The following is a 72,089-nucleotide window of genomic DNA, read 5'->3' as shown; positions in this document are numbered from 1 at the left end:
GAGACAGTGCATATGCCCTTCGGCCCTTCATCCTCACCCCCTACCTCAACCCTTCAACACCCAGCCAGAGGAGGCACTACAGAGCACACAAATCGACCCGGAACATTGTGGAGCGAACCTTTGGAGTGTGGAAGAGCAGGTTTCGGTGCCTGCACAAGAGTGGAGGGGCACGCCAGTACACACCAGTGACCTGCTGCAAAATGATTGCAGCCTGTGCAATGTTGCACAACCTTGCAGTTAAGAAGGGCACTGAAGTGGAATTATCAGATTTTGAGGACCATGATGATGACCAAGCACTGCCTGAGCCACACACAGCTGGACATGCAACACCAACAGATGGCAGACACAGACGGGAAGAGATCACACGTAACTTTTTTTAAGTAAGTAAAGAGACACAGACAGGTGGAGTATGCACCCAACGTAGTTTAATGTTGTCACTACGCAGGTATCCAAGGCACAAATGTGCAACAAAAACTTTGAACTTTCAAAAGTGTATGTCCAGGGTCACTACCCCATAATATTAACTGTTCATTTGCGTCCACGCTTAGCACTACCAGATGTATGTGGCTCACTGTGTTCGCTGGGCGTTTGGCCTGTTGCCTCCCTTGTCGCCTGCTGCTCCTCCTTGGCTCTACAACAAGGGGGCTTGCCATGCTGCTCCTACTTGTGCTCCCTTCACTCTCTGGCACATCAATAGCAACAGTTTGTGCTGTTTGAGCATTTATTAGCGCCTCAAGAGCACCGGTCATTCCGGCTATGCCCCTTGTCAACTGATTGCTATTTTGCGTCAACACCTCCTGACTGTTTATGCTTCATCTGCATAGCAGGGATGTGGCTGCGGCCAGGCGGTGCATTGCTTTGTTGTGTTGCTGTGCACGCTGCTTCTCCCTGCGCCTTGATGCTATTTCTGTGTTCAGTTTGGTGCACAGTAGCTGCACCGATTGTGTCATTTCATGTATCCCTGTAGCCATGTTCTTGTTCACTTCCACCAGTTCCCTGATGCCCTTTCCAATTTCTTCCATATTTCTATTCAGGTTGCACATTTGGCGTTGACAGAACATGATGCCCTTTCCTTGCATCCTCTGGATCTTTACCATACTCCCCTCCAGGCCTTGGAACACACTGGACCCCTCCCCACGTGCACCTACACTCCTTCCTTGGACTCTGCGGCGTCTTGTGCTACTACGGGCAACCTCTGCGCTGGACTGCAGTGTGGCAGAGATATCATCTCCAGGCAAGGTGTGTGTGTCTTCCACCTCCATTTCACCGGCAGCTGTCTCCATTTCTATCAGTGGGGGAACGACATGCCTCCTGCTTGGTTGTGCTGCAGGTGTTTCAACATCCAGTGATGCTGGCATATCTGGTGAAGACATTAACAGAGGGGACTGTAAACGTTGTGGGGATGCCTGCAAATCTTGAGTGATTTCAGGGTCTTGGGAAGGTGGCTGGCTACTCGGTACACCTGTGTCCTGTGATGCACTGGGACCTGGCTCCTGACTTTCATCCCTCTCGGGTGCCGTGCCTTCAGTCTCCGTGACTGCCTTCTGGATGTGTGACCTGTGGACATATGAGCGTATATCAGCTAAGCGCAAATGTCTCACAGCCACTACAATTAAATCTTTTCAAATTGCACAATGTACATGTTGCCAGCCCTCATTATGTCTGCAATCATTTGCCTAACTTGGTGGTTGCTGTGCTGTATGACATGGTCTTTCATTAACTGACTACATGTACCATGATGCATTGCTACTGTTTGGTGCTGGCACACCGGGACTGGGGTCACTTAGCTCCAAGGGGTGAGGGAAGGATGAGGGTGTGAGGGGGATTGCTGTGCATGCATCTTACCTTTTCTACTTACAGCTTTGGCTGAGCTGTCCACTTCTCCCAGTCCGCAGACGCTTTCTGGCTCTAAGGTTGAGGCCACCATCTCCTCCAGGTCAGTGAGGGGGGGTGCTGTGTTCTTTCCTCCACCAGTTTGTGATGCCTGTTTGTGATGGTCTGCCAAGTTTTTTTTTGTGAGGCTCCTCAGGTCATAGAACTTCTTTTTCAAATCCTCTGTGACTCTGGTGGTCACTCCCACAGCATTCACTTTGTCGAGGATATCTAGCCAAATCTTCCTTTTGGCAGATTCAGCCACAGTGAGGGACTGCCTGCCAAACAGTTTGTGGTGCACCTTTACCACCTCCTCCACAAGGACCTTTAGCTCCATGCTGCTGAATGTCAGCTTTCTCTTCCTCTCTGTCTGCTCTGTGTCTTTGCTGGTTGCCATTTTACAGGTTTTAAACTGCACAAACTCTTTCTGCTGCTGCTCCCACTCTCTCTGCTCCAACTGCCTCTCCAGAAGCTTCTAATTAGTTGCAGCTGCTTGTGTAGCCACTTCCTGGTAGGGTAGGGAAAGGGAGGGTGGTAGCACCTGATTGGCTGTTTTCTTAAGTTTCACTTTTGCTTGCTTTCCGATTCGGAATTTACCGAATCGGTATTTACCGATTCGGTATTTCCCATTCATTCCTATGGGCCTTTTGGCCCATAGGAATGAATGGGAAGTACCGATTCGGTAAATACCGATTCGGTAAATTCCGAAAGTCCGATTCCGAATTTTACCGATTCGGTAATAAATAACGAATTTTTTCCTATATCTCATTTACCGATTCATGAATACCGAATCGGTAAAATTCGGTATTAAGAATCAGTAAATCAGATTTACCTACATCTGTCCCATAGTTCTTTCTTTCACCAGTGAAGGTAGTTCTAAAGAGAACTGTATTTTTTTAGTTTTTTAAGTTTAGTATTTATTTTGTGTTTTCTCAACAAATTCCAAGCGGAACAAAAGAATGAAGAAAACAACTAATGTCGAGGACACCAATGATCCTGCATCCTGCGTTTTATCAGGTCCATAGACTGTTCCGCATAACTGAAAAGTTTATCGTAATAAATGCATACAATTTTAACTTTAGCAAAGTCAGAATCAATTTGTGGGTGTGGACTGCTTGCTGAAAATGCTGCTGCAGCAGTTGATGTGCTTGGTGCAGAAGGTGGGTTCTCGTGCAACTTGCGCCTTGCAGCTCGAGCAAAGTTGTTGGGGTGCAAGTTCTTCACGTGTCGCACCATATTTGCTGTGCCAAAGGAGTATTTTTTACATGGATCACCCCTTGAAAGAGTTGTTTGGCAAATTTTACAGGTTACTTTTGGAGCATTAACCTTTTTTTGCCCTTCTGGAAAAGTAAAAAACTTCCAAATTAGAGCTTCTTTCCTCTTCTTTGGCGGTTCTTCAGGAATGAAATCTCCCTCTGAAGAACTGCTGGAAGATGAGTCCATTGCTCTTATTATGGTAATCTTCCTTCTATTTGAGAAGATTCTCAGAAGAAATACTTCTTCTCAGAAAGTCAAAGTCAAATAATTATAATGGGACGGAACTTTCAACAGTCGCAATAGGAAAAGTTACGAACCAATCAAATCTCTACTTTTAAAGTCACATGGCTTTGCGTACGCTCATGTTGCTCTTGCGCAGCTCTTTCGATACGAGTACGCATGATGTTCTACCGCGATTTGTGTAATTGTTTTTAAAAGTAATATGTGATTGTTAAAAGTATAGAAAAAAATCATAGTCATCCCAAATGTCTGCCCTTAGTATCGACATTAAATACATAAATAAATGTTTTAAACCAAGTAGAAACATTGCCGCCTTTCGCGTACAGAACGCTGTACATGACGTCACACGGAAGCTTTAATGCGTCGCGTAACATCAAAGCATATTCGTACCATATGCGCGGGTACGCGCTGAGTATGATTAGCAGTACAAAGTATGGTGCGATCACCCTCTCACTGACAAATCAGAGCTCAGGGCACGCTAAGGAGAATAATTAGAAGTGGTCACTCATTGCAGATCCGATTCTGGGCCTGCCTCTGCTCACATTATAACACCGCCCCCATCTCTCTCTGTTGTTAATTGTTAGTGCACACACTCACACTTGCACATGCGCGGTGCACGCCCGCCCACACTCCCCACATGCCACCACCTAGCATGCTTGCTATCACTAAGCCTGGAAACTAATACATTAGCCAATGAGACCATCATTCTTATACACCGCGAAAACTCTACCAACGAAGGCCCTGGGCTTGGTTTGGTCAGCCCCCGCTGTTCCCATATATCTCTTTTGCCTGCCTGTGCTGCGGTGACAAACAGAGTGTCGTCATCGATTTTACTACGAACTGATTGCTCAAGCTGAGGAGGACTCCTGACATTCGACGTGGTGTCACTGCTGCTGCCGTCCAGCCACAATACCATAGGCGCGGAGGCTGCGGCGCCCGCAACCAAAACACCCCAGACTCAGCAAAACCGCAGCCTTTCAAGACACAACAAAACACGACAGAAGCAAAGGTAAGAGAAGCCGTCTAAACATCAGCCTCCGCTGTAAATTGTATATGCATGATGCTATTTTTTTCTCCATCATATGGCTTTCCTACCCCTCAATGGTTTTAAATTGTATGCACATAGTATAAATGTTTCTTTCTGCGTCACAATGTTGTATCCACTTTCAGCAAGGCCTAGTCATGCCGCTAAAACCTGTGAATCTTAAAATAGAAGTTGGCACGGAAGCTGGAATATAAAAGACAAAGTTTATTAAGACCCCTTGGGGTGGAACTACATTCAGACAATCCCCTTCGGAAATGCATGAAGTAGTACACTAAACGTCTACCGTCTTGTTTTCGTCTGTCAGATTCCTTCTGACAGTGTTGAGTTTTTGGATACCGAGGCAGTAGCCTCATTACTCCACATTCATTTTGAATTTTTTAGTTTAGGCTGTCTTATTGATGTGTGACGCTTTGTTACAGTTGAGGTTGTATCACAGGGTCAGCTCAGTGATAGGCCGCGAGTAGCGGTCAATTGAGTTTGCAGAGTTGTCAGCATGTTTCCTCAAAGAGTCTCGTCTTTGTCTATCTAATACCTTCTGATAGTGTTCAGTTTTGCGTGCCTGCCGAGGCGATTATGCCGTCAGGCAGTGATGAGTTTTGCGTATCTGCCGGGCGTTTGCCTTCAGGCACTGATGAGTTTTTGGATGCTGTGTTGCTGTTTCAGTTTCACAAGGTTAGCGCTTTGATGGGCTGCGGGCAGCGCTCAAATGGGTTTGTAGAGATGTCTGTGAGTTTCCAGATCAGTGGGTTTACTTTTTGATCCAATCCTTTGTAGAATGCCCTGTTGAGTTTGAGGAAATGGTCGTCCAACATCTCAATGCATAGGTCTCTGTGAAGGTCTGCTGCAATCCGTAGGGCCTTGCTCTGTAGTCTCTGTAGGTCTTTCCGAAGCTGCAGGTGGCACCACTCCAAACTGGTGAAGTGTATGTCATAGTTGGTCGAATTATTGCGGTGATTGCTCGCACCTTGCTCTGCATGGGCATCGACTTGGTCTTCAAGAGTGGGTATAATGCAGCCAGTTTGGCTGCTGCTTCCTGGCATGTCTTCTCTATGTGGTTTCTCCATCTGAGTTTAAAGTCCAGAGTCACAACCAGGTAGGAAGGCACATGGTCCTTTTTATACCCACACAGGGGTTTCAGAAAATAGGCGGCACAAAGAGAAGACGAATTCATGTACATATAAGGGTATTTTTCGAAGCACATTCAAAAAGTGGAAGGAGCTGAAGATTTAATCAGTTTGGAGTAAACACATCTCAACAATGGTTTATCAGAAACAGATGTGGCTCGATAGAGCATGCACATATTTGATAGAAAGCAAAAAAAAACTTGTTGCTAAGCAGTATACGTGAGCAAGTAATCAGAGAGGTAGGACAAAGCACATGGCGAGCACGAGGCAATGGAAGGCATACAAAATGGTGGATAGTAATACAAAATGGCCTCTGAAAACGGGCAACATAACATTGAAAGGTGCATTAGCTTCAGCGAATGCTAACCTAATCGTTGTCAATTTACGACAACGAGGTCCTCCAGACCTCTATTTTTAAAAATTCTCCGTGCATAAATTTTACTTTCGTATTTTTGAACTCTCACGTGCTTTAGCCTGTATTCATATAAATTGTGCGTTCATAATAGTATTATTTTTTTTAATCCGTCACGTGGCCCTCCCAGCTCTGTTTTGCTTTATTTTTGTGGAATATATGCTTTCGAGTTCATTGTATTTGCCCCTCCTAATTCTCCCATTAGTTTTAATATTTATTACTGTGTCACGTGACACTCCCAAGCCTGTATTCTTTTAAATGATGCGTACATGGTTGTAATAGGTATTGCTGCGTCATATGGCCCTCTCAGACCTCTATTTGAATTCATGTTTAAGAGTAGAATCGAGTAACATTTAGAAGACTATGACAAATGTAAGATATTTTTAAAACTTTTTCAAGGGAAGATTGTTTATTTTGAAAATATATTCATTAATATTCACTTTTTCGAAGCTCATGTTAAATGTGAAGGACATCTAACATGAGCTTCGATTGGAATTCCATAGAGCATATTATCAAGCCCATTATCGCCACTTTAGCGGCAGTTTCCTGCCGATAAAGTGGCGATAATGTTATCGCCCAGGCTTGATAATATGGCCCAGAGTGCATAGTGTACAGCAACTTCTCTGTAAAATCTATAATTAACTCCGAGCAGTGACAACAGATAGGTTACAAAAGTCTGACAAACAGATCCAAAACCTTATTACTCCACTTTTGAGTCACATGGGTAAAGTGACACAAGAAGCTTGTAAATCTACGTCTGACTTTTCAAGAAAAAATCTCAACTCCAGACTCTGCGACAAAGTTTTAATGTTGTTTTCTCTCTCTTTCTCTCTCTCACTCTCTGTGACATCATTTCTCTTTCTCTCTTAAACTTAGACACTGTTGTCTTGGACGTGTAGACGTGTAGAAGAATTGTTCAGAATAAGTTGTGACACCAACTGCCTGAAATGTTTACCCGCAAGGTTTATACAATGGTAAGCACAGAGGCTTAGATCTACAAAGCCTTCATAGCAAAGCATTAGAAATAAGTCGGCATAACGGGCGTCAGTAACGCAGTAGGCACTTCCATATAGACACCACTTGAACGCGGCACTATAACAGAACTGAAATGTACGAGGCACACTGCACACGTAAAACCGTAGAGTTACCAAAACTTGTAATGCTTCAGCTCATTTACTCACATCTACATAATTCTAAAATCTAATTTTCTTTTTTGTTTTGCAGATTACCAATCGGACATCTTTTGGAGTCCATTTAACAATTTGTTTATAATATTGTTTGTTGTTAAAGTTATTTTTCTAGTTGCTTCTAATATAGTTATAATTGAGTTTCGTTTACATTTATTCTTTTAATAAAAGTTAATTAAAAAAAACTACATACTTCTTTTATTTTGTGGGGGAGGGATATGACGATCCACAATAAAAATAATGTTGAAATACTATAGTAAGATATTCAAGACTAGGATTGAAAACTACTGAGTTCTAAGTAACAGATATATTAAAAATAACAGTGAAAAACGACTAAAATGGCGGTGGACGGAGTACGTAATCAACATTTGGGTCCTCGGCAGTACCTTTCAAATAAATATAGAAAAAATATGATTATTAATATAATACAAAAGTACAGCAGCGGATGACACACACGACCCGAGAAAAGAAAGCGACAAATTTACTACCTGAAATAAAGAAAGGTTTGCTTGTTGAATTTGAAGAAAAAGAAAAAAATGTGGGCTTCAAAACAAAGCTGCGCATGCGTAGAGAGTACAGCTGCTACACACAAAAAAGGAAAGTTTTACATACTATCATAGAAATGAAGGGGCATATTATCAACAAAAGGCGGTACATTATCGCCGGTTTTATCGGCAGGAAACTGCTGATAAAGCGGCGATAATGGGCTTGATAATAGGCCCTTGTAAATTCCCATAGCAGCCCAGGTTCTGATGTTAACCTGGGCTGCTATGGGAATTCACAAGGTCATATTATCAAGCCCATTATTGCCGCTTTATCTGCAGTTTCCTGCCGATAAAAGCGGCGAAAACGTATCGCCTTTTGTTGATAATATGGCCCATTGCTCTTTTTTTGACCAGTAAACTTAGGTGCATATTATCAAGGACCGGTGTTAAAATTATCGCCGTTCTATTGGCAGGAAACTGCCGATAAAACGGCGATAATGAGCTTGATAATACGGCCTTGTTATTTCCCACAGAAGCCCATGTTAACACCAGAACATAGGCTTCTATAGGAATTAACAAGGACGTATTATCAAGCCCACCCTCCCAACATTAATAAAAAACCATAGGCCCTTGTAAATTCCCATAGCAGCCCAGGTTCTGATGTTAACCTGGGCTGCTATGGTTATTCACAAGGGCATATTATCAAGGCCATTATCGCCGCTTTATCTGCAGTTTCCTGCCGATAAAAGCGGCGATAACGTATCGCCTTTTGTTGATAATATGGCCATTGGCTCTTTTTTTCACCAGTAAACTTAGGTGCATATTATCAAGGACCGGTGTTAAAATTATCGCTGTTTTATTGGCAGGAAACTGCAGATAAAACGGCGATAATGAGCTTGATAATACGGCCTTGTTAATTCCCATAGAACCCATGTTAACACCAGAACAAAGCCTTCTATGGGAATTAACAAGGACGTATTATCAATCCCACCCTCCCAACATTAATAAAAAACGATAGGCCCTTGTAAATTCCCATAGCAGCCCAGGTTCTGATGTTAACCTGGATTTCTATGGAAATTCACAAGGGCATATTATCAAGCCCATTATCGCCCCTTTATAGGCAGTTTCCTGCCAATAAAAGCGGCGGTAATGTATCGCCTTGTGTTGATAATATGGCCTATTGCTCTTTTTTTGACAAGTAAACGTAGGTGCATATTATCAAGGACCGGTGTTAAAATTATCTCCATTTTATTGGCAGGAAACTGCTGATAAAACGGCGATAATGAACTTGATAATACGGCCTTGTTATTTCCCGTAGAAGCCCATGTTAACACCAGAACATAGGCTTCTATGGGAATTAACAAGGATGTATTATCAAGCCCACCCTCCCAACATTAATAAAAAACCATAGGCCCTTGTAAATTCCCATAGCAGCCCAGGTAGGTTCTGATGTTAACCTGGGCTGCTATGGTTATTCACAAGGGCATATTATCAAGCCCATTATCGACGCTTTAGCGGCAGTTTCCTGCCGATAAAAGCGGTGATAATGTATCGCCTTTTGTTGATAATATGGCCCATTGCTCTTTTTTTGACCAATAAACTTAGGTGCATATTATCAAGAACCGGTGTTAAAATGATCGCCGTTTTTTTGGCAGGAAACTGCTGATAAAACGGCGATAATGAGCTTGATAATACGGCCTTGTTATTTCCCATAGAAGCCCATGTTAACACCAGAACATAGGCTTCTATGGAAATTAACAAGGACGTATTATCAAGCCCACCCTCCCAACATTAATAAAAAACCATAGGCCCTTGAAAAATTCCCATAGCAGCCCAGGTTCTGATGTTAACCTGGACTGCTATGGAAATTCACAAGGGCATATTATCAAGCCCACTATCGCCCCTTTATAGGCAGTTTCCTGCAGATAAAAGCGGTGATAATGTATCGCCTTTTGTTGATAATATGGCCCATTGCTATTTTTTTGACCAATAAACTTATGTGCATATTATCAAGGACCGCTGTTAAAATTATTGCCGTTTTATTGGCAGGAAACTGCCGATAAAACGGCAATAATGAGCTTGATAATACAGCCTTGGTATTTCCCATAGAAGCCCATGTTAACACCAGAACATAGACTTCTATGGAAATTAACAAGGACGTATTATCAAGCCCACCCTCCCAACATTAATAAAAAACCATAGGCCCTTGAAAAATTCCCATAGCAGCCCAGGTTCTGATGTTAACCTGGACTGCTATGGAAATTCACAAGGGCATATTATCAAGCCCATTATCGCCCCTTTATCGGCAGTTTCCTGCAGATAAAAGCGGTGATAATGTATCGCCTTTTGTTGATAATATGGCCCATTGCAATTTTTTTGACCAATAAACTTATGTGCATATTATCAAGGACCGGTGTTAAAATTATCGCCGTTTTATTGGCAGGAAACTGCCGATAAAACGGCAATAATGAGCTTGATAATACAGCCTTGTTATTTCCCATAGAAGCCCATGTTAACACCAGAACAAAGGCTTCTATGGAAATTAACAAGGACGTATTATCAAGCCCACCCTCCTAACATTAATAAAAAACCATAGGCCCTTGAAAAATTCCCAAAGCAGCCCAGGTTCTGATGTTAACCTGGACTGCTATGGAAATTCACAAGGGCATATTACCAAGCCCATTATCGGCCCTTTATCTGCAGTTTCCTGCCAATAAAAGTGGCGATAATGTATCGCCTTTTGTTGATAACATGGCCCATTGCTCTTTTTTTGACCAGTAAACTTAGGTGCATATTATCAAGGACAGGTGTTAAAATTATTGCCGATTTATTGGCAGGAAACTGCCGATAAAACGGCGATAATGAGCTTGATAATACGGCCTTGTTATTTCCTATAGAAGCCCATGTTAACACCAGAACATAGGCTTCTACGGGAATTAACAAGGACGTATTATCAAGCCGACCCTCCCAACATTAATAACAAAACATAGGCCCTTGTAAATTCCCATGGCAGCCCAGGTTCTGATGTTAACCTGGGCTGCTATGGTTATTCACAAGGGCATATTATCAAGCCCATTATCGCCGCTTTATCGGCAGTTTCCGGCCGATAAAAGCGGCGATAATGTATCGCTTTTCTTGATAATATGGCCCATTGCTCTTTTTTTGATAAATAAACTTAGGTGCATATTATCAAGGACCGGTGTTAAAATTATCGCAGTTTTATTGGCAGGAAACTGCCTATAAAATGGCGATAATGAGCTTGATAATACGGCCTTTTTATTTCCCATTGAAGCCCATGTTAACACCAGAAAATAGGCTACTATGAGTTAACAAGGACGTATTATCAAGCCCACCCTCCCAACATTAATAAAAAACCATAGGCCCTTGTAAATTCCCATGGCAGCCCGGGTTCTGATGTTAACCTGGGCGTATATGGGAATTCACAAGGGCATATTATCAAGCCCATTATCGCCGCTTTATCGGCAGTTTCCTGCCGATAAAAGTGGCGATAATGTTTCGCCTTTTGTTGATAATATGGGCCATTGCTCTTTTTTTCACCAGTAAACTTAGGTGCATATTATCAAGGACCGGTGTTAAAATTATCGCAGTTTTATTGGCAGGAAACTGCCTATAAAATGGCGATAATGAGCTTGATAATACGGCCTTTTTATTTCCCATAGAAGCCCATGTTAACACCAGAAAATAGGCTACTATGAGTTAACAAGGACGTATTATCAAGCCCACCCTCCCAACATTAATAAAAAAAAACAGACAATGCAGGTACCCAGAGCTGGAAGGTCATTTTACATATTACTACCCCAGAAAGGTGGCGTTCCCCGCGACGTATAAGGGGAGAGAGAGAAGGAGAGCTAAAATATATTTTTTTTTAAAAAGACCCGAGGGGTGCCGCTCCCCAAGACTGCGGGGAGTAGGACCGTAACCCCCCCGCATACTTCAAAATAAAACCAGAGGAGTGCTGTTCCCCAGTGCTCGGGGCACCTTACAAGCCCCCATTATGCAAAAAAATTGCCCCCGTAATTTGCCCCCCCCGGGACCTAATGAATAAAACGGACTTCTAGTTTTTTTTCACCTTTTGCACCGCGTACAAGTACTGCACAAGTACCGAGCCATTTTTTTTTTTTAAATAAAAATTGAGCCTAAAGATCCATGTACCACCCCCTGACCAAGACTATAGGGTCAGAATGTTTCTACCCTGGCCCCTTTCCTTATTTCTCAACTTTGTTTTACTGTTTTCTTGTGACTCGGCTCTCCCAACAAACAAGATGGCTGCCAACACTTCCTGGTTTGGAGTATCGACAGCCAATCAGCATGCAGCTCCTGCTCGTAATTGTACGTATTTCCGTACATGTACGCCGCAATTTTTCAGTTAAATTTGTTTTTTTTTTAAAAGAGCCTAAACATCCATTTACGACCCCCTGAGCAAGCCTAGAGGGTCAGAATGTTTCTAGCCTGCCCCCTTCCCTTATTTCTCAACTTTGTTTTACTGTTTTCTTGTGACTCGGTTCTAGCGACGAACAAGATGGCTGCGAACACTTCCTGGTTTCGAGTGTTGACAGACAGTTCACGGCCAATCAGCATGCAGCTCGCGCTCGTAATTGAACGGAACTCCGTACGCGTGTAGAACTCTGTCTCTAGATATCGCTATGATTTTACTTGTAATTTTCTCAGAAACTACTGAACGGATTTACACCATTTAACAAAAAGCACAATCTACGAACCGAACTCTACCTCTCAGCCAAATTTGGTGTAATTCTGTTCAGCCGTTCGGGCTGTAGCCCTGGCTTAATGTCCCTAAAGAAAATTGCATGGGGAAAACATGTTTTGGAACTGCCCTTTTTTCTCAGCCCCAAATTGACGAATCACCCCCAAACTTTCAGGGAAGGAGTGGAACCGAGCAGGCCATTTTCTTGGAGACATTCACGAAGATTCGTCCACCGGTGCCAAAGTTATTCCAAATAGAATGTTGTGGATTTCCTATGGAAAGTAGGTCCTAACTATAACTACCTACTGCCAGTAGGTAATATATATATATATTACCTACTGGCGATAGCCAGTAGGTATATATAGTTAGGATTGTTTTCCATAGGAAATCCGCAACATTCTATTGGGAATAACTTTGGCGCCGGTTGAGGGATCTGCCTGTAATTTTCCTTAAAATGGTCTCGCTGCGCTCCGCTCCTTCCCTGAAGGTTTCGGGGGGATTCGTGAAGTGAGGGCTGAGAGAAAAGGGGGGTCCCAAAACGTGTTTTCCCCATGTTAATTTCCATAGGACGGTCTGACAAGTCTACAGCCCGAACCGCTGAACGGAATTACGCCAAACTTGGCAAAATTGTAGGGACTGGTACGCAGATGTGCCTTTGCTATGTTTGGTGAAAATTGCTCTAGTGGTTTTTAAGAAAATTAACTTCAAAAACACATATATATCTATAGCAGCTCACCCTAAGCTTACTCCTAAGCTTACCCGTACGCGTACCGTCCGCGTACGTACGTGTAGCCCTACGTGCACGAGCTGCATGCTGATTGGCTGCCACTGTCTGTCAACACTCTAAAACAGAAATTGTGGGCAGCCATCTTGTGCCTCAGTAGAGTGAGGTACAGGAAAGCAGAAAAACAAATGTGTAGAACTCAAAAAGGGGGCAGGGTAGAAGCACCCTGACCCCCTAGGCCTGCTCAGGGGGTCCCACAAGGACCCCCAAGGCAAAGAAAAACTAAAATTATTTTTTAAAAAGTCACGGGGTATGCCTTTGAGATGTCATCAGTGATGTCACTGACCATGTCATGAATGATCTAATATGTGACATCATCAGCAGTGGATTGCGGGTGCTCGAAATATAGTTAGTACAACTAACTATATAGGAGCAATTTCAATGGTTTTGTATGAGTGAAATGTCCAGCTAACTATAACACCCCTAAAACTTATAGTTTTTTGAGTGAATTTCAAAGGTTTTTTAAAAGCTAATTCCTAACTATATAATTCCTGAAACCTATGGTTTTTTCAGTGAATATATATATATATATATATATTACCTACTGGCGGTCGCCAGAAGGTATATATAGTTAGGACCTAGTTTCCATAGGAAATCTGCAACATTCCATTGGGAATAACTTTGGCGCCGGTTGTTGAATCTTCGCAAATTTCTCAAAGAAGATGGCCCGTTCCGCTCTGCTTCTTCCCTGAAAGTCTAGGGTAGATTCGTCAAGCGGGGGAAGAGAAAAAAGGGGGGTCCCAAAACGTGTTTTTCCCATGTTAATTTCCATAGGACCTTTAGACAAGGCTACAGCCCGAACCGCTGAATGGAATTACACCAAATTTGGCAAAATGGTAGAGTCTGATTCGCAGATCGCCCTTTTGCTTAAATGGTGTAAATCCGTCCAGTAGTTCCTGAGAAAATCAAAAGAGAAAAAATGTATATATCTATAAGCGCGCACCATGCGCGCACCGTGCGCGCACCGTGCGCGCACCTTCCCGTGCACGAGCTGCATGCTGATTGGCTGCCACTGTCTGTCAACACTCCAAAGCAGAAATTGATGGTAGCCATCTTGTGCCTCGGTAGACTGAGGCACAAGAAAGCAGAAAAACAAACATGTTGAACTCAAAAAGGGGGCAGGGTAGAAGCACCCTGACATCCTAGGCCTGCTCAGGGGGTCCCACAGGGACCACCAAGGCAAAAAAAATAAAAAAATTAAAAAATCACGGGGTGCGCGCACGTGCGCGCACCCCGCAATTTCCCCCACCCCAAAAAATAAAAAAATTGTGCTTTGGGGGTCCTTGTGGGACCCCATGAGCAGGCCTAGGGAGTCAGCGTGCTTCTATCCTGCCCCCTTTTTGAGTTATAAAACTTTCTGAGCAGGAGCTGCATGCTCATTGGCTTTCAACACTTCAAACCAAGAAGTGTTGGCAGCCATCTTGTGCTCAGTAGACCGAGGCACAAGAAAGCAGAAAAACAAATGTGTAAAACACAAAAAGGGGGCAGGGTAGAAACACCCTGACCCCCTAGGCCTGCCCAGGTGGTCCCACAAGGACCCCCAAGGCCAAAATATATTTTTTTTAAACCTGTTTTTTTTTTTCAAAATACCCCCCGGGGAGCCAAAATCGCGGGGGCATAGTGATAAAGAAGTGTGGGGTGGGGCTCAATCCCCCCTACACTGCCGCGGGGACTGCCGCCCCCCTGGGGAAAAGCAACGCAGCGCCCTGGCGCATAATGGAGGCTCATGGTGGGCTACTTGGCCTCCAGGGACCCCCAGTATACAAGGGAACTTAATCCCTCAATTTAGATCACTCTACAGGGCGCGTTTGCACAGTTTAAGTTGGGGAATTAATTCCTGTTCAATCCAGAGGTTCCCTAGAGGGAACTAGTCCAACAGGTATCTCCAGTAAGCGCCATGGAGCTGCGCTGCAGAGTGTTGTAAAAAGGGGGCGTGCCCTCTGTACACCTGCCTGCAAAAATGTAGTAAATCACTATAAAAAAAATAACAATTAATACATTTAAAAATTGTCATTTTAAAAACCTTCGAAATTCAATGAAAAAAACATAGGTTTCAGTCCTGATATAGTTAGGAATTAGCATTTTAAAAAACATTGAAATTCACTGAAAAAAACATTGTTTTCAGGCCTTATATAGTTAGGAATTAGCATTTAAAAAACCTTGCAAATTCACTGAAAAAACCATAGGTTTCAAACCTTATATAGTTAGGAATTAGCATTTAAAAAACCTTTGAAATTCACTCAAAAAACTATAAGTTTTAGGGGTGTTATAGTTAGCTGGACATTTCACTCATACAAAACCATTGAAATTGCTCCTATATAGTTAGTTGTACTAACTATATTTCGCGCACCCGCAATCCACTGCTGATGATGTCACATATTACATCATTCATTACATGGTCAGTGACATCACTGATGACATCTCAAATGACATCACTGATGACATCATCCACGTGACAATCACATACACCTTTTCATACACTAGTAAAATCTTTCATTACTCTTTGTAAAATAGAGTATCATATTTGAATCCATTGACACAGCAATACAAGTATCTAAAAAACCACACAGTGATTCCTAGATGTATACACACATCTAGGCCCAGATGTAGGTAACACATTTTTACCGACTCTTAAATACCGATTTTTACCGAATCGGTATTTAAGATAAGAGAAACGAGATGTAGGTCAAAATCCGGTAAAAAATACCGAATCGGTAAAAATCGGTAACCCATGCACGGTATTCACCGACTCGGTATTTACCGATACGGCAAATACCGAGTCGCTAAGTCACATGCAATCCTATGGGCCCGGATGCCCATAGGAATGCATTGAAACTACCGACTCGGTATTTACCGACCGGTAAATACCGAGTCGGTAAATACCGAGTCGGTAAATACCGAGTCGGTAAATACCGAGTCGGGGATACAAATATCAGGCAGTTGAAGTATCAACCAATCAGGTGTCTCTATCCCGCCCCTCAGCCAACCAACAGAGCAATAGACCAATCCTGTGCATCGACCCCACCCCACAACCAGGAAGTGGCCACACCAATGCAGGTGCAGTGTAACTGATCACACAGGAGAGCAGACTCACAGAGACAGCCAGTTGTGAAGCAGATCCCTGCAGGTTAACCAAATGGAGCAACAAGACTCACAGAGGGATGGACCTGATAGGAAGAGGAAGATGAAGTTTAGCACTGGAGAACTGCAGGTGCTGGTGGAGGAGGTAGTGAAGCACTACCCAAGAATATTTGGAAAACATTCCCTGCAGGTACCAGAGGCTGTGAAGAGGAGCACCTGGCTGGGGATCCAGACTAATAATCAATGCCATTGGAGTCACCAACAGGGAAGTGGACGACCTAAAAAAAAGATGGTACGATCTAAGGATAGTCACAAAGAAAAAACTGGCTGCAAGAAGGAAGGAATCCAATTTAACAGGTGGTGGGAAGAACAAGGCACCTCCACTCACAGACCTTGAAGAGCTAGTGGAGTCCACACTGGAGCCTGATTGTGTCCTGGGGATTGGTGATGCAGAAAGCTCAGCCCGAGCTGCAGCTAAGAAAGGTAAGGGACATGTCCATCATCCCACACCCCCTGCCTGTGTACCTCCCCCAATGTATCTATGTAATAAGGTAATCCAGTCCTGACTTTAGTACTCACCTGCTATGCATTATGGGAGTGGTAGTCATTAGAAAACCCATATGAACAGTCACCATTAAATTTCGTCAGGCATGCCACACAATACAAGCAGACACACGGGAGGAGCAGAAAATAGTGATGTGAAAGTGTAATTTAATGTTGATAAACAAGGTGAAAGCACCACTAAGATACTGTCCATGTCTGTCCACAGGAGAGACATCACGCAAGTCCCAGCAGTTGAGGGAGAAGACACATCCCCAAAAGGATAGCACTGCGGAAGAAGGCAGGGATGCTGGGCCCAGCAGTGCCAGACCCACAGCGCCATGCGCACAAGCAGCAGACATACCAGGGGCATATGACACAATGCAACTGGAAGCATCTCCTGTGCTCATAGGCTCACCACTACCTGCGGAAATACAGTCACACACACCAGCTGACTCCGAGGTGTCTGAAATCCTCAGGCCAGTGAGGCATGAGGGACCCCCTCATAGGATCCTACAAACATCCTCGGATGAGGAAGGGGAAGATGATGAGGCAATGCAGTCTATGGCAGGGAATGCACCAGGGCACACATCCACTCCTGTCAGGCCATCAGAAGGAACAAGACGTCGCAGGGTCCGGGAGTCATGCGGCAGTGGCCGTGATGAGAGTGTGTTCCAAGGCCTCGAGACCACAATGGTGAAGGTCCAGCGCCTGCAGGCAAGAGGGATAAGTGCAGTACACAGGCAGATGCGAATTATGAACAGCAAACTCACAGACTTTAACAATGGAATCACATCAAAGGCAGACAGCATGAGGGAAATGGCATAGGGAGTCAGGGAAATGTCTCAGTCTGTGGCGACACTGTGTGAGGAACTGAGAGAGGACCGTGCACAAAGGCGCAGGGAGAGCCATCGCACACATCATGAGACAAGGGGAATGCGCCAACTAGCAACTGCGACTTCACTCATGTGTCGCCGTTCAGTTGCAATGCAGGAGGGCCTGGTGCACTGCTGTACTGATCTTTCCCGGGGGATGGGGAGAGTCACTACAGCACTTGAAGTGCTGCTGACTAACCAGTCAGCCACCACAGGACTAGATGCTGGTGGGGACACAGATAGCCCTAGTAGCAGGAGCAGCACCCCAGCCCCTGAAGTAAGGAGGAGCAGCAGACGCCAGAGTGCCGGCGCAGGCACAGCAGACTCTGAACCTAATCAACATCAGGCAGCACGCCTGGGTGTTCTTGGACGCAAGCAGTGAGTCAGACTTTTGCTCATGGACATGTGAGGGTGATGTAACCCCCGTCCACACAGTAGTGGTGGGCACACTAGTATGTGTATTGTGTGTCTCAAGTCATTTCGACGTAGTGCTAAATTAAACTACGTGCTTTGAAATACAATACGTGCTTTGTCTCTATACTTACTCAGAAGTAGTTGTGTGTGATTTCTGCCCGTCTCTGTCTACCGTCTGTGGGTGTTGGTCCTCCTACTGGGTTGGCTGCTGGTAGTGCCTGCTCATCATCATGGTCTTCATAGTCCTCCAATTCCACCTCTGTGCCCCTCTTAGTAGCGAGGTTGTGCAACATCGCACACGTAGCAATAATCTTACAGCACGTTACAGGTGAGTACTGGCGTGCCCCCCCACTTTTGTGGAGGCAGCGGAACCGGCTCTTCAAGAGGCCAAAGGTGCGCTCAATGATGTTGCGGGTGGATTTATGTGCCACATTGTAACGTCTCTGGCTGGGGGTTGTTGGGTTGAGGTAGGGTGTCAGGACGAAGGAACGGAGTGCATATGCACTATCCCCTAAAGTGGAAGACAAAATATACATTACTCAGATGCACACATTGACATACGTCTGCTTCATCTATCAAGGGAGTGTCACCCATTTCTTTACCTAGCAGGTATCCTTCCCCGAATTCACCCGCTGTCAGGCGGGTATAGATCCCACTGTTCTGGAAGATAAATGAATCGTGGGTACTTCCTGGGTATCTGGCCACTATGTCTGTGATGAAGAACTTGGCATCACAGATTGCTTGAACATTAATCGTGTGTGTTGACTTCCTGTTCCTGTATATGTGCTCTGTGGCAGCAGGGGGGCAAATGGGGATGTGGGTCCCATCAATGCAGCCAATCACGTGTGGGAAGTTTGCCATGAGGTAAAAGTCAGTCTTGGTCCTGAGCAAGTCCGCATCAGTGTCTGGGAAGTGGATGTACTGATCCATTCTTTGCATCATGGCATCCAGGAACTTTTTGAAAAAACGCGACAGGCAGCTCTGGGACACCCCACCTGCCGCTGCAACTATACTCTGGTAGCTCCCGGATGCTAGGAGGTGTATGCTACAGAGCACCTGGACATGGGGTGGGATGGCATGGGCCCTTGGTCTTGGGTGGTCCAGGAGTGGGTGCAGGTCCCTGATCAGGTCCAGGATGGTCTGGGGGTGCAGTCTGTATCTCTGCAGTATCTCTGGCTCTGTCAATTGGATGAGTGTAATCCTTAGCCTATATACCTGTTCCTCCCTTCTCCATTCCCTCCCACCTGCTGCCTGTAGCCTTAGCCGTCTTGCTATGACGTAAAATGCCGCCATTCCGTTTCCTGTGTTGCATTTTGGGGTCCTTTTTTATAGGCTGCACCAGATTACCACCTGCTTGCAATCCATGTTAATTACCGACTCTTAATTACCGAATTTTGGTACAATTCGGTATTTTCAGGCTCTCCTACATCTCGATGGCGTGGTATTTTGGAACTTTTACCGACTCGGTATTTGTTCCGACTCGGTAATTTTACCGAGTCGGAACTTTTACCGACTCGGTATTTGTTCCGACTCGGTAATTTTACCGAGTCGGTACTTTTACCGACTTGGTTTCTTTACCGAGCCGGTAATCTACCGATTCGGTATTTTTACAGGTTTTCGGCGACCTACATCTCATTTTCCGAATACCGGTCGGTAACGGCCGAAAACACCGATTTTCGGCCGTTACCGACCGGTATTTGGCTACCTACATCTGGCCCTATATCGCTTACCTGTAGATTCACTCATACATGTTGTCAATGAACAATAGAACACTATCAAAAATACTTATACACCTATATCGACATTAGACACCAACACACAACCTATTCACATATGAAGTTATCCTACTCACTTATGCAAACAATGGATCATACTTACATACTTACTTAGCTACACACTTATACAAACACCACTTCATCTATTCATTTAGATAGTAAGTCATACTTAGTGTATTATAAAATCATTATTACAAGTATACAGTTATCCATATAGTCACTCACACAATCATTGAGTCTTATGTATACTTATTTATATACAACAACTGACACATACACTGCCTTTTATTTTTCTAGTTTGTTGGACATGTACCATTGAGAAATATATTTGCTCATCACCACACCCATAAAGATATTCACTCACCCAAACAACTGTTAGAACATGAATCAAATATTCACACATCTTTGGGCAGTCACACACCCTCCACCGAACCACACACACATTCACTCTCCCATACAAATACTCAGTTAACTAATCAATAACTAATATAGACTTTCACATAGTTAGTAACCAACTGGAGAACTAGTTTACACAACAACTGACAAAGTGATACAGATATTCGCACAGTTTAGTCACTATCCACTATATTTAGTGAGACACTATAAATTGTTAAAGTAAACAGTCAATTACACTGCTACTAAACCCTCCATCCAAATATTTATTTTTATATATCCACTCATTCTTCAATGCAAATTGCTATATATATAATGCATATTTAAATAACAAAGCAAACCACATTCACTGGATGATGTCATCAGCGATGTCATCAGTGATGTCATTTGAGATGTCATCAGTGATGTCACTGACCATGTCATGAATGATGTAATATGTGACATCATCAGCAGTGGATTGCGGGTGCGCGAAATATAGTTAGTACAACTAACTATATAGGAGCAATTTCAATGGTTTTGTATGAGTGAAATGTCCAGCTAACTATAACACGCCTAAAACTTATAGTTTTTTGAGTGAATTTCAAAGGTTTTTTAAATGCTAATTCCTAACTATATAAGGCCTGAAACCTATGGTTTTTTGAGTGAATATATATATATATATTCACTGAAAAAACCATAGGTTATAGACCATATATAGTTAGGAATTAGCATTTAGAAAACCTTATTTTACTCACACAAAAACATTGAAATTCCATATATAGTTAGTTGCACTAACTATATATCGCGCACCCGCAATCCACTGCTGATGATGTCACATATTACATCATTCATGACATGGTCAGTGACATCACTGATGACATCACTGATGACATCACTGATGACATCTCAAATGACATCACTGATGACAACATCCAGTGATTATGTGTTTCTGTAAAGTTTAAATATGTTTTACATATTGAAGAATGAGTGGATGTATAAGTGTCTGAATGAAGGTTTTAGTAGGTGCGTGATTGACTGTATGAGTGAGTGATTAAATGCGTCTTACTAAATGCACGGGTTAGTGACTAAACTGTCTGAAAGTGTGCATCAGCATGTCTGTTGTTGTGCAAGCTGCTGCATGTGTTGATCAGTAGCTATATAAGTAGCTATATGGGTTATTGATTGGTTGCACAAGTATTTGTATGGGAGACTGAGTGTGTGTATGGCTGGCTGGGAGGTGTGTGACTGTGCAGATCAATGTGTACTTGTATCAGTGATTCTATAAGAGAGTAAGTATGTGTTAGTATATGTTTGAAAATGTAAGGTACTCTATGTTTAACTGTGTAGATTAGAAAATGGAACTGTGATTGATTCTTTACAGGACTGACTAGGTGTGTGAGTAACTCCATGGATGAGTGGCAGAGTGTGAGTGTCTGGATAGGTGTATGAGTGCATATGATAGTGTTGTAAAGATGAGTGATTGTATGTATGAATGATTGTATGGGTGAATGAGTGAATGTGTGTGTAGACGTAGGAATCAGTGAGTGCGTATGTAGTAACTAGTATTGGTGTGTCAATGGTTTCAAAAATTATACTCTGTATTTAACACTGGGTGTAACAGAGGTTATATTAAAGTGTGAGGAGATGCATTGTATTGTCACATTAATGATATCATCATTGATGTGACCATTGATGTCAAATGAGATATCATCAGTGATGTCATTTGAGATGTCATCAGTGATGTCATCAGTGATGTCACTGACCATGTCATGAATGATGTAATATGTGACATCATCAGCAGTGGATTGCGGGTGCGCGATATATAGTTAGTGCAACTAACTATATATGGAATTTCAATGGTTTTGTGTGAGTAAAATAAGGTTTTCTAAATGCTAATTCCTAACTATATATGGTCTATAACCTATGTTTTTTTCAGTGAATTTTCAAGGTTTTGTAAATGCTAATTCCTAACTATATATGGTCTATAACCTATGGTTTTTTCTGTGAATTTCATTGGTTTTTTAACAGCTAATATCTGTAGCTGTAAAATGTATTCTTCTTTAAATCCAAAAATATATTTTATATGTTTATGAATATTTTTTTTTTTAATATTTTTTTTTCTACGTTCCCGCTTCGCGAATCGGGAAGCTTCCCGTTAGCTGACCTTGATGCCGCGAAATAGACCGCGAGCCGGTAAACGTTTCTTTACCGCAAGTGCCGCGTTAGAAAACAACATCGTGACGCCTCCCGTCCGCATGACGTTCCACGTTGTCGCGTGATACGTCATATGACGTGCTACGTTAGCGAACTGGTACGCGAAGCGAGTCGCAAAGCGCAGGTTTCTGGAAGCAAACCGTGAGGCCCTGCAAAGCGCTTAACGTAAACACAGCAAGTCATGTGACTTGGTAATAACACTTTTCATTGGTTCATTTCACTTTTGGTTTCCTAATGATGTAAGACTAGGTCATATAATCTAAAATGAACACTTTTGATTGGTTGAGAACTCTTGTTTTTCCCAAATGATGAAAATCCCTCCTTCTTTCCTCACTCTGACTTTCATCATTGTGAGAGAAAGACCCTTTGTGATCACTGAGCAATGGTTTCTTTAGTAGCTTCAGCTGGTGCTTCCCCACCACCTCCACCACATCCAAGGAAGAGTGGACCACCTGCTCAAGTTATAATTCAACAAGAAGAGGAAGAAGAGGAACAGGACGACGAGCACGAAGAGAGGCAGTTTTTGCCTGAGCAGCCCAAGACGTCTCACCGGAAAGAAAACTTCATTTGGCAATTTTTTAAAATTCCCAAAGGTCAGAAAAAAGTAAATGCAAGATACGTAACTTGCCTTATATGTCAAGATAGACTGTCCAGAGGAACCGAGAAAAAATACAGTTTCGGAAACTACACAATGCATCGCCATATGACTAGGTGGCATCCTAACAACTACAGTGCTGCACAGTTTCGGAACGACCTAGATAATCTCCCTATTATGGCCAGAAGATCTGTTGTACCGGAAGTAACGGGACCAGAGGGCAGGGAGATGGTGCCAAATATACAAATGAAATTTGGTGAAGTAAAACACACCTGCGTATTTTGCGATGGATTCATTTCCTACGGAGAAAAAAGCATCACTCTGATCAACAGAGCTATTGACTATCATATGCAAGTTTGTACGAAACGCCCAAAATAATAAATACTTCTTTTTTTGTTTTGTTGCTCCTGTTGAGCCCTTTACAATGAATCATTTTCATTGCCCCCTCCAAGAAAAACCCAAAAAAATATAAAACCTCAGAAAAATTAAAAAAAAGTAAAAAAATGTTCCGAAAAATAATAAAAAAAATATAAAACAACAAAAACAATAAAAAAAAAGTTCTTTTCAGAACTACCTCCCCGTTATTAAAAAATTGGTACAATATTTGGAACTGTGCCAACCTCTATTTCTCTTAGTTCGCTTCCCAGTTCGCTCGCCGGTACGCGAACTAGAAGCGAACCAAAAACAGTAAGTATAAGGGAAGGAAACAGACACTTATGTTAAAAGAAAGACAGCTATAGGGGAGTAAACTAGAGATACTATTACCCGTAATCCACTGCTGATGATGTCACATATTACATCATTCATGACATGCTCAGTGACATCATCAGCAGAGGATTGCGGGTTTTTTGGCAACGTGCCTTATCCACGGTTTAATAACGCTGCCTTTTGCTTTATATAAGTTTTCAAATTGTATGAAATATATACCAATAGGTCGTTATGAACCTTTAGGTAGTGCTTTTCTTCATGAGGTCTGGTCGCTTCCATACACATACAGATGTTTCAAAGATGATCAAGAAGTTTATCTGAATGGAGAGGAATGCACTGAGACGCCAGATCATTCACTAATGTGTAGGCACATACAGTTACACGGTTCATGCAACAAACACCGACCAAATATGGCTTGCGTGTTGCAAGGCACGCCAGTTCCTGCTATCATCCCCACGTTCAAGTTGTTGGAAAATGGTAGTTATTTGATGCTCAATAATGAAGATTGTTCTGAGTTAATTGAAAAGGGTCTGCACCTCTGTACGGGTGTTCGCTATGTGAAGCACGAAAGTTTCACGGGCCGAACTCAAGGCCACCTCTCTCTGAGACAAAAGAGCTCTTATTCTTGCCATGCCGTTGAAATCTGTCCCAAGGTTGGTATTTGTGGCCAGATTGAAAACTCCCTATGTTCATGTGTGGGAGGAAATAGAACATTTCTGCAGCAAATAACCTGTTCACTTACTGTTACGATAAAAGGAATACTTTTAATTCAGATTTGCCTTTCAATTTCAGCAAGATGGTTCCGACTATCTTTAACGCATCCTCCACAAAGACCCTGGCGCACTTTTTTAAAGTTGTTACCAGTGGTCTCGTGACTTCATTTGAGAAAATCTTTGGAGTCATCCCTGCTTCCTTTCATTCTATTTTCTCCACTCTGGTTCGTGGATTGGCATTTTTACTTGCATTACCAGCGGACGCTCTTGTGCTTTTTTACATTTTTAAATATGGATGTCCCTCCTATGCAACCTCCCACCCTGCAGCTGCTGACACTGTTCCGCAATCGCATGCTAGAATATTATGGCACAATGCCGTTGGCGATATTAAGCACGGCATATGGATTATCTTTTCGATTCTCCTACTTCACCTGTGTCCAGCCTGTATTTCACTGCCTGACCTGTGATTTCGATTGGGCCATTGATTTGTGTCTCTGCGGACCGGTTTCTCCTGACGTCGACTTTAATCAGCTGATGACTCCTATCATTACTCACGAGTTGGTTTGTCCTGGCGAAAGGATTATGGCTGTGGCATTGATGCATGGACTACTTGGTCCCTGGAATTTACTGGCGGCAGCACAGTCTTTCTTGGAACAGAGCTTTCTTGAAAACCCACCGAGCTGTCCTCTGATGGTGATAGAGGATCCGGTGCTGGGAGAGCACGTATGTTCTTTTCCGCTTTTAAATTGGATGGCTGAACTGTTTTCGGATGAAGACGGTGACTTCCTGTTGGAGGCTGTTGCAGCTTATTTTGCATACACAGTTATGTCATAGACCTTTTTCATGTTTGATATGCTGAGTACTAGCATTTCATTGACAATTCATTGACTTATTTGTCAAGTTTTTATTATTTACCTTGCCTATTGGCTTAAGACTCGATAAAGTACTTGGCTGTTTTATTTTTCTTTAGCATTAAATTTTCCTAGTTTTTAATGCTTTACCTTGCGGACCGTCCACATATAAACTTGCAATCTACTCTCATGAGATGGCACTTCTATTATCTTATTCAGTTCGTTTCCGGATCATGGGGAGGTGTCATCTAGGTCCTGGATATCTTTACACCGTGTTAAGTTAGCATGGGCTCATTACCGGTTTAAACGCCATTTTTCCTTTTTTGCAACTTCTGCACACGACACTTAGTTGTTGCTTTAGCTTTCCACCTAGTAGTTCATCGTGGTTTACATGAGAATAATATGTTATTGCTCTACTATCTGCTTTGCTTGTTAAACTATATCTGTACAGCGAGTGCTAAAGTTTCAAGAACAACACGATACAGAATTGTTATGAGGTCTGATCTCCACGACTTCATACTCATAACATAAGTGCAACTTCTGCCAATTCTGGGCATGAGGCGGGTTTTATATTGCTTTGCCGAACACACATACACAACAGTTGATGCGGTTCACATGAAGAGAGAGCTGGTGTATGCTGATGTGATTCCTTCAAATCTAAGACACTAAAGTATGGGCACGCCCTAAACCAACACAAAGAGACCTTCTTAGCAAATAATATAATATGTGTATTAGGGAGGGTGAGATATAAGCAGCCGCGGGCCGTGGAGGGAGTTACGGTGAGGCAGGGAGGCGGGGAGGGGGAGAAGCAGGGTGGAGCCCTCTCTACCTTGCCCCTCCCCCTCCCCGCCTCCCTGCCCCACCGTAACTCCCTCCACGGCCCGCGGCTGCTTATAAGTGTTGCTAACTCTTATTCATTTACAGCATGTTAACATACTGTCACCATTCGCTTTTTATGTACTAGTAACTATGCTGGTAATTTTGCTACTGATAATATGTGTACTTGTATTCTCCACCCTGCTTCTCCCCCTCCCCGCCTCCCTGCCTCACCGTAACTCCCTCCACGGCCCGCGGCTGCTTATAAGTGTTGCTAACTCTTATTCATTTACAGCATGTTAACATACTGTCACCATTCGCTTTTTATGTACTACTGACTATGCTGGTAATTTTGCTACTGATAATATGTGTACTTGTATAATCTAAGATACTACGCCTCAGAAGACGGCATTAGTAAATAAACATTTCAAATACACATGTGTTCTTCTTAACTCCATGTTCTGGTTTCTAAGAAATATATAACGACCGACTGTTCATGAGTTCCACGTATCCTGAGGTACTATAAGTTCATATTCTGGATTGTCTAAACATTGAGAGTTTGTTATATCCAATGTGACACTGTACCTAGCTTGCTAAGGAGTTTTTGATTACTAACGTGAGTTTTGGGACACCCTAATTCGCCGAGGTTCCAATCCTCTGTCCACAGTTCTGTGTGAGAACAGAAACCCTGCGACAGGGGCACCCCCGACCCTTGCTGGAGCTTCATCACACTTGCAATACAACTCCAGCAATGCGCCACCTTTACGGCACAGATACATCCGCATCTGTGCTGTTTTTGCCCCATGATGCGCCGCATTGTAAATGCAGCACACCATAGGTGACGGAACAGCGGCACAGAATGACTAACACATCCCTGGTGATGCGCCAGTCATCATAAATGTATCCCTATGCTTCTTATCTTGTTAGAGATGAACCGCCATATGTATCATCAAAGTTTTTTGCATTTCCTAAATAGCGAACTTTAAGGAATAAATAGCGATTCTTTACCATTCCTAGTTTGCGATTAGCTATTTGCTAATTACAAATTACCCATTCATTTCCTTAATTTCCATAGGGCGGTTGGACTCACTTTTAGCTCGAACGGCTGAATGGATTTGCACGAAACTTGGCAAAATTGTAGGGACTGGTAGCCCGATGTGCATTTGCTATGTCTCAAGATATATGCTCCAGTGGTTTTTACGAAAATTAACTTTGAAAAATATATATTGGGCTACATTGGCCTATATATATATGTTGGAGCCCAAATGTAGCCCAATGTAGCCCAATGAAGCCCAATGTAGCCCAATGCAGCCCAAAGATGGCCGCCAGACACACAAAAAAACAAATGTAGCCCAAATATCAGCCAGATGTAGCCCAACTATAGCCCAGTGACAGAATGACCAATCCGCTTCGCAAACCTCCGTTACGCGAGGCGGAGCGCTGTTACAGATATATATCTTTTTTTGAACGTTAATTTCTCAAAATCCACTGGAGCACATATATTGAGGCCTAGCAAAGGCACATCGGGCTACCAGTCCCTACAATTTTGCCAAGTTTCGTGCAAATCCATTCAGCCGTTCGATTATTATTATTATTATTTTTTTTTGCCCCGCGGGGCCCTTTTAAAACCTCCACATCAAACCTAGGGGGTCAGCGAGGATCTACTATTCCCCCTTATGGTCATTTGCCCCTTCGCTTTGGCCTCCTCTTGTCTCTCGATCCTACCGAGAGACAAGATGGCGGCCGCTACGGACTGTTTGGAATGTTGACAGACGCCAGAGAACCAATCAGCTTCGCTTCACAAAGCTCCGTTGCGCGAAAAGTACGCGTCCTGGGCCGCTGCCCGGTCCGCTGTTACAGATATATATCTTTTTTTAAACGTTAATTTCTCAAAATCCACTGGAGTACATATATTGAGACCTACAAAAGGCACATCGGGCTACCAGTCCCTACAATTTTGCCAAGTTTCGTGCAAATCCATTCAGCCGTTCGGGCTAAAAGTGAGGCCAACCGCCCTATGGAAAACTCAATGTTAAAAACACGTTTTGGGACCCCCCTTTTTTCTCGGCCCCCACTGGACGAACCCCCCCCAAATTTTCAAGGGCTGCTCAGAAACAAAATGTGCCATTTTCCTGAAAATTTCAGCCAATTCCGTCCACAAACGCCAAAGTTATTAGACATAGAATTTTCAAAAAACCCATAGAGAAAAAATACTAACTATATATACCTACTGGCGACCGCCAGTAGGTAATATATATATATATATATATATATATATATATATATATATATATATATATATATATATATATATATATAACTCTCTAGAAACCAGTTAGTTTGGTTAGTCTTGCTTGAAACTTTAGTATTAACTGATACCTTAGATCTCTGAGAAGCTTGTCCTAAAAGGGGTTCTGAAAAATATTAAGAAAAGAAGAAAAGAAACAAATACACAGGACAATTGTGCTTGTAGTTGCTTCAGCACATTATTTAACAGGAAACCCTTTATCTAAAGGGAATTCTTTATACACACAAAAGCGGTACTGAAACAATAATCTAAATTGTCTTTTCTCAAGTACAAGTATTGTTTTTAGTCCTCAAAAGCGCTTATTACAATGACTTTCTCTAAGCTTTTTAAAGCAAGACAGATTTGTCCCTGTATTTTAATGAGTCCCAGTTGTATCGTCTTTCTCTCAGAAATGCGTTAATTCAAATGTTTCAGAAATGCGCTAATTCAAATGTTTTCAGAAAAGCGCTAATTCAAAAGTTTCCTCTGAGCGTGATACGTACAAGCCTTTCTCAGCCTTGGATTTTAGGTTATAAAAGTCTTACCGGCTTTTGAGCTTTTTGAAGAAAGAAAGATTACAGATCTTGAGCTTGGTTGCAAGGTAAAGTAATCTTCTCTGCTTTCTTTACATGAGTCGCCCGAAACTACAGAAGAAGGCGCCGGAACAGGAAGAAGTCGAGTGGAACTTCAGGAGGGGGACCGAAGATGAATGGAGCCCAGGAGGGAGATGCGGGACTGGAAACGGGTCCGGAAACAGAACCAGGATTCAGGTAAGGGGGCAGCCGGTCTCTGAATGCGGGTCCAGAGTAGGTGATGCTGTGAAGCAAAGCACCATTAAGCGAGCGGGTGGGTTTTTTATAGCTGCTGTACGCATAACGTTGCAGATTGACATTTCAGTACACGTGTTCTTCTTAAAGCATTGCACTGGATTTGGCCTGACGGTTGTAAAGGTGTGTAGATCTAAGGCCCACGTGAGTCTATCTTCGTGGCATGGTGTTCATTAATTTAACTGTCAATTGTCAAATGCCCCGATCAAACCCAAAAGAACAACAAGTACTGCTCCCTTCAACTACAGCAATAACATAATACAGATTATGTGTAAGAAATAAGAATACAGGGATTATACAGACTATATTCACCTGTATGAAATGAGCAGATGTTAATTACTTCACTGTTATGCAATATGGATTAGTGGACAATGCAATTAGAGTGACGTACATGATGCTGATCCTGTATTACCTCTAACAGGGTAAGAGGAGTAGCACCTGGGTCTGAATAGGACTATGCATGCCTTCCACAATGCTGGCTCCCCCTCCTGTGGTGCGTCTGAGCACCCTGGCCCACACTGACAAAGGAAGTATGTACTCAAAACTGGTTTGGACTAGGTCCAGGCCCCTCTGCCTTCAGAGGACAAAGGAATTGCTGGTATAAATACTGGGGCCCAGACCCCAAGACTTTAGAACTCGCTGGAATCAAGGAATCTGCCAAGAATAAGAGCTGGAAGAACTGCCAGGAGGAGTACTGCCCTTTTACTGTGTTCTTGCTTTTTTGGGTTGGCCTGCAGCTGCTGCTTCTGCCTTGGGCAGTAAAAAGGACCGGACTGAACTTTCTCTACTTGTGCTGAGTATCTCTAAGATCCTGAAATCGAGCTGGCCTCCTGTTCAGAAGTCTCAGGGACTGCATAGACTTCACCAACCTCTGGGTACTGCCCCTGGAACCACTGTTTCAGTTGCCACAGAGGAGAGGGAACCGCGACCGACTCTGTCACTGACTCTGTCGCTGGCCTGGTGTCCTGAAGGCACCGCACCGTCAGCACATTTTGTACTGCAACCCTGGTCTCACCGACAACGATGATCGACGCCGCCGCCACTGAGCCGCTCCTTGCACCGTAACCTGTGGTCACCGCAGCCCACCCTGCCTCCCTTCACTTCGCTGGCCTGGTCTCACCGACACGGTCGCCGCTGGCTGAACACCAGTGACCACCTCGTCACGAACAGCTTTCCGGATCAGCCAACGCCAATTCCCGTCAACCGGTTCTGTCGCCTGCATCGCAACCTGCCAGCACCGCATCGAGCACCGTCTCGCTCTGCACTGCACGCCTTGGTCTCACCGACGCCGGCTGGACGATCGTCACCGAGCCGCTGCCTGGAACGCATCGAGAGGACACTGCGCCCTGCACCTCTTCCACTTTGCATCGCAACCGCGACAGACGCCACGATCGGTTCGCACCTCCGTGTAAGCCGCAATTAGAAAGGTACTGTTACCGAGTCTGTTCACGCTGTTGCTAGCCCATACCGACGCGGTCAGCTGGAACTGCGAGACTCTGTGTTTTCAGCATCGCAGTAGGCTCGGACCGAGCTACCGACTCGTAAGAACTGTGTTTTCAGCGTATTTGTGCAATTTAAAGACATCTTGTGAACTATCTATTTTTAAAGTACTATATTGTGGATTTTTATCTTGTTTTAAGTATATAAAAATATTGGATATTTTTCTAAACTGGTGTGGTGTCCTTTTGTAGTGCTTACACTGTGTTACTGTTGGTTATGTGCAAATGCTTTACACACTGCCTCAAAGATAAGCCTGAATACTCATGCCAAGCTACCAAGGGGGTGAGCAGGGGTTATTTTAGGAGTGTAACTCCTTTATCCTGACTAGGAAGAAGGGTCCCTACTTGGACAAAGGTGCAAGCCCTTGCCAACTAGAGACCCCATTTCTAACACGACAACACACACAGTCGTAAAGATTGAAAAGAAAAAATGTATCAATTGAAATGATGATTCTATAACTATATTATGGTCAAAGTGGGAGTTGCATCTTGGCATTCCTCTTGGTCCTTCCTTCCATGGACACTCCGTTAATCAACCTTGGGTACCTGCCTGGCGGATGCAGATTGGTAAGGTAAGTGTGAGTTGTTTTTCCCAGTATAGCATAGGGTAAAGGCCGGCCTGTAAGTGTAGATGGAAAAACAAAAGGGATATTGAAAAATCAAGAAGAAAAGTGAAGTTAAACTGCATAAATTAAGGAGGAGTGCAACATGAAAACTTTCAGAGGCGTCATGGCTAAATCATGTCTACTCTGTCTCCAGCATTAACCTACAACAACACAACAGGAGCAGGCCAGTGGCACCCACTTAGCCTCCACTTATATTAGATTGTTTTTTTAACCAGATAGCACTGAGCACACATACACAGCAACATAGCATTTTTCAAATTAAGCAACTAAATCAATGTACCGCTGTCAGTCATGCCACTACACTCGCCTCTGCCACTACACAGACATGTAGGTCTGGTGTTGTTGTTTATATTTTAGGCCACTTCATGAAACGCTCCAGTTATTCCATCAACCATCTCCGATCCTACTGATTGACTGTGAGTATGGTATGGTCATCATCATGGTGTCCAACTCTGTAGTGTACCGAGTGAGTCCAGAATCAAAAATACAATGGATCGGCCTGCAGTAGGACAATTTTCTTAATGAACAACAAGAAGGAAAACATTGACTTGAGTCACTTTTTTGTGTGTAGATTAAACACTAGTAGACATCATGCACAACAACAACATAAACACCAATCACTCAGAGTCAGCGTCCAATGCATGCCATCATTTACCTGTTCTTACGGGGCAGTCCCTCTAGGCTTGGAAAGGAGGATAGCTATAGTCAGGTTCTTTGGAGGGACTCAAAGAGGCAGGCACACATTTCACATTTCTTGTCCATCCAATGTCTGGCTTGAGGGAAATGGATTTAGGGCGAGTCAGGACTGGAGCAGGACTCGGGGGAGTGGACTTACTTCTTCACTGACTGCACACAGTTGCAACTCTAATCCGGCAATAAAAGAGTAAGACGGTGGTGATGGATTTGTTGTGATTCGAACCAGAAAGACAGTGACACACACAAATAATAAAAGTGAATAATATTCATCAGCTGTATCTTTTTGGGGGCGTCAAAGCAAGAAAGAAGGTAGCAAGTCGAAAGCCTAGTTGTTGTCAGGGAATTAGAGCTCACGCTCAAACTCTGGTGGTTCACCCAGAAGTAGGTCATCTAAAACAATACTTCCATGACCTAAGTCACCGCCATCATCTTCCTGCTCTGGTACTTCAGGTATGGTGTAACGGTGGTATAAAGCGCTGATTCATTTTGATCACGGTTAACCTCTCCACGTTTTGGGGAAAGAGACTGGTCCTTCTCACTGTCAGAATGGCACCAGCAGCACTGACAACACGGTCAGAAGACATACTTGCGACAGGGCAAGCCAGATAGTTTATTGCCAGCCTGCTAAGCACTGGCCATTGGCGTATTTTCCCATACCAATACAGCAATGGGCTTTGATCAATCTAGAGCTCTGTTGAGTCATCGAGAAAGGCCTGGACCATTTCCTCAATGCTCAGGGATGCTATGCTTTGCTCTGCCTCTTTTGCCTTTGCCTCAGCACTGGACCTAACAAGCCTTTGTTGTAGAAACCATTCCTGTGCCAATTTTGGTGGGGCTGATGCTCCTGTTCTTGTTGTTGTTGGTGTAGTTCTTGGTGTTGTTGGTGGTTATGGCTGCTGTAAGCCAACCGCACTGCTCTCAGGCTCTGAAGTTGAACTTGATGCCGGCTGCCCTGCATTACTTGTTGTGTCCTGTAGTAGCGGGCCTCTAATTCCCGGCTATTCTTTTTCTAAGTGACTGGCTACCACAGCTATACAGGTTTTGTAGTTAGCAACATCCCTGTTAGATCTGGGGGTCTCTAGTTGGCAATGGTATTCACCTTTGTCGAAATAGGGACCCTTACTTCTAAGTCAGGATACGGGGATTACACTCCTTAATAACCCCTGCTCACCCCTTGGTAGCTTGGCACCAGCAGACAGGCTTATCTCAGAGGCAGTGTGTTAAGCATTTGTGAATATACACAGTAATACAGTGAAAACACTACAGATGGACACAACACAGGTTTCATAAAAATAAGTATTCTTTATATAGACTTAAGACAAGACCACAAACGACAAAAATCCACAATACTAAGCTTAAGATTGCTTAAAAGATGATTAAAGTTGCTTAATTCAAGTTGTTGGTAAATGCGACAAGGTTCTCAACAAAGTACCTGGATGCGTAACGCAAAGTAAACAAAAGGCTCGCTAAAGGGGAGATACGTTGGTTCCGTGATCCGGGGGAATGGTTGCATCCTGCCTCAATGCTTGCGCAGAGTAGGGAACTTGTCGTGAGCCTTACCGATGCGGAGGTGATGTGTAGATTCTCAGCCTGTGGCCCGTTGCAGTGCGCAAGATGGCGCCTTGATGCGATACAATGATCCGGTTGCAATGCGAGAAGATGACACCCTTGATGCGGCGATGCGATGACAATGCGACGACGCCATGGCAGCCTTGCGACGACTCTGTACTTTGGAGCCGCGACAGACCCTGCGACACGCTTCTCCAGTGATGCGATGGCGACTCTCACAATGGCGTCACGCTTCTCCGGTGATGCGACAGCAGGCAGCTTCGATGAACACACGCTCACAGGGAGATGCGGCGAAGGCTCGCTTCTCCGTCAATGCGACATTTTCAGCTGCGGCGGCGACACGCTTCTTCTCGATGCTTCGTGCTTCCAGCGGCACACATGTGTCTGGAGTCAGAATTCCCAGCAAGGAAATTCAGGGGGGAGCTGGAGGAGAAGTCTTTTGTCCCTGAGACTTCAGCAGGAGGCAAGCACACTTAAAGCCCTTGGAGAATATTCTGTAGATGATGAAAGTCCTTAAAAAGTTCCTTCTCCTTTCCCTTGGCAATGAAGCAACCACTGCAGGCCAACCCAGCAAACAGCACACTGGCAAAGTGGCAGTCCAAACTCCTGCAGCTTCCTTGGTTCTTCTCATTGGCAGAAAGGTTTCTTGTTCCAGAAGTGATCTAATTTCTTGGGATCAGGGTCCCAATATTTATACCCCAAAATCCTTTGTTCTCTGAAGGCAGAGAAGCCTCTACCTAGTCCAAACCAGTTCCTGAGCACTTTGTTTACATGGCTCTCTTCTTCCTTTCACAGTGCAGGGCAGAGACATCAGACAAGCCACAGGGGGTGGAGCCAGCAATGTAGAGGGAAGGCCCAGCCCTATTCAGGTCCCAGGTGTAACTCCTCCCTCCCATCTAGATGCAGATCTCTCTATTCACCACTGGGTTGCCCCAGCCTGTCTCCTGGAATCCCCCAGCCCTGTTACTCACAAACCCAGACAAGGAATACACAACCCAGCAGAGGCAGGCCTGGATAGTTAGACAAGAAAATACCTACTTTCTAAAAGTGGTATTTTCAAACACAGAATATTAAAATCAACTTTACTAAAAGATGTATTTTATTATTCTGAGTTTAGGCATACTAAATTCGAATTTCTACCATGTTCCCTGAGTCAGTTAGGATTATAAGGATGTAATAATCTAACTGGCCATTCTGGCCGATGGAGAACAGGTAGCCTTCAATAGTGAAAAACGAAAATGGGTGTAATTCACTATTAGGACATGCTACACACATCAGGACATGTCCTACCTTATACTCACAATGCACCCTGCCCTTGGGCCTACCATAGGCGTGTCTAATATGAAGCAAAGGGAAGTTTTAAGGACTGGCAAGTGGGTAAACTGGCCAAGTCGACATGGCAGTCACAGACTGCACACAGACCTTGCAATGGCAGGCCTGAGACACACTTTACAAGCTGCTTCTGTGGGTGGCACAACCAGTGCTGCAAGTCCATCAGCAGCATTTGACTTACAAGCCCTGAGCACACATGGTGCACTGTACTAGGGGCTGACAGATACATCAAATAACCCAATCATGGAATCCAATTAGTGTCTCAATTTAACATAGGGAGCACTTGCACTGTGGCACTGATTAGCAGTGGCACAGGGCCCAAAACATATAACCAGCAAAAACATATCAAAACAGAGGAGGCAATCCGTCAAAAATGGAAGGGAGACTCACACCAATGATGTCAGGTCTAACAATCCCCTTCTGAAAAAGGAATCAATGTGTTCATTACTGGTTTGTACAGTGGATTCAGAATTGTGGCACAAATGTAATGTTTGCATGACACAATGTCTCTTTGCACCCTTGTATTTTCAGATAAGCGGAGGGTTAAGCTCTCCACCAACTCATATGCTTCTTTTTATTCCTCCACATCTGCGTACATTGCAGCCACCCCCTTTAGCTGTTTCTGTAGCATGTGCAACAATGGGATAGCTTGGCCCATAGTACAGTTCTCCTTGCTGACTTCACGTGTGAAGAGCTCAAAAGGAAGTAGGATCTCAGTCAGGCATTTAGCTAGGTCCCATTGGTCCATCTCAATGATCATGCCTTTCACAGTAGCATCCGCTCTTTTTTCAAGACATATTCATTGATTGGTCGGTACTGCTCAAACAGACGTGCAGCATGTAATAAGTTGAGTTCCAACATGTTGCCACCTCCTGGATGAGTGCTTTAACTGGCATTCTATTATCACTTTGAATGATCCTCAGCTGCTTCTGAGCTTTAAAAGAATGGCTGAAATGTGTGCAGATTCTTCCGCAGGTGGTCAGTAAGTTGCTAACTTGGTCTTCTTTTTTCAGAAAGCCTTGAGCTATGATGTTAATGCAGTGCGCCAAACACAGGACCCTGAAATAGCTACCATCGGCCATAGCCTTATCTATATTGCTGCCATTGTCCGTGGCAACAAAACCGCTGCTTCAGGCGCAATTTTTGTTTCCCCAAAAAAGATCTTGGATGACATACCGGTCCTGGTAAGTGGCAGTAACTTCTTCTCACTGGCAACTTTCTTGGTACTGGACCTGGTACGTTTCTTTGGGGCCATCTTGAAGATGTCAGCAGCACGCACTGGCACAAGTTGAAGAGATGTCTGTGGTCACACGTCATGTGGCGTCATGTGCAGCAGGAATTCTGTCTAGCAATACAATCGGTGATGACGTCTCCTCTTTTGTGCACCTAAAAGCAAAGAAACAAGAAGAACATCAGCGAAACGTGGCATTCATGGTTGTGGTTCAATTACTACTAGTACAAACAAACAAATATAATATATAACTTAGTGTTATTAATAGGATCACATTTATTACCTCAGTCATTAAAAGAGCATAACAATACAGTGTAGACATTTGTGAGACTTTGACAAAAACAAGGGCTTTCATGGTTGGTGTACTAGTGTACAGTACACTGAGGAAGGATAGGAAAGAAAAAGAACAACAAAAATACAAATGTAACGGACCAGGCTTGGCTTTGTGCATCACGTGGGATTCAGCATTCAGGGAGCTGAAACTGACAATGGATAGAAGCAATAAGCCAAGACGAACAAAGGAAGGACATGCAGGCCTAATGCAGAAGCACACTGGCTGCCTTCAGAAAATGGCCGCCAGCCACATGGCCAGGCCACCTCAACAAGAAAGTGAAGACAGACAATGCAGGCCTATGGCAAAAGCACACTGGCCGCCTACACAAAATGGCCGCCAGCCACACAGTAAGGCAGGCCACCCACAACTAAAAGCAGTAAACCAAGAGGAACAAAGGAAAGAAGGCATGCAGGTATATAGTAAAAGCACTACCACCACCACAAAATGCCACCAGCCACATGGTCAGTCACTAACACTAACAACAACAGCAAGCAGGAGGTCTGGAAAACAATGAACTCAAGCAGGTCTATATGAACAGACACTTTACAAAATGACTTCTGGCCAAACGGGGAGGCTCAGCCAAGACAAATGCTGGCCCACTATTACAAACACACCCACACACTGGCCAGACAAAGGAGGCATGCTAAATAACACAGCTTTAATACAATATTGCCAAAAACGAAACTCCACAGGGCTAAAAAAGGTTTGCAAGTTACACAACAGCCACACACATCCAACAAAGAAATGTATGTAACACACATGAAAAATAGTGAAATGCCCCAAAAAACACATTTTGCTTTTCAATCCAATGCTACCCATGCCCTAAATGGTGTTTAAATTCAACAGACACGACAGAAACAGTTGGTTCATGCACCCACTAGTAGATCTGGGCATACTGGCTGAAAGGCCTATTGGCAGACTACTAGGCTTGTGAATTAAATATATATTGCAAATTGATTTCAAAAGTTATAGAAAATGTAGTGAACTGTGCAACATGTTTTCTTTATAAAAGAAGAACAACTACTTACAAAGAAACAACTAGGCCCCTACTGAAACTATAGGCCATTCACCACAATACATTAGAAAAAAAACAATGAAATGTACAAAAAAATGTAGGTGCAATGCCCCAATCAAACAAACAACACCAATTTTCCAACTTACTTGTGAAATCTCAAATTCAAAAGTCCTCAAATCCAATGATATATGATGCAGCAGACACAAAGAGGGATCCTTCCATCTCCAAGTTCAAATGAAAAGTGAACAGGAGATGGATAAAGCACCGGAAGGAACAGGAAGTTGGAGACCCTGGGGCACTTTTTGTCTCTTAAAAAAAGTAAAAAAAAGAAAAGGGAATCCTTGAACAAAAAAGTGCAGCCAAATGTCAATCTGAGGAGTTTTTTCTTAGTCCAAATCATGCTTTTGAGAAGGTTTTGATGCTGAACAAGAGAGATTCTTCTCCAGATTGCAAATTATGCATGTTCAGGATCGCGATCTTCACAAAACTTCCGCCGGAAGTCTGATGACGCGCCCGAATGACATGTTCGCAATCGCACACCCTTGCAGGACCGTGGGGCCGGCTACCAAATCTCGTGGCACTCGCAAACGGATGGATAATCACATCGGCGATCGCAGGTACCCGTAAGTCACTCCCGCATGCACAAAAAGGCATTATGGTTGTGCAAACACAAAAAAACTCCACTCCAGTGCAGAGCACGGAGTTTTCACTAACCCGAGTTCTACGCGGAGTTTCCAAATATCCGCAAACTCTGCGAGCAGAGTGGGGTTTTACGCCCAGGGTTAATAGTAGCGAGAAGAGATCGGCAGCTACTCAGGTCTCCATGTGGCCTGCTGTTGAGAATCGGCCACATAGTGTAGTTTGATCAGATCAATGGAGACAAACTTTTTTTCTTTTTTGCCGGCAAGAGGCGGAAGAAGGACTGTTCTTGTTCCTTGAACCACCAGGACAGGTACAGATGTTCTGTATAGTGACCAAAATGCCTTCTTGTCCACGATCTTTTCTCTGACCAGGTCCCCAACCTTTGGGACCCAGACAGGTCTTGCCAGAACTGGTTGTACTTCCCCAGTGGCTGTGCATTTTACTTGGATGTTGCTTTGTAATGCTCGGAATTAACTGAGTTCCTGTAAAACAGCCAAACGATCATTCAATTCAAATGGTTTAACATCCGTCACTGGGTTGGCACAAACGAGGTCAGGTACCCACATTCATGTCCCAAACAGGATCTCATAGGAGGTACGTCCTCCCAAGGATTTTCTTGTCATATTATTCAGTGCCCTCTGGACTCCATATAGGTGATTGACGCAACTACCACCTGCACCTAATACCCTTGCTGTTAAGGATTGCTTTAGGTCCCGTTTTTTCCTCTCCACCACCAAATTTCCCTCAGGTTGGTAGGGGGAGGAGTACCGCAAGGCCACGCCCATACTTTCCATGATTTCCTTGTAAGCCCGAGAGCTAAACGCAGGGCCACCGTTGGAATGTAACGCGCCAATTGCTTATGTCCTGATGAAGACTTGCAAATCCTTTATAACAGTTTGAGCATCAGCCGAGCACTGAGGCCAAACCTATAGAAGTCTAGAGCATGAATCCACTGCCACCAAGATATACTGGTAAGCCCCCTCTGAATTTACAGTGATCCAAATGGAAACATGCGAGAGGTCTGTCTGAAATGGGTAAGGGTATTTGTGGTGGCTGTGCAACGGTGTAACCTTTCATTTGCTGACAGATGTCACACTTTAAGACATAAGCCTTTGTTTGTTTAGACAAACTTTGCCACCAGAATCACCGCTTCATTAACGAAACTGTAGCAGTGACTCCTGCATGTGCAGAGCCTAGACCCTTGTGTGCAATTAGTATTAAACCTAATCTGCGATCCATGTTTGGTATAACTCTATCCCCACTCCAGGAATTTCAGCATACAGTGTATTTTGCGCATCTACTTTGTAGGAATATTTGAGTGGAAAGCCTTTCGGAATAGCGTTGAAAGCTATCAGTATGTCTTCATATATCATTGTGCTAGAATGAGTGATTGCAGGAATGGCAGCTGTTCGCACTGTCACCTTGGCCAGTGAATTCCCTTCAACGTGTATGCCAGCACGCTGGTGACTCAAGGTGTGAATAACTTGAGCCCGTTGCAGGCATGCTTTCAGCTTTGCCACTTCTACCTATAACAATTTATGTTTAAATGTACAGCCCTTGGAATAGCAAAACCCATTCTGGCCCCAGTAATGAAGATATTAATTGTAAGACTGCACACAGTAAAACAAATCGCACACTATCAGTGTGGGGAATCCCTGATCTGCATACTGTAGTGCCAATATCAGGGCTTTCAGCTCTGCCAACTGCCCTGTAAAATCTCCTAGAGATTGCGTAGTCATATTGCTGGGATGGAACTTACAGTTCCGCATACGACCCTTCACTATAGCACATGCAAGCTGTACTGTTGTTTACTCCCTTTGGCAGGCTGAGGTGATCCATCAGTATAAATTATGTGTTCATATTTCTCTAGAGGCAAGATTTAATTCTGGAGAGGATATTCTCATTTGCACTGCAGGAATGCTTGTGTTTTTAATGTAGAATTGTATCTGTAATCTACATCTGTTGCAGTGAGAGAATTAGCCCATTATATCGATCGCGGATGTAGTGCTTTCACATTGGGGATGCTCGCTTTGGTAACAGCTTCTAAAGTTGGTACAGGTGTTACAATAAAAATGTGTTTCCCCTCTGCTCGTGTTCTTTCTCTCACTACAGCAGTCTGTACTGTAGTCAATATTTTTTATGTTGCCGCAAATTGCATTTCAACATTGGTGTATAAATGTGATTTGTATGCAATTGGGTCTGTCTCACCTTCATTGAAAGTGAGATAAGTATATCCTGATAAACCGGGGATGACCTGGATAACCTAGTTTGTAGAATTTACACGTGTGTGCAAGTGTTTAGGTCCTATCATGACAGCCTGAACTGAACGGAGAGTATCTGTGTGCTGCTGTGTCAATTGATGTGGTGTGAAATCAGGTCTGATTAAGTCATAGAAAGGTTTTACTTTTTCTAAGTAATCTAGAATGTATGTTATGCCAAAATTTAGAAATCCTAAAATGGATTGTAAACTCTTTAGATTCTTTGTAGGCCGCAGAAGTGCACACTTTTCTAATAAGTTGCCTGCCAGGCTCTTGCCTTCACTTGAAAGCTCATATCCCAGAAATAGGATTTTGAGATAGGAAATTTTAGATTTCTTGAAATTAAATTTGTAGCCCAAATTTGCGAATCCCACAATTATGTTGTTCACCCTGCACAAGTGTTCAAGTAATTGAATGTTTGTCAGATAGATGTCATCTACATAGGACATTGCCTCCTCATGGCATGTTTGTAATATTTCTGACACTCTTGCTGAGAATAGCCCAAGGCTGTTCTCATACCCTTCAGGCAAATGGCAAAAGCGCAGAAAATGCTCTCAAATATCTGCTTTCTGGAGCTATATTCTGGCTGAAGAATCCATTCGAGATATCAAATGTTGTTTTGTATTTCTTTCGCACAATGTTATTCAATAATGTGCCACTGTGTGCATTTTGAACTGCAAATGTGCATGTGTTAAATGTCGGTAATCTAAACCTAGACGATGTGTATTGTCAGATTTCATTACTGGAAACAAAGGATTATTCATCGGAGAGGTGCAAGTCTCAATTACATCTTGGTATTCGAGTTGGCCTAAGATTTATTTAACCTGCCTTTTTGCATCGTATTTTATAGGATACTGCCTCTGTGGATTTGGAGAAGATTTTAATGGGATTTCGTGGTGGTTATGTTCCACGTCCCACCCTACATGGTTGTGGTATAATGCTGGAGCTAGCGCTAGCACCCACTCCTGGGCGTATGAGTGTTTTAAAGATTCTGGAACAAGGTCAGGGAAAGCAGGTGAAATTACGCTTTCCCCTTTTGGGCAATCCGTCACAAAGACCTTTAATCTTTCTTGAGATGTCCCCCCTCTATTTGGAGTGTAATTTCAAATAGTCTATGCGGGACACTAACTCTCGTATCAGGTGTTTCCACCATTTATTTATTTTTTTTAAGTTCAAAATAAAGTTTATTAAAATAAAAGAGGTGTCAATACAAAGTCAAAGTAAAATACAATATCAGTGTCGAGGTCAAATACAGAAAAAAAATAAAAAATGCATGAAAACATTACAATAATGGAGAGAGGAAAAAGATATACAATATATGAGGCTATCTGAAGGAAAGCAAAACAGAAGGCATTTGTGAAAATTAACGAGCTATAGAAGAAAGAAATGGAACGAAAGGTGAGTCATGGAGGTTTGGAAACCTCTTGCTGAGAGGGAGATAAATGGGTAGAACGTTTAGCACAAACATCTAGATAAAGGGTAATGGGAAGCCATAAGGCGTGTCTCTTCGGGGCTAGGGTAAGAGGGTAAACAAATGCAGTGTCTAATCTGTGATTATGGCAAACATTAAACCACCAAGCTTTGAAGGTAATATTGTTCGAATTCTTCCAGTTAACAGTTATCTGCTGAAAGGCAACAGCTAGTAATAGATCAATAATTTGTACATTAGAGTCAACATGTGCCCAGGAAGGAGAGAGGCTTCCTAGAAAAATGTCAACAATAGAGAAGGGAGAGGTAGTATGGAATATGGAGTTGATTTGATCCCAGACTTGAGTCTAAAAGGTGTAAGTAGGAGGGTAGGAGAAAAGCATGTGGAGGAGTGTGGCATTAGGTGCGGAACAAGACCAACAGAAGTCTGGGGCTGAGGGAAATCTCTTGTGAAATAGAGACGGAGTGTAAAGAAGTCGGTTGTATATAAAGAAAAGTGTTTCCACCATGATGTGTTCATTTAATAATGCTGTCACCAGTAAATCTTTCAGGTTCTGGAGAGGTATTGTTACTTCTGCAGCACTGTCTAGCATCGTCAGAGCCCACTCTCGTTCAGAAGCTGAGTCCTCAGTAACTTGGCGATGTCTAATCTTTAAGCCAGCTACTTTCTTCTTTTTGAATTGAGGTTTTGGTTTAAGTTGTTCTTCCTGTTTGATAATGTAGTCTGAAGTGCGATGTGTTTCCCTTTTTGTCTCCGGTCGATCTTCTTGCTTTTGTTCTGATCGCTCGTCCCCCTCCTTGTTTTATGATGAACCCTGAAAGGAATGTGTATCAGTGTCCTGATACCTATCAGGTTTCCAAATGTTATCACAAGTCCTAAGGTTGTACCTCTTTTCAGAGGACTCCGCTGGGGAGACCCACCCCTTGATCGTGAATTCTTTTCTGAATTATTATTTTTAGAATTTTTGTTTTTCCCTTTGTTTTAGAAGAAACGGTGCTTGCTTTTAGTTGTCCTTGTCGAGACCACATGCCATTTGTGGCTTCCCAGTTTTGGTTCCCAAATTATATCTACCTAATGCAGCACAGGTTTCTTCATTAATTTTTGGTAATTCTCGCTGCCTATTGATAGGAGCTGTTTCCCTTAGGCGGCTGTGTATGGCCACTGCTGCTGCCTCTCCCTTTATGTTGCTCAGCGTGATTGCAGAGAATTGGGCAAAAATACCCATCAGTTTCATTCCCATGTCCAGGTCAGGTCCTGCCCCGTACTCATTCTGAATCTGTTTCAATACCTCTGGAACGACTGCTAAAGACGGGGTACAGTGTACTCTGATGTCAACTGCAACAAAGATTGTACAATCCTCAATTCAGGGAACAATCCCCATTGGCAAGCAAATTATTAGCATTTTGTGTTTTTCCTGTGAACCTGTATGGGGAAACACTGCTTCCAGCAAGGTCATTTTTTGTGCTACCCGCAACAGAACTTGCTCCCGTTTGGAAGGTATTGTCCCTATTACTGATTTCAGTGTCTGTGGGTTAATTGTATGTATTGCGTGATGTGGACTGGCTGGAGCATGTCTCGCAGGTTGGATTGTAAATGTTCGCATGATGAACTGTATAATGGCTCTGTATAGCCTGACTATATCTTTGTATATTGCACAGACTCCATCCACTGGTAGTATATTTATCTCAGGATGTGGAGTGTATGACACTAAGACCGGCCAGTTCGATCCTTATACGCTAAGCGAACCGAGTCTCACAACAGGGAGAGCGCCTTTAACCCAGTTTTTTTGCTGCTGGTAAGTTAACGGGACTTCAATGTCTTCGTATGGAATGTATTCATCTGGTGGTTCAACAACAATATATGTGTGGAACACTTTAGACTGTGGACCTGCAGGTGGTAACTAAACCCAATAATAGAATACCTCTGATCCAAACACCTTGTGTGCCTCAATCACAAAGTTAACATAGCTACCTGTTAAGGGTACGCAGTGTTCCAACAATTTCATAGTTACTGCATGTATACAATTCACTGTGATGTTAAGAGAATTTGCAACTGCATCTTCCCCAGAGCTACTCGCGGGCTCAGTCATTTTTGAAGGAGAAGAGAAAGTCAAGAGATAGAGTTTTTGCACAATATGGGGAACCTTTTATCTTTACAAGCTGTCTAAACCTTTAGCCAATGCACAGAATATATCTGCTCAGCTGAGGTGGATTCTCCCCCTACTTCAGACATCTCTGAAAAGGTGTGAGTAGGGCTTTCTGAGAAGACACGACTGAACTACTCAGGTTTTCACTGTGAAATATAAGAACCAAACCAACATTGGAGGTGACATGTCATATAGTTGCTAGGAATACCCCAGGACCTGCGCATTTTGGATGAATTAAACTGAGGGCTTTCTGTCCCAACCGCTTCCAGACACCCCCACAGGATATGTAAGCCGTTAGACCAGCTAGCTCTACAGTGCTACTACCGCCCCCCTGTATTCTACAATGGGATAGGTAGTCTCTGGTAACCACTGAACATGACAAACCTGATTACTCAGGGATCATCGAAAACAGTACAGTACTTTTCGTTCAGACACTCGTGCTTGCTTTCTCTCAGAAAATACACAGGATGGTGATTAGGACATTCCGATAATTATTTATTGGTCCAGCGACAACCTTGTGTAAAACATATGTGCAGCGACAATCAGGAGATAGAAGCATAAAAAAGTGTTTATATTAGGGATAGTTGGTGTTGTTTTGGCAGTTTAGTGTTTTATGTGTTTGACTTAGGGGCCGATTCCGATCTGGGTCGGAAAGCTCTCTGAGCGAGCCGGATCCGGAGTGTTTTCCGACCGAGCCAGAATCCTGCAGTCCCACCGACCGAGTACGATGCAGCAGCATGCTGCCGGACTCGGTTCGGTCGGACTCCCTTAGAAGTCAATAGGAGCCGTTCTTACGATGCGTGCATGGGCTCCCATTGACTGAATGAGTTCATCTCGCACAAGGGCGCCCCCTACAGTAGGTACGTGTTGGTGTCACCCGCACCATACATGCCTGTGTTGGGGAGGCCCTTGGGTCTCCCCCTGTGTCCGAGTCGTAAGTCTGCGGGTGACGGGGGTCTGACACGGACCCCCAAAGGCAGCTTTCCGGATATTTTGCGAGCCGGAAACTTCAGCTCGATCCGGCTGTCCGATGCGTGCGTCATACTGGCTGGGTCAGAATTTGCCTCCATTGCACGGCACGGTTTGCTGACGACCGATGCATACAGAGCGGTTCGGAACCGGAAACAATTTGGTCGGTGATTTTGCGTTTCTTGCATTGTGCATGCTCGTACAGCTGTATGAGTCAGGCGGAGAACACACGTACGGCTCGTACTTTTTACGCCCACATCGCGTTCGGGAACCTTCAGAGCCAGATCGGAATCGGCCCCATAGTGTTGGATTTAATTATTATGTTATGTAGTTTTACTTATGTGTTCATTACATATGTTTTTGTGTATTTTATTTTGATATTGGTTCTTGTGGGTTTGTATTTCTGTTGTGGGTGGGGGTTGTTTATTTTTTATTTACAGGTACTGGCTTTTAAATAAAGGACAATGTTGTTTCGTGTTTGATAACAAGTTACTATAAATTTCCTTTTTTTCCTGTGTTGTTGGAGCATTTTTGGGGGGTTTTGAGGGTTTGGTTATTGAGAGGATTGCGGTGTTGACTTTCTTTTTCTACAGTTGTATTTTTACATTTTTTGGGGGGGTTTCCTTATTCAATGAATTTGCTTTTGCTTGGTTTGGTGAGGATTTTATCGTTTTTGAGGATATTCTACACCTACATAACTGTAAGTAATTATTTTTTTATTGTTGTGGGTGGGAAATGTTTATTTTTTAATTCTCTTTTTTTAATATTTATATTATGTCATATAATTTTGTATTATATTTAATATTTTATGACGTAATTATATTTATTAATTGAAAAAAGAGAAATACTTTGTTTTTATGTTTTCTATGTTTAAAACGTTTGCTATTTGGTTTACTTTAAAGTATTGATTTTGCAATTATGTCTTGGTTTTCTAGACCTTGGGTATTTGGATACATCCTAGTTTTATGTTGGAGGTATTCATACATAGTTTTAATTTGTTTGCTTAGTTTAGGTCCTATTTTGCTTAGAGATTGCTCTAGTCTGAGCTATTCGTAGCTTTGTTCTTTTTTAATAGCTTCAATAAGTCTGTGTAATGTTGGTTGTCCTCTTCCTTTTGTGCCTTGGAAGGCATTATGCCATCCTTCCACTGCGTTGTTTGTCTTGGCTTTTTGAGCCACAGTATTGGCATATGCATTCCACCAGGGGATTTCAAATGTAGGTTGTCTACGATGCCCTGACCTATGTAACCTTCCTACCCAGGTGTGTTCTAAGTAGTCGAGCAAGGGACTTAGTTTTGTTTCATTGGTTTGATAGAAAAGACTTTCTATTAGTAAGCTATAGTGATTGGCTACTTCAGTAGTTGGTACATAAGCCAAGGCTATTAATTATTTTATTTGGTTGGCAAAGTTGCTGTTAGTTTAATATTCTAAGCTCAAAGTAGGTAGGTGTAGGTGCCTTCATATCCTTTGGTTAAAATGGTAGTAGCAACCTTGTATTGCAGTGTGTGGGTAAAGTTTGAGTATAGCTTGAAATATTGCCTGTTCAAAATCTATTATTATTCTTTGGGGATAGTAATTTTCTGTGAATTGTTTTATTGTAGTTAGTCCTTCTATATAGGTGGTGTTATGTTTATTAGGTAGCAATGTTTAAATGAATGGGATATTTGTCTCTTCAAATTCTCCATGAACTGTATAAAGCTGATAAAATGGTTTGGGACAAAGTTTAAGGGTTCCGTCCATCATCCACGTTTCGCAGTTTTTAAGTGTTTGCAAATTAGTATTAGTTTCAAACAAAATAATTATTTTCTCGTGACTTTTGTTGTCATAGAACAAAAATCTTTCTTCTTTGAGGATGATGGTGTATTCTGGGAGTATTTGAATTTCTCCAAAAGTTTAGTGGGTAGGTGGAGTTTGATCTACTGCTCTCGTAGTTTTTGATATTAATCTTTTTAAGTTGGGGATGGAAGGTAGTTGTCCTGTGACATGTTCTGGTACTGTGGTTAAAACATTTTTTAGAATTTGAGTACTTGTCTGCTGGGAACCGTTGCTTAATTCCCTTATTGTCTCTAGGGTATCTCTTACTTCCACTTCAGTCACATTGGGGGGTTGGTTGTGCTCTCTAACATTCACAACATTTAAATATATTGTACTAGCTCTCCCATAACAGGCATTGGCATAATATTTGCTACATTTCCAATGAATTTTATTTTCTATGACTTTTTCTTGGGTGTAAGTATATGCAAAGCATTAGTTTACCCTTTTGAGATGTAATAAACTTCTCTCCTTCTGTCATTTATGGTGTATATCTGTGAAGATATAAACATATGTGTTTAGCAAATATGCTATTGTGAATAATATATAGGCTAGTATTAATACTAATATAGAAAAAATACTTACATTAGGGTTCTTTGACTTTTGTTGATGGGATTATTTGCTGCTCATTGTTTTTTCACTGTTCTATTTGCTATTGGTGCATAAGAAAAATGTTTTGTTAATTAAATGGGAGATATGTTTTACATTTATTTGTAGTGTTTATTATTTAGCACTGAAACAAATAATACTTCTTGTAGTTGATTAATTTAATTTCGTCGATGTTCTTTGTAGGTGCAGTTTGTAAAAGCTGTAAAGAAAAACACATTTATTAGTTATGTTTTGTACTTTTGATATGTTTAAAAAATCAGAGTTATTTACTTTCTTTATAGGTTAAGTAGTACGTTTATTTTTTATATTCTTTATTTTGTTGAGGTAAATAAGTTACCTAATAACATATATGTGTTGTATTTTATTGGTGTGGGTGTATTGCACTTTAGTTTTGATTTACAAAAGGGGAAAGTTTCATTATTTTAGTTAATTAAGGTAAGGAGGTCGAGGTATTTATATTTTGTAAAAAAGTTTTGTTCTTACCTGTGTTGTAGTATAATCTGATCTAGTAGTTTGTGTAGATTTTCTTTCTTTTCTGGTCTCTCTTTCACAAAGTAACGCTCTCCATCAGTATTTAGCTGATAAATGGTAAAATTGTGTTAATGAATTGTTTGTTTTTATAGTGTTTAGTTAATTAGGTAACGTTTTTTATTGGTATGTGTGTTTTTAGTTTGAAATCATTGGTTGAGATATGTTATTTGAATTTTTACCAGTTACCTTTTAATTAGGTAAATATATGCAATGTTTGTTTAATGTTTATATTTATGTTATTTGTTGTTGTTATTTATATTATTTGTTAAAATGTAATTTATAAAATGTGTTGTTATATATTATATATATGTAATTTTAATATTGTTGGAAAGTAATTTAATGTAATATTGTGAATGTATTCATTTATTTGGGTTAGTATAATTATATTATAATTTTTAAAGTAAAATCATTTAATAATTTGTATGTATGTTATAATGTATTATTAGTATTTGTGATATGTGAAATAATTGCAAATAGTGTTTATTCAATGTTAAATGGCATTTTCGATATTATTTATATGTATTTTAGCGATATTTTTGCTGTCGATATTTTTGTAATCGATATTTAATTAGGTAATATTTTTTTATCGATATTTGTGTAATTTCTTGTTTAAGCATAGGGTGTCGATATTTGTGTGTATGATATTTTTATTACAATATTTTCGTAGGTCGGTGTTTTTGTCATTGATATTTCATCAGTGATCCATTTGCACAACATAGCTCCTGTTATGCTGGTTTGTTTTGGTTCATTTATTTGTTCTTTTGTTTTATCCCAGCTCCTAGCCCACTTTCATTCTGACTGACTTCCCTGAGGAGTCGGAAGGAAAGACAGGGGAGGTCTTTGCGTGGTCTCTTTATTCCATTCATTAGTGGGTCGAGAAAACACCAACTTGGTGCACTTTTGTGAATCGGTGGGCTCTTAATGCACTGGGCCACCCAAATTAAGTAGAGCTGAGCCTCTGTTCCAGAATTTTAAAACAAAGCTGGGTGGCAAACAGCCTTTGTCTAAGTTAAATTCACTGTAGGCTGACAATTTACTGGAGAGCATACATTTTAAAGGACTTTCACTTCATGTGCTGTGGAGACTGAGGGGATTCTTCCTCATATTGATTCAGTATATGTTACTCATCAAACATTTCTGATTCTCTATTTATTTGTTCCCTGGATAAAACTTTCCAACAATTGGATATATTTTTGAAAAAGGTCTCTGTCAGAAATCTTTTCAATCACTTGATCCATCTTTGGAATTTCTTGTTGTGTCAGGAAGAATATTATGGGCATTAAATGCTAGAATTTTTAAAGCGCACCGCTACCTCCGTAGAGGTGTCCCGTCGCTGGGGGCCGTCGGGAAGATTAAGAAAGCTATTACCCAGAGTCACATGGTGCTGGGCTAACCTGCCGCCGGAGCGGGGGATCGAACCGTGTACCGTGAACCCTGTGGTCCGGAGTCAGGCACCCTGGCCGCTGCGCCACATCTCTTCCACATTTAGTGGCATAATGGGCATTTAGTGGTTAAGACCTTGCAGTCCTTAGATATAAGAATAGTCACTTATTTTTATCCTTAGTTTGGTACATATGATGTTATGTGGGTGTACCACTGTAGTAAGAAATGTCTTCTTCCAGAATAATAAGCATCAGAAAGCTCAATGTGAGAAAGGCTATCCAGTAACGCAAAATCATAGGAAAAGAAACACTTTTCCACAACAAAGTATTTTAGGAAATCTCTAAATATGACAGTGAAAGCCTGTTGATTTAGGACATTAAATCCATAATGCACATTTAATATGCATGTGCACTTTTAAAAATATGCGTATATAATATTTTTGCTGCTCAGACCCGTATGTTAAGCCTTCCACCCCCAGCTCCCATTTTGTGTTAGCAAGTGAGTGAAACCAGACTACCCCCCCTTTACCTCCCCTAGCAACAGGGATTTTCTGCATCAGAGACTGAGCAGAGGGTGCTCTGAGACAGCAGTAATCTGCTGTGAGCTGTTTAGGCTGTGTTTTGTAGGGATTGTGCACTTGTTTTTGGCTAGTGAGTAAAGTTTTATACAAACAGTTTTGTTAGAGGACAACATTTGTTAGGGCCTTACCTGCAGAAGTCCAAAGTGTGGCTTGAGCCTGTCTGCCTTCTAGGAGATTCTGAATAGAGGAGCAGCTTCCAACTCCCTGGCCAGCAAACTTTGTCTGAGGTTGCTGGGCCCTCATATAGTCTGCTATTGGATGGTATATGTGTGCACTGATTGGTGGTTGTATCTTGTGTTTCTATTGGATTAGGGTTATTGTTCTCATGGGTTGAGAATCTGAGGGTTCTTATTGGTTCCTGGGTTAGTGATTCAATTAATGTAGGGTTGGGACAAGGGCTAAGGTTAGGTTTTCTATTGGTAGTAGGGATTAGGGTTTCCTGTGTGCTTGATTGCTGGGACTAGGGTTGGGACTAGTTCTAGGGTTAAGCTTGCTATTGGAAGTAGGGATTAGGTTTCCCTGTGTGATTGGTTGCTGGACTAGGTGTGGTACTAGGACTAGGGTAAGTATTTCTATTGGTAGTAGGGATTAGGGTTTCCTGTGTGATTGGTTGCTGGACTAGGGTTGGGATTAGTGCTAGGGTTAGGCTTTCTCTTGAAAGTAGGGATTAGGGTTTCCTGTGTGATTGGTTGCTGGACTAGGTGTGGCACTAGGACGTGTGCGTCTCCGGCCGGGCGTCAAGACAAAGGGCGGGGAGGACAAGGGCAGTTGCCAGTTTGAGCCTGTTTGAGACTGGTCAGGAATAGGGATAGAAATGCTGCCCATTTTCCAATTGATCAACACACACCCCACCCATGACCAGAGTAATGATCTCACACCAAATGTACTCCACACATTTACTACAAACCAACCCTATGCAAAAGTCAATGTACCAGCACACACTACAAAACTACAGAAACCACACCTATATACCCTTCTATCCCAGCTACCATACATTTGCACCATCACCCACAAACAGTACACAACTCTATCCTATACCAAGCTATCCACTCATAACTAACACAACCAAAATCCATATCATACTGAACTACAACCCATCCAGACACACACTACCCATTCTAATTACTCCTAACAGACCCCCATTTATCAGTAAGATACCTATACTCAGCTTTCCATCATTTGTCCAACCAATGCCCTCCTCTTCATTCTACCACAATAACACAACACAACACTTACACTCCACAGCGCTACACATTTTAAGTCTTGCAGCAATCAAGTCTAAGACAAACACTCTTAACTCTACTTCATCCCCTCCTACACACAACATGCACTCTACTCCCAAACACATCACCACCCCCTTTACCTTACAACTTCTTCTCACAAGCAATTCTATACAAACAACCCCATCTCATAAAACAAATACATCAGCACCTCTTTTCACTAGTCCTCAAAAATAAAACATTTCACACACACTAGCTCAACAAAATCTCTCAAGTGCAATACCTCATAATACTTACTTTCACAAATATAATCATACTCCCACCTTTCAAACTAGACAAATGAACAAACTACAATGCCAAGCTTTTTCTCTTCCACCACACCTAACACGCATACAGCAACACAGCAACTCTCTTCTAACCGCCTGTCATCCATTGGACAATTTAGAACCTTACTACATGACCCACATGCTACACCACCACCCCTAACTCATACACCTTCTGCCCTAAACACACACAAACAATATAAGCAACGTGCCACTCATCGCAACTTTGCTTCTCCATGTCTACAGCACAACAAGGTTACACCACAAAAACAACACAGCACACCAACTCACTCTCAAATGCCGTCTCCAGCACCCACGCAGGCAGGCCCATCCAAATGCCTTCTTATCCTGCTGGACAAGGAACACATTACAGAACAGCTACACAATTCCTATCCAAATACTTCTAACACCAGCACTAAAAACACACCTGCTACAAACCCACACAATACTGATCACTCTTCTACAAAACAAAGTCTCACTTTCACCAAAGCACATTTTCTAAACTGTCTACTAATAAATGCTTGATCACTCTCTAAAAACAAACATCATATCTACGACCTTCTCACTGACGCAAAACCAGACATACTATTCATAACTCAATCATGGTTGGGAGATGATATGGCTCCAGTCCTGCATGAAGCCGTTCCCCTAGGCTATCAAATGGTCACTCAAAATCATATAGGCAAACAAGGAGGGGGCCTAGATTTTGTGTTCAGGCAAACATTGCATATCACTAAAGTTGATGACATCTCCATAAAGAATTGTGAGGCTCTTCTCACCAGATGCAATCCTACACCGTCTTCCTCCTATAACTTTCCAGACCTCCACCTAGCAAGGTGACATTTCCAGACACAGTTTCAAACCTGATAACAATACACTCAAACCTATGCATTCTGGGTGACCTCAACATTTGATTTGACAATCCCAATGTGCCCAATCCGGAAACAATAATCAGTGGCCTAGAAGCACTGAACCTCCATCAGATCGTCCACAACTCCACACACATCCTTGGACACATCCTAGATGTCATTTTTGCAAATACCAAACTAGTTACCTTTCAAACTATAACTTCAACAAAATAGAAGGGGGTTCCCCGAGGGGTTCTTTTTTAGGGATGCTGGCAGGAAAACAGGGGCAAAAACAGTAGAATAGAAAGCAAGAACTACCCTGCCAGGGTTAATTCAGTGGTCCCGTCAGAAGGATCCAAAGGGTAACGGGGGATGACACAATTCAACGCTTCAGAGCCAACGATACATCATACAAATTCAAAACATCTTGTTGTGAAAATAGAAAAATTTATTGATTAAATAACAATTTATAAATGGAATCCATAGAAAAACTTTAGAGCATAAATACAAACACAGAAAAAATATAGGACTTAATATGTGTCATGATTAAAAATTCATACAGAAAAAGTGTTTATTCACGTCCCACACACTCCCACAGTCATTCGCTAAACATACATACGCTTCTCAGTCTCACTCACTATAGAAATAATACACTCATACACATGCAGTCATAGGGGAACCTAGGGGCCTGCAAAACCACATTCAATAGTTGCTAGGACTTGAAAAACAACATGGAGGCAGACAAAATCGAGGTGCAGTAAATTGCTGTAATCTGCACTAGAAACCATCCATGTGGATCACGCCAACGCGCGTTTCAATGCAAGGCCAGTTTGGGCTGCATCTTCATCAGGGCAGGGAAGACCTCCCTGGGAAGACCAGGGAGGGGGACATACACACTGTGGATGAAAAAGAGTCTGTTATGTGTGAATCACATGGCTGAATACATTTCAATACATACAGTAAAAATTGAGTTAGGTACATTTTAACAAGCAGAATATGATTTCATAATACATATGTATATTACAGAAGAAATAATATGATAAGCTAGTTTGAAGTGTATCTCACGGCTCTGAAAGCGTTGTCACTCACGGCGTAAGAATTCTTACTATTTCTCCTCAATGGGAGGAACTGTAGTGTAGTTCCTATTATTCCAATAGGCTCTGCGCATTGGAATAATACCTTCAATAGTAAAGGCCTAGACCAGACGTCAACTAGGTCTACTACTGACGATATTAGACTTAAAGTTTTGGGTTTGCCAGCTAGCTCAGAGTTTACTAGAAACTTTCTCGAATGTTCAGGAAGGAATTAACTTCCCTGATTAGACAAGAAGGGATTTAGTTTCTGACAACCATAGAACATGACAACTTTGCTCTCCCCTAACCAAGAGTGTATCTCGAGAGTCGTGTGAACAAAAGGCAATTTATTTTACTCAGTCAGTACGTGCATTCTTAGTCTCATCAGAATGTAGAGAAAAGGAAGAGACGGGCGTGTTCAATAAAAAGGTGTTATTTATTGATCAGTCTCTTTTCTCATACAAGAGAAATGGATCGATATTATTGCAATACTTATAGTTAAGTAAAGTGCATACATTAAATGCAGAAGTATAAAATAATACTGTAAAAACATTGATATGGTTTCTAAGCCATAAGATGTTTTAAAATGAATAAAATATATTATATACACATATACATTTGACTAAACGTACTCAACTGGTGTTTCTAAATACGCCTACCCCGTGTACCTGACCTAAGCCTAATACGTGGGCGGGAATAGAAAGTTACAGTTTAAGTTAAGTTTGTTTTTGCCAAGTGAATAACTAAAGAATTCTCTGCACGGGGTTGTTCAGTTCTGTACCTGGAATTAAGGATGAATGAGGGATGGTATCTCTCTCTCTGGTCTCGATATTCCAGGCTGCCTGCGAGGGCTACCCGGAAGCGCCGGTGCTGGATCTCTCGGCAGGAGAAAGCAGCGCGTCTCGTTCTCAGCGCGTCAGGAAGGCGGGGCTGTGCCAGCGGGGTCTGCTCTGCTCTGGGCTTCGGCAAGTATGGCTGCTCCGTCTCGTCACCACCGCGTGTGTTTGCATAGGGCAATATCGGTAATATTTATACCTTTAAGGTGCCGAGATTGACGTAAGGATGGACATAGATACGTCAATAAGGATGTCATACGACTTGCTCGTTAGCACATTCTTTTGCTGAAGTTCTCGGTGAAATCAAAACAATGGCCGCAGGGTTTTGCCCAGGTTGTCATAGGTTTGATTTGTTATGAGAACTCCGTATGCCTTATCAGGGGCTGGAGGAATATCGCTTGTCTAATTAGATCGCAAGCGTTATGACCTAATCAGATAACACGTTCCTGTGCCGTAGTGTGACTGCGTCAGATAACGGTATCTGCATCATGGTGGTTTTCTGCCTCATGGGCTGACTGCTAGTTAACTTGTTGGTTTGTTTAACCAGAATAGGGTCAGGAATAGGGGGATCGATTCAGAACCTATAGGAATACATCACACCCACTCCACGCTAACTATGGACATATTTACTAATCTATGCATAGTAAAACATACTATAGAGTATAGTGTATACCTTACCACCCCAAAATACATAAATGCGTTTTGAAATTTTTCAAATATACGGAAGAATTGCAATCATATGTATTGTATGCACTCAAGCTGTAGAATAATGCCAAAGTAATCACGCATTTGTATACATTATTGCTATTTGGTATATGAGAATTTACACATGAAATGGCTCTTAATACAGAAAAAAAAGTTCGAGACCATTCCATCACACAATAAAATATTTATGAACATACCAGCGGGCAGCTAATGTCTATAAGCTATCTAAAATGTAGAAACCTTAGTTCTCTAAGAATAGTTCTTACTTTAAGCAGAAGATAGTGTCCCGAAAAATATGCAAAAATATTTTGGGGCTGCTGAAAAATTGCTGTCCGTGAACTGGAGGTAAAATTGTTCATGTGACTTTATTTTTAAAGTTGAAGGCCGAATTCAGGGAACGCCGTGTGCGAGCTTGCTCAAAAGTCTCTATTTCTGCTCTGGTGAGAACATCATATCATTTAGGCTTTCGAAAAAGCTGTCAACAGCTTCCTGGGAAAGTTCCACTAACTCGGAAAAAGGTGTAACCATGCATTCGTGCGCATGATTTTCTCCATTGACATTCTGATTCGCATTGCTGACAGAAGGTCGTACCTGTTCGATGCTGCTTTCATCTTGAACTTCACTACCCCTTAATCGTAGTGGTGAAGCTTCCACGAATGCCGTCATCAGGATTGGTAGCCGTTGATGGCAGCACAAAGCGTGAACCTTGCTCGGGCTCAACAATGTTTCTGCATCCATTGGCGCATCCGATTGTAGCGTTAGACAGGTGTCTAACACGCATTCTTCTCCGCATAGCAGACACCTTAATACAGGTAAAACACATCTTTGCCACATTGGTCGAAATGATAGAAACCAAGTCATGTTCAGGTTTCTAAGCCGGGAGAGTCCCAGGATTTTTGATATCCGGTCCCGGTATCCAATGGCTAGGATTGTTTCTTCCCTTGTCGCAAGAGTTTGGTCTGTGACATGGGTTGCCATAACGAAAAATAAGGACCAAGAATAGTATTCCTGCAATTAGTCCCAAGATCAGGGGAAGTCCGCCAAAAATCGAATGGACGAAATCTGGAAAAATACCCAGTATGGCTTTGAATGGTGTTAATGCCATCGAAAATACTGTCTTAAATACCTTTGAGACCCCATTGGTATCAGAAATATTTAAGATTTCATTCAGGATTTCTGCGAAATGTAAGGGGGAATTAGTCGATAACAATGAATGTATCTCTGCAGTCGTCCTTGCGACTTGTAGATCATACGTTTCTTTTGATGACGTGAGTCTTGTAGGCGTCTGAAGAAGCACTGTTTTCATTCTGCTTAAAGTATCTATTCGAATAGAAGTAATTTTCAAGTTGGGCCATGCCCTTGCCTCCCTGTCTGGAAAGGAGCTGGGGAACAATAAGCGCCCACAGCACTTGACCTTCGCAGTCGTAGTTACGAGATAAGGAGTCCCGGGCATAAGACTACAACATCTGCGATTTACAATTAGAATGTAACTCCCATTATAGAGTCTTTGAAAGAATGGTTCTATCTCTGTTGCAGGTGCGCCTTGCTGGTGGCATGAAAGGTTGTATGAATTCCCTTCACAGGCTCCATGCAAACTAATTCCGTTACACAGAAGCGTGCCGCTTAGTGACATCGCACAATTATTGCCACTAAGAAACACTTTCTGTCCTTTATTACTGACACATGCATGTGAATAGGGCAGGTTCCATGTTGTTTTAATGTACCCCTTTCCCAATTTCTCGTACATGCCAGCCTGTATATATTTTTGGCAGTATTGAAACCTGAAGGTTGAGATTGGAATATTTATTATCCCATGTATTATCCATTCACTGACAGGTCGTTCTGACATTGTCACTGGTAATCTTTCGAGTTTTTCAATGCTCAAGATTGTATAATCAGCACCCTTTTGTGCCATACTGATTTGTCTATCAGTAAGGTTAAAGATTTGGAATAGTGACGTTGTGTTGATTAAACGCCAAGGCACATAGCCTGAACGCAGATTTTGTAACGTCCAGCCAAGCTGTACAATAGAACGCAATTGAGACTGACCGTGTTGTAATAACAGTAAGTCTTGCGATAATATGTCGATTGCTGAAGACACAATGCTGTCCAAAGAAAAAATTCTGGAGGACAGAGTCATTAACCCATTGTCCACTACAGAAAGTGATTTTTCCAAATTAATACGGTAAATTTCCCGTATTCTCTCTGCTGTTTCAATTTGAGTAACCTTCCAGGCCTCATTGTATGCTGCATATACAGAGGCTGCTATGAAACGTTTCTGACGCTGTTTGCGTGGTCCCAAAATGAAATCACGCAAGTCAGCACCATCAGTAAGTAAAGTTAGGTGTTGCTTAATTTCTGTCAGTGTGGAAGTTTGTAGCCACTGAAGGCATAATTTGCCCACACTGTAGGTGGTTATTATCCCTGGGTGATGTCTTTGGGGATATCTAGGGTCTGGCCTGGTCATTTTGAACCCCTGTGTTTTGTTCAGGAATCTGTCTTGACAGTTATTAGTATCTGTGGGCCAGATCAACCACTGTTTCCAATCTGGATGTGTTCTGTTTTGGTTTAATACATAATTTACGTCTATCTCTTCATCTATAGTGCTATTGCTGTACATTGTTGGTTTTGGAATAGACGGTTTATTTAAGTCTTTGATTTTGGCTAGGCCAAGACAGGTAGTTTGTTGAACAGTGTCGTTTAAAAATATCATTTGTTCTGGGATCATGCAGGCTCTAAACAAAGATTCTATACCCTGTACTTGCCATTCTTTTGTACCCCAAACACTTTTCAATTCCACATTTTTGTCCCAATAATCAAAAGTATTCATTTGTTCAAAAAATGAGTCCGAATATATCAATTTTGTGTTTGTTATCATGGTCTTAGTTCCTGTCTTGTTTGACAATTTGAAATAAAATGCTTCAGCATTACTTAGGTTAAAACCTGAAAAGTATGAATATTTGTCATAGAAGGTTCTTGAGCTTCCTTTTGGAGGGGTTGCACAATGTTCCCATTGATTATAATTTAAAACATTTCTAGGTTGTGCAGATCTATGTAGAAAATGGTTACCATAGTGGTTATAACAGTACATACTATCATAATTTGTAGAACCCTGCAAATAATCATGTTTGGTAAATTTAGCAGACATTACTAAGTCAGACATCATATTATTAATGCTTTCGAAGTCCCAATCATCAGCAAATGAGCTTGGTTTTGCAAAGTCACTCAATGAGATCTTAATTTGGTGTGGATATTTCAGGATTTCGACCGGACCATAAATTTCATAGTCAGTATTGTCCCAGGCTACCCCACCCGGTATCGGATTGGCTGTGAAGTTGACTGAAGAAAGTTCTCTTTTCTCGACGTGTGACGATGTGTGTGGTTTGAGGATCAAGTTGATTTTCTGACTTGCTGTGTCCATTTTAGCATATTTTCCCTCAATGAAGCGTCCCAAAGTAAGTACCATGATGAGCCAAAGTATGAGGATAAATGCACCAAAACCCACCCAAAATTCGATCCATGGAGAAATCAGATATGTTTCTTTCAGTTGTTTCAAAAGTTTTTTAGCTTTATCTTTAAAGGTTTTTGATGATGTCTGTGTCTTTGATTCACTGAAGCCTTCAGAGGAATCATCGAAGTTTATGAAGTAGCCGGATGCAGTTCTGTCAATTGTTCCAATTGCTTCAGGATTACTGTTTCCTGCATTTTCGCTTGGTACTTCATTGTAGATTGGTGTGTCTCTGCCAAAAGTTTTTATTTGGGTTTTCAGAGGTCTGAGTTCTATTGCATTGTTGCATAGTCCTTGTTGTTCTTCTGTAGGCGTTTCGAATGTGATGAGCCTCTTCGTTAGGACCTCTGTACTGGTAGCAAACCTTGGTGTTCGGCTACTTATTGGGAGTCCACTTGGCCTACTGTTTGTTATCGGCCACATGATTGTGGTTTTACCAGGTTGATGGATACAACTCGGTTCTCCTTTTTACCAGCAAGTGGCGGTAGTACAACAGATCTTGTCCCGTTGATAGACAAGACAGGAACTGCTTTCCTGTAAGAAGGCCCAAATTCCTTCTTTACCGCGATCTTTTCCCTGACTAGATCCCCGACTTTTGGAATCCAGACAGGTCTTGCTGGGACAGGTGGTGGTTCTTCAGTGGTTGTTGGCTGTTGTTTCAACTTTATGTTGCTCAGGTCTTTTCTTGTTTTGTTTAAGTCCTGCAAAATAGCCAAACGGTCTTTGATATCAAAGCTTTTTTCTTTCACCACTGAAGTCTGACTATCAATGTCAGAGATCAACATCCTAGTTCCAAATAATAATTTGTACGCACTGAATCCCTTCAGAGAATTTCTTGGCAAGTTATTTAGACTACGTTGGACACTTATTAGATGTTTGACCCACCCAGCTCCCGATCCTAATATCCTTTCCGTTATAGATTGCTTTATGCCTTGGTTTTTTCTTTACACCATCCCGTATCCCTCAGGAAGGAAGTGAGAAGATTCCCGCTGTGCTATGCTCATTTGAGGGCTAGAGTGAAAACAATGGTCAAACGTAGCATGCTCTTAGCGTATATGCCATTTAGACTCGCAAATCTTTGTATAACAGTCCAGACGTCAGCCGAGTGCTGGTGATCTACATTATAAGTGGAAACTAGCCTGTATATGTTAATCGCAAGCCTTCCTTTTTACTCTTGATTTTTTCTGGAGTAAAACGACGAGGTATTAAACTGTTTCTCTCCCCACTGCGATCTCTGTTGCAGTTTGGGCAGTTTTTTACAAACATGGTGTGACGCAGGCTCATGCCTGGCCACCAGTACCGTGATTGTAATTCTTCCAGAGAATCTTTTAGTTTGAGGTGTCTGAGACCCTCGCCCATATGTGCGTCTGCGATTAACAAGTTTCTCCTGTCCATGTTTGGAATCACTCTATCCCCCACTCCAGGGATTCGAGCAAAAGGGACGGAGTTTGCATCGATTATGTATGTATAATTGAGTGGATAGTTGATCGGTAGCGCTGAGCAGTCGCCTTTTGATGACGTTTTCACCGCCAGCACTGTTTCACCGTCAATGTATTTTAATGTACGCTTTTTTTGAACTACGGGAGCCGATTTAGTGGCTGCCGCTGCGGCTGTGTCAGCCAATGAATTCCCTGCAACGTGAACGCCATCACGCTGATGACTCAGTGAGTGTGTCACGTGAGCCCTTGGTAGCTCTTTTTGTAAAAGAGCTATTTGTTCCCAGAGCAGTTTCTGCTTTATTGGTGCATCTGTGTCAGCTTTGTAACCTTTTTGAATCCATGTCTGCAAATCCTTGTTATATGATTTGACGCAGTAATATGAATCTGACACTATAAGTGTCGGGAATTCGCGATCCGCATTATCTAGCACCATTTTCAATGCTAGTATTTCAGTTTGTTGTTCTGAATTAGTTTCTACTGAGTGTGTTTTTGTTAATAGAGGTTTTAGTTTACCTCCGCGCCACACTTCTTTTGTAATCCCACATGTGGGGTTGTATGCCTGTTCTCCCCAAACGGGGGGTTGAGCATGTCCGTCTGTATAAATTACACAGGCGTAATGTCGTAAAGGCAGAATGTCGATTGGCAGAGGGAATGTTTTCTCATATTCTAGATTTTTTAATTCTTCTAGTTCTGGATCAAAGTAATAGTATACTTTGTCCGTTGTGATTGAATTCACCCATTGTATCCATTCCGGATTCAATGTTGTTGTTGGTAAATTACACGGTGTTGTTAGTGCCTCAAAGGCTGATTCTGCTGTTCTGACTGTGACATGTCTACCGTCAGCTTGATCTTTTTCTCTAGCTATTGCGGTTTGAACTGCATGAACAATTTTTTCTTTGTTGCTGAATTTCTGTTCAGCTTCTGTGTACAAGTGTGATTTGAATGCAATTGGTACCTTTTCTCCCTCATTAGAGGTCAGGTATGTGAATCCGCATCTCCCTGGGATGACTCGAATCACAAGATTGCGTGTGTTATCACGTGTTTCTAATTTTGTTTTAATTAGCATGTCTGTTTGTAAGGATCTCAAAATTTCTGTGTGTGTTTGAGTCCAATTGGATCTTTTAAAATCTGGTTTTATCAGATCATAAATCGGTTTGACCCTTTCTGCGTAATTTGCAATGTATGTTCTTCCGAAATTTAGGAAGCCTAGAATCGACTGTAGATTTTTTAGTGTTCTAGGTACTTGGATTACGGCACATTTCTCTAGGAAATTGTCCGCCAGGCTTTTGCCTTCACTTGATAATTCATATCCTAAGAACAGGACTGTCAGATGGGCAATTCTGGATTTTTTAAAGTTGAATTTGTAACCCTCTGCTGCGAACCCAAGTATTATGGTGTTCACTCTCTTCAAGTGAGTCTCCAAGTCATCATCTGTTAAGTAAATGTCGTCGACATAAGATAATGCTTCATCATCATATATTTGTAGTAATTCTGTTACTCTCGCTGAGAATACTCCCGGGCTGTTCTTGTACCCCTGGGCTAACCAACAGAATTGTTTTTGAGTGCCATTTATTGAGAACGCAGACAAATATCTGCTCTCTGGTGCTATGTTTTGACAAAAGAATCCATTAGAGATGTCTAATGTTGTTTTGTATTTTTTGCGCACTATGTTATTCATTAGTGCAGCACTATGCGAATTTTGCACTGCAAAAGTTTTGCAACATGTGTTAAGGTGTCGGTAATCCAAAACTAGACGATATGAATTGTCTGGTTTGGAGACCGGAAACAAAGGGTTGTTCATTTGTGAGGTGCAAGTTTCAATCACCCCCTGGTATTCTAGCTGATCTAGTATTTCTTTTACCTGTTTTTTAGCTTCTTGCTTAATTGGGTACTGCCTTTGTGCAGTAGGTTGTGATTTTAACTGGATTTTGTGAGGAGGAGAGTCCTCATCCCATCCCACGTGATTTTTATATAAAGCAGGAGCTAGAGCCACTGCCCACTTTCTAGCAAGTGTGTATTTTTTATGAATTGGGATATGATTTGAGAAGGCAGGCATAATTACTTCTTCGCCATGAGGGCAATCCCTGACAAACTCTGGTGGCCAGTCTTTTTCAGCTAGAAGGATGGATGTATGACGTTACAACGCATACTTTTACTCCGCGTACCATTACAACGCGGTATTTACAACGAATACCGTTACAACGCATAGCGCTTTGGGGTGCTGGATAGTGGTAAGTATAATTTACTATTCTAACTCCAGTCCCCGTGGACCCTAGGGAAGGTGTTGGATAGTAAATTAAACTTACCTCTTATCCTAGAGCGCCCCCCAGCGCAATGCGTTGTAATGTCATGCGTTGTAATGCCCGCGTTGTAATGGTAGTGCGGAGTAAAAGTTGCGTCGTAACGGGTGTATACCAGAAGGATATCATAGCCCTTGGAGAGATTAGCCCAAAATAGTCCCCTTATTTTTCTAGTCTTATCTCCCTCTATACGTAATGTTATTTCGTATATTTTGTGAGGTTTGCTAACTCTGATGTCTGCAGTTTCCACTTGAAGATATTCATTCGTGTCCACTGTCTCCAGATGATTCATAAGGACTTTGCGAGCTATGCTCACTTCTGCTGCGCTGTCTAGCATTGTCTGAGCCCATTCCCCGTTTTTCAGTTGTGTCCTCAGAATTCTCGGCATTGTTAACTATTTTAATGCTGGCTACCTTCTTCTTTGGAGATTGTAATTTCTTTTTTAGCTGAGCAGGTTCCTTGTCTTTGGACTTGGCGTGCTCTTCTCTTTGTTCTGATCGTCCTCTTCTTTCCGATTTCTGCGAGGAAGTCTGAAAAGATTGAGAGGGACGTGTATCAATGTCTTGATATCTATCAGGCTTTTTTATATTATCCCTATTTCTAAGGTTATATCTTTTCCCAGAGGGGTCACTCTGGGGTGACCTGTGTCTTTGGTTCGGAGATTTCTCTCTTCGCCTAGGAGACCTTCCTCTGGACTGGAATTTCTTTTCTTTGGGATTGGATTGTTTGTTTCCATCCCAGCTCTTTTTCAGTGATGTTGAATTATTATTAAAAAATATTTTTTCAGGACTTTCAATTAGTTGTGGTTTTACTGGTATTCCACCTAAACTATCTCTACCTAGTTCCTCATAGGATTTTTCTATGATTCTGGCAATTTCAGCTGGTTGGTCTGCTATATCTGTTTCCTTTAACCTCTGGCGGATCGCCACATTTGCTGCTTCTCCCTTTATGTTGGCTAATAATATAGCCGAGACCTGCTTGAAGTCTTTTAGTAATTTCATACCAAGAGTTAAAGCGGGTTCTGGACCGTATTCGTCTTGAATTTGTTTTAGCACATCTGGTATTACCGAAATGGATGGAACACCGTGCGTTTTTGTGTAGATGGAAGCAAAGACTGTACCCCAAGTGTCACAGTCCTCAATGTGTGGTGCGATTCCCATTGGAAGACAGATAGTCAGAATCCTGTGCTTTTCTAGCGGGGTGGTGTCTGGAAACACCGCCTCTATTTGGGTGATTTTCTGCGCTAGCCAGAATGGTATTTGTTCCCGTTTAGCCGGTACTCTACCTAGGCAGGACTGGATGTTCTGTGGTGTAATTTTATTTGTGTTCCCCTGGTGAGGGGTCAGCTGTGGGAGTTTAATCGCTGGCTGAATTGTTGAAGTCCGCATCACATACTGGACTAATTGTCTATGTATTTTTATTAATTGTTTTAGCTGTGTTAATAGGTTAGCTGCAGACATCCCGTCGATGTCTGGATGTGGTGTGTATCCGGCCAGGACCGGCCACGTTGCTCCTGGTCTACCTAAAGGACCGAGCCTGGTGATGTGATTATTATGTTTTAGGGCGCCATCAAATAAGAGCAAATGCTCTTGAAATTTGAGCGGTACTTCCACCTCCTCGAAAGGAGTGTAATTTTCAGGAGGTTCCTCTATTTTGTAATAGTGGAAGTACTTTGTTACAGGATTTCCTGCTGGAAAATTTATCCATGAATAGTATACCTCTGTCTGCCGATATTCGTGTGCCTCAATTACGAATATGACTGTACCACCTCTAGGTGTCAGTCCATTTTCTATAAGTTTTATGGTTATAGATTTCCTTTTAATGACCGGGATGAGTATTATATCCGGGTCTGCTTCCTGTATGGTAGCATCAGCTGCTGCGAGTTCAGTTGCTAATCTAACTGCCTCTCTTTCTTCATCACTGTCTACCATTTTACCGACAGGATGGTTATTTTGTTTGTTTGCAGATCAGGTTTCTTATGGAAACAAAGATTAGATGCACAATATTTTGGAACAGTGTATCCTTCAACGTTGACTATACCAAGAACCATACATAGGAGTTCCCTCCTGCGAGGTCTGGCGGATATGACCTTTTACCCACTCCAGACGTCTTTGGAGTATTATGGGAGAAAGGGGTCTGAGTGAGAAAGCACGACTGAGTTACTTTAAATGTCTTACGTTAGTTTTATCGCCCTTTCCAAACGCGTTGGGCGCCATGTAGTGTAGTTCCTATTATCCCAATAGGCTCTGCGCATTGGAATAATACCTTCAATAGTAAAGGCCTAGACCAGACGTTAACTAGGTCTACTACTGACGATATTAGACTTAAAGTTTTGGGTTTGCCAGCTAGCTCAGAGTTCACTAGAAACTTTATCGAATGTTCAGGAAGGAATTAACTTCCCTGATTAGACAAGAAGGGATTTAGTTTCTGACAACCATAGAACATGACAACTTTGCTCTCCCCTAACCAAGAGTGTATCTCGAGAGTCGTGTGAACAAAAGGCAATTTATTTTACTCAGTCAGTACGTGCATTCTTAGTCTCATCAGAATGTAGAGAAAAGGAAGAGACGGGCGTGTTCAATAAAAAGGTGTTATTTATTGATCAGTCTCTTTTCTCATACAAGAGAAATGGATCGATATTATTGCAATACTTATAGTTAAGTAAAGTGCATACATTAAAAGCAGAAGTATAAAATAATACTGTAAAAACATTGATATGGTTTCTAAGCCATAAGATGTTTTAAAATGAATAAAATATATTATATACACATATACATTTGACTAAACGTACTCAACTGGTGTTTCTAAATACGCCTACGCCGTGTACCTGACCTAAGCCTAATACGTGGGCGGGAATAGAAAGTTACAGTTTAAGTTAAGTTTGTTTTTGCCAAGTGAATAACTAAAGAGTTCTCTGCGAGGGGTTGTTCAGTTCTGTACCTGGAATTAAGGATGAATGAGGGATGGTATCTCTCTCTCTGGTCTCGATATTCCAGGCTGCCTGCGAGGGCTACCCGGAAGCGCCGGTGCTGGATCTCTCGGCAGGAGAAAGCAGCGCGTCTCGTTCTCAGCGCGTCAGGAAGGCGGGGCTGTGCCAGCGGGGTCTGCTCTGCTCTGGGCTTCGGCAAGTATGGCTGCTCCGTCTCGTCACCACCGCGTGTGTTTGCATAGGGCAATATCGGTAATATTTATACCTTTAAGGTGCCGAGATTGACGTAAGAATGGACATAGATACGTCAATAAGGATGTCATACGACTTGCTCGTTAGCACATTCTTTTGCTGAAGTTCTCGGTGAAATCAAAACAATGGCCGCAGGGTTTTCCCCAGGTTGTCATAGGTTTGATTTGTTATGAGAACTCCGTATGCCTTATCAGGGGCTGGAGGAATATCGCTTGTCTAATTAGATCGCAAGCGTTATGACCTAATCAGATAACACGTTCCTGTGCCGTAGTGTGACTGCGTCAGATAACGGTATCTGCATCATGGGGGTTTTCTGCCTCATGGGCTGACTGCTAGTTAACTTGTTGGTTTGTTTAACCAGAATAGGGTCAGGAATAGGGGGATCGATTCAGAACCTATAGGAATACATCACAGAACATTCAAGGCAAACAGGGATAAGCCCAGGACAAGCAGTAACAGACCAGGCAGGCAATCAGTGGGATACCAAAACATACAATTACTAGGACATCTGGGTATCTGCAATTAGAGGGTAGGAACAGTTTTTACAAGGTGATTTCACGGGTGTGGCTAGGGATCTGTAGAGGGGGTCTTAATGCCAATGGGGGGACCTCATAGTGCTCATAGTAAGGAATACGACCTAGATAGAGACCTGTCAATGTAGAAAAACAGAGAAGGGATAGTCTTACCACTTTTCTCACTAAGGAGCCTTAGCATCATATATACTTCATTCGAATCAAGCAGGGTTCCTGCAGGTAGGCAGTTCTCAGAGATCTAGATAGTTATGAACTGGCGTAGCTTCGGATTTAAAAGGGTCCTATGGGTGAAGAAAAAAAAATATATAAAATTTAAAAAGATCAGGGGGAGTTAGATAGGGGCTGACTGAGGGTTTAGTCCAAGCTGTTTTAAATCTAGGCATTTTCTGCGTCACGAGCCTCAGTTCCAAGTTATGTTATGTTATGTATGTTATAGGCGCTTATATCGCGCACAGCTGCTCCAGCGAAGGGGCGTCCTGGCACTTGACAAGGTAATCAACACAACACAACTGACAAGCAAAAAAATAAAAGACTTATAAACTAAGGAAATAGGAAGGTCTTGATGGCCCTACGAAATGAAAGAAGATCATCCAGTGCACGGATCTTTAAAGGAAGGGAGTTCCACAGGGCCGCAACTCGCACTCGGAAAGAGTGGCCGCCCGCACGGCTAAGCTTGAACCGGGGAACCACTGCCAGTTCCTGACCCAAATATCGTAAAGAGCGGGCAGGAACATACAAAGACAGAAGGTTCATAAGGATCTGGGCAGAGGAGCCCTTAAGGATTTTATAGGTCAAGCAAAGCACCTTGAACTGAATCCTCTGCTTGACCGGCAGCCAGTGAAGGGAGTGCAAAGTGTTGGTGATGGAACAGAACCTAGGCAGCCCTACCACTGCTCTGGCTGCCGCGTTCTGAACCCGTTGCAGACGGGTGATTTCAGCCTGATTAACCCCTACCAAGAGGGAACTGGCATAATCAAGCCGCGAAATCACCGTCGCCTGCACCACTAGCTGCCTAGTCGAGGCATCGAAGAATTTTAAGACTGGTTTTAGCCCACGCAGAAAGCCAAAACAGCACGCAGCAGTTTTTTTAGTGTGGCAGACAAAGTTAAGGGCCGGATCTAACCACACCCCGAGATTTTTTATCTCCGTTACCGGAGTCGGGGTGGTCCCAAGTTCAGGTGGCGACCACATGTCACCCCAGAGTTCCGCCTGCTTGCCGATAATCATAATCTCAGTTTTTTTTGCGTTCAGCTGAAGACAGTTGGAATTCATCCAGCTGGCGACCGCCCGGAGTCCATTCTGGAACCTTGGGGCGTCCAGACACGAGTCCCCGCTGAGTGTGACCGCTAACTGAGTGTCGTCAGCATATGAGACCGTGGTCATGCCCCACTGCTTGACGACATCAGCCAACGGCCTCACGTAAATATTGAACAGCGTGGGGCTCAGCGAGGAACCCTGGGGGACCCCAAGGTCCAGAGGGTGGAAATTGGACTGATGGGGCGGAATGGCAACGCAAAAGGATCGATCGGCAAGGAAGGAACGGAACCACTGGAGAGCCGACCCTACAATGACAGCTTCCTCCAAGCGCTGAAGAAGAATCGTGTGCGAGACGGTGTCAAAGGCTGCGCTAAGATCTAATAAAACAAGCGCCGCCGTTTGACCCGAATCTAGCACCGTGCTAGTACATCTCTAAGTCTAAAGCGACAAACGGCCAGACCTAATCACCTGGTATACTGATAAGGAAGTTTACCTTATGTTGCGCTGGGCGGCGAGAACATCTCTTTCTTATTTCTTTTGGAAAAGGCGTGTCCAAATGCGAGAGACTCTGCAGGAGAGATGATACGAATTTACATTTGGGCAAAAATAGGAAAGGAGAAGATGTCCAGTTCCAATTAGAAGCTGGGAACTAAAGGATCAATACAAGGCTTAAGGCGGAACAAGCTACCTGACGGGAGGAGGAACATAGGTCGCTGGTTTTGGAGAGGCCGATAGATCATTCCCATCAGGGCGGAATCCCGCATTTAAAGAGCGATATTTGACTGTCTAAAATTATTCCCCGTCCAAGTGGTGCACGATGGTAGGTCTAGGGCAGACAGGAGACCCCTATCGGGATAGATAATATATGTTAGTTTCTAAAGGAAGCATACTCCCGAATATTTGCGAGTTAGGGACGATCTTACCCTGCCGCAGCCACAATCGGCGCACCGCACCGCAACCGGGTTAGGTAACGAGGCCCTTCAATATCAACATGGGTATCTCGGAGTGCAGAACACGGGGATCTGATGGCAAGGAAAGGAGATATTAAAATATATAAAAGCCAAGAGTTATGGCAGTCTAGGGCACTACTAAGATGTGCGCGGCGGGATCCTTACCTGAATGGAGAAAACCAAAGCGGACCGCAGAGTCGGCGTCCTCTCCCACCGAAGGCAAGGGGCAGAGGCAGGTCGCTACAAAAGAGCCCATCTTTTTAAAGTCTGTTTGCGGATTGAAAACAGCTGAGATAGGGCGCGCATATACCTAGTCAGGTGGGCGGCGTCAATGACCATTTCCACAGGAAGTGATAGGCGATAGTAAAAACGGGCCCGGGGGGGAGCAGTGTCTAAGCGGTGGCCATCTTAGAGGGGATACAAAATCAAATATAAATATAAGAGGTGGGTCCTTACGAGGGTATTAACGCCATAATGGGGAAATCTCTCATTTAAATCAGAAACTACACACTGATAAGGTTAAAGGCGCCGGGGTAGATGGAAATAGAAGCTCCTCAATAATTGCTCAGTGCGCACCGAAGGGGTGGGTGTAGATGGGGTGGCCATCTTGGAACGGGGTCTCATATATGCATAAGTTCACCAAGGGTAGATAAAGAGGGGCAAAGATAACTAAATAAAGGAAGCTGACGAAAAGGGATTCAAGCTTTCATGATAGTTATTATCACAAGGACGAGGATCAAGAAGAGATCGAGTTCACAGCAAGGCATTGGACCAAGGGCATTCTTCGTTGTGTCCTTTACTGACAGAGTTGAACATGAAGATCCAAAAAACCTCTCTTTTCTTGCGGAGGTTGGTGGAGTCAATTCCAGGCTGGGCCATTATTTTCTCCAGAATGAACCATCGAAGGTCCTTTTCATTGTGGCCTTTGTCCAGCCAATGAGAGACTAGTGGGTCAGAGATTTTTCTGTTTCGAATGTTGGATTTGTGTTCCCCAATTCTCAGGCGGCATTCGCGCCGGTTTCGCCAACATAAGGCCGATCGCATGTGCAGAGGATGATGTAAATGATGTTGGCAGTTCGACAGTTGGTCATTTTTTTGTTTCGGGCCACCGATATCGTGCGCTCAGTAGTGCTCACAGAATCACCTATGATGGCGTGGGGGCAAGCATTGCATGTGCCACATCGGTGGTTGCCAAAAATTGGTTCAGCATTGGTGATGGCCTTCTGGATGCTGGTAGAGGCCTCCAGCATTTTTCCCCTAACAAGGTGATTTTTTAAGTTTCTGTGTCTTTTAAATGCAAAAATGGGTCGGCCAAGGGGGGTTTGTTCCTTCTCCAAGTTGAGAAGATGCCAACTGGAGTTTATGACCTGTCGGATTTTATGGTTCATGTTGGAGTGACGTGTGATATACACTAGTTTTTCCTGAGGCTCGGGCATAGGGGATTCAAACATCAGCTCTCTATTTGCGTATCTGGCTCTTTTGAAGTCCTTAATGAGCTTTCTGGGATAACCTCGATGGGATAATTTCTCTTTCAGGATATCAGATTTTCGTAAGTAGTCATTGATGTCAGTACAATTCCTCCTGATACGCAGGAACTGACTGTAAGGGATGCTGTCTTTTTGGTTCCTCAGGTAAAAACTGGAGTATTGCAACAGGGTATTCCTGGCGGTGGGCTTGGTGTATAGAGACACTTTCAAAGAGTTGTCAAAGTGTTCAACCCAGATGTCCAGGAATTCAATCCTTTGGTGGCTGGTAAAGCGCAGATTGGGATCAGCCGCATTCAGCCATGACATATATTCCTCCAGAGTCGTATGGTCCCCCTTCCAGATTAAAAAGACATCGTCGATAAATCGACGCCATCCTCTGATGTTTTCATGGAAGGGGGCCATTTCGTTAAAGATGTTAATACGCTCGAATTCTCTCCATGTATAAACAGGCTATGCTGGGGGCACAACTGGCCCCCATGCTGACACCACTAGTTTGTTTAAACAGGGTATTGTTGAATTCAAAATAATTCTCAAGGAGGACCAACTCGAGACATTGTAATATGAACTCCGAGCTGGTAATGTCATGTCTGTTCGAGAGGATGTTTTCTATGGTGTTATAGGCTCCTCTCTGGGGGATGTTAGAATATAAAGATTCGACATCTAGGGTAACAAGTAACTCTCGATTTTCAAAGAATGGGGTGCCTTCCACTAAGCTGATAAAGTGTCCCGTGTCTTTGACAGAGGATTCTAGTTCAGAGACTAGAGGTTGGAGAAATTTGTTTATGTATTTAGACAGGGGCTCAGTGGCCGAACCAATGGTGGAAACTATGGGGCGTAGCGGAGGGTCAGTACAGCTCTTATGAGTTTTGGGAACCCCATAAATGATGGGAATTCTGGTATTGGTTGGGGTCAGGTATTCAGCCTCTGACTCACGGATCCAGTCCTGGTTCACGGCCTCTTGGACCATTTTGAGGATTCGTTGTTTGAGAGCAGGTTCAGGGTTAGATGTAATTCTCTGGTAATGACCAGTGGCAGACAGTAGGTCATTCATTTTGTCAGTATACTTAGGGGTATAACTATAACTTCAGTCACATGGTCAGTCAACCGCTTGCTTGCTTTCCAACATAAAACAGCACTAAGCGACTCACCTAAAACGATCTCATATGCATCCACCTATCGACCATGGAACAAACTCAAATTGGAACAATTAGAAACACAACTTACATCCAGTACAGATCTAGAAACAATACATTCTGTTCAAAACCTATATGAATGGCCAGAGGAAGCTTTTGATATCCTGATACCACTCAAAACCACACAACAGAACAGAAGAAAACACGCACCTTGGAGAAATACAGAGAAGAAAGACATAAAACAACAAATTAGGAAACTACAACGTGCCTGGCTCAAACAAACGCCAAACAAGACAAACTTCCCCTACAGAAATTTAACAGATTATGCAAGTCAGCTATCAAAAAAGCAAAGAAAAGGCACTAATCATACAGAATTCAAAATGCTAAATGTGCAAATAAGATTTCTATAAAATATTCAATGAATTTTGTGAACCAAATTGCATAGATGGAACTTATCCTGTTACTCAGGATATCACACTCAAACTGGCAAATCATTGCACGGACAAAGCAGACACGTTTGACTCATACTTAAAACAGAGACAAAGCACCAGCACTAACCCTTTTACAAACAACAATCCAAGAATACTCTAACCCAGCCTTTCCATTTCTTCAAACACATTTCACACAATGAATTTATGGACCAGGTCAAAGCAAGCAGGCCTTCCGGCAGCCCTTCTGACCCGTGTGCACCGCAAACTTTCACGACAATTCTTCTAACAACCTCTGCTGCCACTCCAGTAAGAAGAATCATCAACGATTCCTTAACTGCGAGAATATTTCCAGAAGAACTCAAAAAGTCATACATACGTCCTTAACTGAAGAAAACAAACTTGGACCCGCTGAACCCTGACAACTACAGGCCCATTACAAATGGAACTTTCCTGATAGAAAGAGCAGCATTCACCCAGATGTCACCATTCATAGAAGAGAATGCCATATTTTCAGACTTCCAAACATGATTCCATCCAGGAAGAGGCACAGAATCTGCCCTCCTTGCCATCTGGGATGACCTGAAGGACACTGTTGACTGCAACAGGGTTGCTGCGCTACTCCTTTTTGACCTCTCCGCTGCCTTTGACACGGTTGACCATGACACTCTGATACAAAGACTCTATGAAGCTGGCATAGAGGGGACTGCTCTAGACTGGATCGTGTCCTACCTTCGAAACAGATCTAATGTCATCCATTCTCCACCTTTCTCGTCCAAATTGTACTCCACAAAAGCAGGGGTCCCTCAAGGCTCTATCATCTCGCCCATGCTTTTCAACATCTACATGAAGTCATTACCGGTATTTATCAATCGATTTCACCTCACATGCTATAACCATGCAGATGAGATGCAAATACTCCTTCAACTGGAATGCCCCAAAGAAATTGTAAACTCGCCAATTTTCAGGTGTCTCAGAGCAGTGGATCAATGGATGACTTGGAGCCATCTC

This window comes from Lissotriton helveticus, chromosome 4_1, assembly GCF_964261635.1.
Source record: "Lissotriton helveticus chromosome 4_1, aLisHel1.1, whole genome shotgun sequence".
Lineage (NCBI taxonomy): Eukaryota > Metazoa > Chordata > Amphibia > Caudata > Salamandridae > Lissotriton > Lissotriton helveticus.
This window is presented reverse-complemented; position numbering follows the sequence as displayed.